Source organism: Haliotis asinina, chromosome 5, assembly GCF_037392515.1.
Source record: "Haliotis asinina isolate JCU_RB_2024 chromosome 5, JCU_Hal_asi_v2, whole genome shotgun sequence".
Classification (NCBI taxonomy): Eukaryota; Metazoa; Mollusca; class Gastropoda; order Lepetellida; family Haliotidae; genus Haliotis; species Haliotis asinina.
Genome location: NC_090284.1, coordinates 49,858,635 through 49,930,723, shown reverse-complemented (window position 1 = coordinate 49,930,723; position 72,089 = coordinate 49,858,635). Strand labels below are relative to the sequence as shown.

Below are 72,089 nucleotides of genomic sequence, written 5' to 3'. Positions count from 1 at the left end.
CCGTCGTTTCTACTCAACCGTTGGGCTTTACGTCGTCGCCAAACAACATCAACAGTATAAACTCATCAATGGTGGCCGGTGTGTCGAGCGTTCCTGGAAACATGAACTCACCCTCAACACCCTGCCCCTACGCACCGCCAGCCCCACCCTACTATATCAACAGGGACCAGTGCTCGAATAGTATTGCCGCTCTGCGACTCAAGGCCAAACAACATGCGACGTTTCCTTACGGTCCCATGGCCACCCGACAACCAACGTTGTCCGCATGCCAGTACGCCACGGTGGGAAATGGGGGTAGCGTCTGAAGATGGGCCCTAGACTAGCTGGGTTACATTTGATGAGAACTGAAAGTCTGTGTTCTCATGGACCTTACTGCCAAAAGCGACGAATCGTTTGAAAGCTGAGGGCAGCAGCGGATCCCGTGGCACAAGTATTTGAAATACGTGCCAGGGCGAGGTGAAATTCACAAATCAGGGATTAAGTGGTGAGGCGTGGACCTCGTGGCAAGACTTGTATGTATATGTGTTTGTGTGAGTGTTTCTGTAATTTGATATATCGTGAGTTCATCCGTCATGTCATTCTCCACGACGTCCAAAAAACCGATCCCGCATGAGTCGGAGGTTGGTACCGACAGCCAACGCTGTCTGAACCCACGTCAACCGACGGAAGAACGGACAAATGACGGCAATGACGGCCAACGTATTGTATGCAGTGCTAGAAGGCTCAGAACCGGACATCTGACCATTGAACAGTGTCAGGCCAGTGGCGGGGCCAGAATATATTGCCAGTGCAACGCTGCACTATGCATAAGAAGGAAAATGACATTTACTTTCCTTGTAAACGTTGACTTTGATGTGCTACTCCTGCCTAGCAGAGCGTGGGAACGTATAGGGGTACATAGGCCATGTTGCCATGTCGGACAAGCCTGTGGTAGCCTCTCACTGAATCATGGCGTCCTTCCGTGAATAGCAGCAACTTCTAAACGATCTTCGATATATAACTGGTTTCAGTAGCTTCCGTAATAGTTTGGACATATATTGTATTTTCTGTAGAGCCACTGCGTGCCAAATCTGTAGTTCAACTCCTTTTAAGTTTCTTTAGTCTCTGACACATGTCTCCACAGACAGAGCTCCCTAAATATCGAAGTCGAGATTAAAGCACGAATCAAACATGATTGAAATTGCCATTTCTGTTATCGATGACATATCGTTGCACATATCAGTCATACTGTTTCATTGTTTCAAGGGTAACAGTAACACGAATCTCATGAAATGTACAACTTCGTCCGTAGATGTCCTTGTAATTTTCAGTTATGCGCAGTGAAATCAGTCAGGGCCAACATTACCTCCAGATAATCACAAGCCCTTAAGTCACGTGATAGGCAAATCAAGGCCTTCCGCAAGCGTTCATGGGGATAATCGATTAACGAATTAGCTATTCAATATATTGATTTCACCATTATATAGAGGAGTAAAGTAAAGCGGACCCAGAGTCCGCGGTGGTCAGTAACAGTGCTATGTGAAGGTCATTGTCCATTTTTATCATGAATAATTACAAAAATGATGTTTTCATGTGTACAGTACGAAGTCCGAAATACAAAAAATATCAGTATGAATAAAGTAGATGACTGTTTCTTAGAAAGAAATGTTGAATAAATTATGATTATAACCTACTTTTTCCCTATGTTGTCTTTAAGATGTTTGTCAGAGGTAATAGTTTGTTACCTAGCTTGACGTGCACACAAACTGAACATTGTCCACCTACAGCATAATACATGTCTAATGAAGATTATCATTAGAACATGCAACGCCACATCTGGTTATATTCACTGTGAAAATGGTCCGGTCAAGTATAGTCAATAGCTGATCGATCTAATCCAGATCACCAGTGCACTGATCTTACGGAACATTCGCGAAACATACACAAGTAGAGGGATGAGGAAAATTGAAAAAGGTTCAAATGTATTATTGTTATTGTATTTCATTTTGATACTGCTCAGATACCTTCGTGGTGAAAGGTGAACATGTTCCCATGAATTGTTCAAATATCCTTTCAGTTGTAATTACGAGGGAGAATTATCTTCCTCCAGCGGAAAACATGACAAGTTATTCACGTTTCATAGTTCTGAGCGTTCAAAAATCCTGATCATATAACTCAGGAGGCATCATCTCCTCGCTATGACAAACAGGAATTTTATTGAAGTGATGCTGTAAGTGTAGAGACTGAAACTTTCCAGTCTGCAATATACGAGGCAAAAGAAATATACATGTACACACTGCCATAACACCTTGCGCTACTCCCGCGGGCAAACACCCACGTGGGTATATTGACAGCAACATACACGTGTCAGTTTCTGTCAATCTTACATGTCCCGTGGACACCACTTAAAATATCCGTTTCAAATGACCCTGCTAAACCACTTTTACTAGAACCTGTGAAAAGATTAGCAGACAGTGTATTTTCATTCTGGGACAAATCCGTCTCATTTTACTCGTCTTGCGGTCTTTTAAGGGATCACTCTATTACAAATCTTACACGAAATAGATTACACTCGTTTTTTTCAAGGCACTGTTCATTTCGTTTCTTTGTAAAAGTCACCCATTTTCCGGTAATACCCCCTATCGAAAACAGATGCTTCTTTTATCCGCCTTTTCCCGGGGTCATTGCTTGGCGTAACTACATTCTTTTACTAGTATAAGCCTTCGTTAACCTAAGTTAACCGTGCCTTTACTAAACTTGTGAAAACACCTGTGGGATTAGTTCTAGTATAAAACCCAACATTACGTTGTGGTGAAATATTAATTTAGACGTGAAACGGATCCCAAGAAAATGATTAATAAGACGGAGTAATGTAGTTTTAATCTTGTTTCGCTGGCGATAGTGTCCCTTCAAATTTTCCCCATTTTGCCATTGGGGACGCACTGTTTATACACACTGTGGGATTGGGGATCGTCAGTCCTAAGACCAAAATCGACAATTTAATTTGGTAAAAAGCTCCGATTTTCTCAGTGGAAATCTAATCTGACTAGACAGTAGCTGCCATTTCAAGAAATATGATCAGTTTCTTAAATATAAATATTTTCGGTGAAACCAAATTCTTATTTTAGCATCGGTATCTCTTTGAAGTAAAGTCATTTCATTTCATTTGTTCAGAACGAATGGGAAATGTGACTAATATTTTCACCATTTCATATTTCTGATATAATTACTATAAACTGTTAGAATCAGACACTTTTCGATATATCAGAAATATGTAATTCATTTCAGCAAAGAGACGATGTCTTGTTCGTTGGGTCTCTTAGAATATAATATCGAGGTAACGAGCTTTTAATGATTGTAATCTAGGTAACATTACCCGGAGATAGAAAAAAACGTGTCAACGCGACTTAGGTTCTTTCAAAGAAGTGTTTAGATATTAACTTTCACCTTTCCAGAGTCTAATTATAAAAATGATTGATACATTCCTAAGACCTGGAATTGTATTTACTTGATATTCTTTTTATTAAAAAATACACACCCTAACAAATAAAATATGAGATGTCATCGTAAGATCAGGCTCCAGGTGTTACAGAGGACGTTATCCTTTTGAAAACAATAGCCTCACAACAAATATTTCATGCTCATTTTTCATTTAAAAACATAAGATCGATACGTCATTTGACTGTTCGTATGAATCATAATTGTGAATATATTACGTTTCTCACATTTTAATTAACTAAACAACACTTCAGCACACGGATTTGTGTTTATGGCGACGCTTATGTACGAAATATTTAATTTTTACTTTTATTTTGCACTTTTAAACAAACCCCAAAGATAAAAGAAATATATCAAGGGCGAAACATCGTTACAATAGCTGATCACTTTAGTTTCATGTATATTTAATCCTCCTCTTTAAAATGATTTACAAAAACTGATTCTCTCGTCAGCAACCTGTGGATAGTTTCCTCACTAGGTACATTTCTTGAAATGAGGTCACAGTTTACTCACAGGCACAGACGTGCGATATATCCGATTTATCTTTAATGTAAATGTGATAAATACAAACACAGTGTTGGCCTGTTTTCTATAGTAGCCAATGACACGTAACCCTTACTGGCTATTGTACTAAATAATACAACAACCGCTGTCACGCATCATTTCTCCTGGCCAATACAAGTCTACCTAGATGATGGGCTGATCTGCCCAGGCTAATATATACGAAGACGGTACATAGGTACCGACGAATTGCATAGCCGTGAGTTTTATTTGTAGTTTTTTGTTTGGTTGGTTGTTTCTATTTGGACTAAAATTACGATTTTTAATAACGGTTGTAAAGAGGATTGATGAAGAAGCCCCAATTAATATGGAACTACATTGTGGGAAGTAGAATCGAAAACTGTGGTTCTTTTTAGCAACAAATGCTTTTAGTTACTTAGAATGGTTGACTGGCTGTGCTCAGTAACCTGTAATAGGGTATAGTGTGCTAGTGCAGTATGCTAGATTTCCTTTGATATAAATGACATACAAAAATATAACAGCGGGAATTTGGCAAAAAAATACCCGGAAGGGCAGTTTCTCATAGATGTATTTGGTTATTGGACAATATACTAGAACATATGTTATACGATAATTGATTCGTCAAATCACCCGAAATGATAACATGATAAATTTATTATCTTGTAGGGAATTTCTGTCGTGCTTTAGCACAAGCCTAAATGTACATGTGCTGCTGTTGTGGGGGCGGTCAGGACGTACATGAATAAACCATATTGAAAACAACTCTGCCAGGATGAATGAATTTCGACTTTCAAGATAACTGAGTTATCATATGATGAAACTCCGTATCTATTAGGATAATTATATGGAGTAGATTTTGTAGCAATGTTAAAAACGAGTTATAGAGATAGGAACCGATGTTTGTCACATGGGTATAGCTCTATGATAGATGCCGAGTGTCTTCAACGTGTGTGTGTGTGTGTGTGTGTGTGTGTGTGTGTGTGTGTGTGTGTGTGTGTGTGTGTGTGTGTGTGTGTGTGTGTGTGTGTGTGTGTGTGTGTGTGTGTGTGTGTGTGTGTGTGTAGGAAACAAACAGCTTCAACACAAGGTCTAATTATGACGTTGTCAGAATCTATACGGATGGGTAATAATGGGTAATAATATAGGCCGCAAGGAGATCGTTGATACAGCGTTCGAACCTACATGAGATAATGGTCATATGTTTGTTTAAGATATCCTCTGACGTATTGACGTATTCATTGCTGCAAATACGACACAGCATCTTCAAGGCGCATTTTAATGATATCAGTGTCGTCTTGCACACATCCTAGTCGTGATGTTAGTTTGAAATTGTGGAATTTTACAGTTGAAATAAACAACGCAAATATGAATTATTCAAGTATGTTTCTCTCTTCAGGAAGCATGGGAGCAATTCCAGATAACGGAAGCCTTCAGTTTAATTCTCATGTTTATTCTCTATTTCCTAGTTTCCATAGTAAAGACAAACACCATTATCCTTCCTTGCCTAAGAAAGAAGTGTGTCAGCATTCACAATCTGCCTTGCATATTTCCTGGCAAAAGAACAACTCGCTATAAGAACACACCATCAACCATGAACACGGAATATGAATAAAGAGTCGTATCACAACTCGACCGGCTTCACATTGCGCAATACAGCTCGTCGAGAGCCCATGCTGTCCTTGTGTCAAATATGGAGTTTTAGACAAGACATTGTTCCTGTTCTCCTTTGAAGACGCGAGTAACATGGCGTTATATTTGCTGAGGATTTCGTCTACAGAGAGACCCGTCGTTGTTTTGTTTATCCCCAGGTTTTCCTGATCTGTCGTCTTGGGCAGATAGGATGTTTGGTGATTATTTCCTTCCAGAGGCATCCAGCCAAGATACAGCCAAGGGGAGGTAACTCCTAGAGAAAATCCTTTCCCCTTCTTCCGGAGCCAGACGTGCCAGAAATGGCGATTCCTTGTTATATCGTATCCTTTTTTATGTGCTTGCAGTTGTGTGGTGTGTGGAAATTGATGACGGGTATTATTTAAACCGGCAGGAAGAACGAAAGGATGCGGACTCGTTTGGTTTATTACTCACCTTGTATGTAAATAGGTCACAGCGATGTGAGTTATAATGACAATACCGATGGAAACCATGTCTGTGTTGCCATATGTCAATAGACTTGAAACATTGTACAGAAAACCGTAACCTGTCATGTGAATTAAACAATAGTTACATCGTTTAGCGAACGCGACGCATAATTTTGCGCCCCTGGGGGGAAATAATGGTTAATGACGTTGGGATCTGGTTCACGGCCTGTTTATTTCCCAATTGTTCACTTTCTACTTTCAGTGTACTATTACACACTTCACACCAAAATGAAATCACGAATTGAAATTGGTTATATCACGGAATACGATACCCATGTACCCATACATATGAATTCCTGTGTAGGAACACCCACGTAATAGAGTTCAGTTCACTAAGATTCTATATATGGCAGTGGAAGAGATCAACCTTTCGTCATAGCAAAGTATTGTTGCATAGAACTAACACAAATACACAAACTCGACATCATTTCGGGACTTTACACGTTACTCGACCATTGCAGACACAGAAAATATACACCTGTGTTTTATGAAGACTAAGACTGTATCAACCAAGAAATGATTGTTCATTTTGGATGTTTTTGACACGTAGTGGTAACGTTGTTGTTCTGAACCTCAAGCCTCAGGGGTTGTTTTTAATTTTTGTAATGTGTTTTAGTGAAATCCAGTTTTTAAGCGCATACATTCTTTTACCGCGTAGTTTTGAATAAGTCCTAAATGAATTATCGCGAATAGTACCTCAACTTCCATATCATCAGTGAACATTTAGAAGTTAAATTTGTTTCTGTGTAAATGAAGGGAGAATGGACGATCAACACAATATCTCTGAAATAGGTTTGAAGGATTAGTTTCAAACATTTGCATTGGTCATACCCCGTGTATCATACTCATAATTGCACCTGTCTAACAAGCAGGCGTAGCAGCATCTTGAGAGCAACGCTTGCCTTATGCAATGTATTGTAATGGACAGTGTGATTCATTGAGACGCCAGTTACAAGTTAACACCGGGTACGACGACTTTGATTGTCTCAGCTGTTATAGAAGCAGGTATGAACTGCTGAAGTCTGCAAACTGATGGGTGTATTCATCCTCAGATATTGAACTGTAACACGGCGGCTTGATGAGATAATTTATATCTATACATTAAAAAGGTTGATGATATAATATTCTGTACTGCCGAGAAAATTTCTTTTCCGCCTCTGCAAAAAGTGTATATTGTTCTGGTTCAGAAGAGACTAGATAGTAGTTTTTTACGGCGCTAGAGATGTTTATCTAAATAGTAATTAGACTGTCGTTTTTATTATCATTTTAGTAAGAAAATTGTAAAACCGAAAAGGGTAATATTTTAATTGATCCTTCATATACATTGTTAGGCGTGGAGATTTTGTAATAGAAGAGGCTGGTGGCGATGATAGCATTTGTTTCGGTTTTTTTCCGTGACGTAGATATTGTTCACACTTTCGCACATATGTCGACCCATTATGTTGATCCCATAATCCACTTGATTTTGTATGATAATCCAGCAACGACAGGTTGATTTGATAGTTTCAAAACAAAATCTCTTTTCGTATTCCAGCTCTGATTCAGCAGCGCAAGTCCTCCCCGCGTTTCACCAACAAAACTATACACATAAGTTAGCGGTAAACTTAGGAGAGAACAAAGTCGTAAATCGCTCCCGCGTTATAACCATAAGCCTGTTTAGCAATAAAGATGATTTAAACAACAGATTCACATATTAGAAAATTAGCTGCTTTCGTCTGAGCAATGCACCGGATCCCTTTGGATGCATGGAGCCATAGAGATCTTTAATTAGAAAAGCCTAGCAACTGTATCTGTTGAAGACGGTCATGTTTCGTGGGATAACCAGCTGTTTAGAGGCTCTTTTTATCGGAATGCCCCCTCCAAGGCGTTTGGCTCCCTTGTGGGCAATACTTGGAGAAAGTGATTTCTTGTTTTGACAACTACTTGACATCCGAGCGTAACACAAGTTGTCAATTGCAATCGGACACTTCATAAGGAACCGTCTCTCCGGAAACTTGGCGGCGCTCCGTTCATCAGATAAAATCTCGAATCTGTTTAATTCCCTAAAAGAAAATATCAACAATCAGTGAGAGTGTATAAACATTTGGAAAAATAAACTAATGCGATCTTGTTTCAAAATTGGAATTTCTGAGAGGCGCGAAAAACTGAAAAACTAGCAAGATTTTAAGAGTCTTTGAGTACATGTATCTGTCATTCGTTACAGGGGGAAACCCAGAATAGATGTACGCTGTAATGAAGCCTCGTTTTGGCCAATATCACGTGAGTTACATTGACTAAGCATGGCTAATTAAGCATGTTGTTAATGAGTTCTATGACACATGCCCTTTCTAATTAAGATCCTACTGCGGGGAATTTCAGTGTATAAGTAAGTGGAGCTCTGAGGGATTACTGATAGCATGGCATATTCAACAAAGTTTTTTGACTGGCGCGGAAGCGCGGAATAATAAAACACTATCTTGTTGCAGAATATGTTTTCTTTCCCCAAAGGGCTCTAAGTGGCCCCTTACTGAGCGAGGCACAACTTCCTCTACGAATGTGTTAACAGTCTCTAAGCATGGCGACATGAACTACCGAAACGTCAATTTCTAAATAGCCGACGTCAAACCAAGGTGTCAAAACAATAATAACATGACTTTACAAGTCATTACAATTAACTAAAACAACATCAATTGTTATTTTAGCGACGTCGTTATGTTGGAATCGCTATGGCTTTCGTGGGATACTGGCTAGAGTGACGGACACACCACAGATGGCATATGTACGAGAATTCTGCTGTCTCCAGAGGGGGTCAGTGCAAAGCTAATTGACCGTTAAGGTTTGGACCCTAGATAGTCTTTAACGACTTTCACGAAAAAACGATGTTGAAGCTGTTGATATCACTAGCGTCTTTCAGTCGTCTTTTTTAAGTTTGCATTTCGTTCAAATGATTTTTTTTAATGTGAATTTTCTTTCCTTTTTGGGGCAATACGTCATGGTTTATTGCAGAAAGGAATGATTTATTACTTCATGCTTTCATAAAACGTGGAGACAGTCATCAACCACAATTAGCCTTTCAAATTTTCATTCATAGAAATGACTAAGATCATGACATGTGCGACAGTGTTCTTGCAGTACGTTGAGGATGGAAGTAAAACTACTACGATCTTTAACCTGATAAGAGCAAAAATAACTATACACTTGCAAATTAGATTTTTCATAAAAAGTACAATCATTTAAACGTGATTATGCTGACCTCAGTTGCCCGAAATGGAATGAAGGTCCAAATATAATCAGGATAACAATGTGACCTACATCACCTCAGGCATACTACTTCTTTCATTCCTTTACACCATCCGACTAGTGTGTTTTGAGTTTGCAGTTCATATTACTGTGTAACTAGTAAATTCGTTGATTCATGCTGACGACTGTAAAGCTGTTAAACACATATCTTAAACACACAACAAAGTGTTTCGCATAGATCACAGAACCTCGTAATTAACTGTATAAGTTAACCGAATTATATTCCTTTTTAACACCCTTGCAATTCACTGCATTGCCTGTGCAAATGCAAATGCGTACCATCTTGACAATGTCCTACAATAATATTCAAGATATATCAATATCTGGTTCGATAGAGTCTGCCTCGATACTATATATCGAGCACGAAGCACGACGAAACTCACACTGGTCTTATGGGGAAGACATTCTACCATCTAAGATATTGAAAAGAAACTCTATCCAAAGTTATATTGGAAATCTGATTCAACCGTTGAAATATATTTGTTGTAACTCTTTCATGCAGTTTTTCACATACGTGTATTCCATCGGTTGTATCGATACATAATCTAACGGTTCTGTTTTCATATCGAGGCAGGCACATAGTATTGATTTTGCATCGAACGGGTATCATTACGCAATTGAATATTTCCTAACTGCTGAGTACGAATGGTTTGTAAATGTGACAGAGCGACCACTGGTGATGGTCAGGCTAATTTATGAATCATTTCAAATGACACCGTGTGTCGCTATTATGCAGACACGGTATGTTCACTCGATACTGATGCTTAGCACGTTGTTGCTGCAAATTATACAGTGGTTGCATTTTGAATACATACATATCTACCACGTCTTGATACTGAGTGTTCAATAAATCGTCAGTCGTAACACAATGTAAACGATTCATTGAACATTGCGTGATTATTCCTTGATGTTTTGTTAACCCCAACGAAATGTATCGATATAAACAATCTGACAATATCATCGAACTGATTATTACATCTTACCGTCTACTAATTTGACATATTGCCTACATATCGATACAACTGGCATCAAGTCAGAATTCAATGGCAGAATATTACATATAAAACTCGAACATTAAGGCAATCTTAAGGAATGTGTAGTTAAAATAATCTTGTTAACAAAGTCGATATGCGGCATAGAGTCATATCGATGCTTTACAGTTACGCGAGTCACGCATTTGTGCAAAGGAACGTCATCATTCGTCAAATAAGTGCTAATTGTTCTCAAGGTGTCTCCCATGCCTATGACCGCCACCAAGGGTTTTATATACAAGCGGTTTATTGACCCAACACGATGGGATCCGCTAACCCGATCACAGTGCGAAATAACACACGTTTTCTTGTATAATCCGTCTACCAATTTGCAAATCGGATAAGAAAAGCATGTTTTACACTATGAAAGAAACAAGTTAAAAAAAACTCGTAACTTAAATCAAACGGATTAGTTGTAGGGGGTAGTGTTTCCTCTAAATACCCCACCATGTAATCTGATTGAGACCCCAATAACGCAATAGTTGGGTCACTTCTTGCACTCACGAGAGCCTGCCCATTCATCGTCGCGTGTCTTAATGAACTCCACAGTGTTGCGTGTGTCAATATTTGTAAAACATACAGAAACAGTTCGATCTGGTAGCAGTGAGGCGCAGTACAATGGTATCGTCATTTCACAGATGTTTATGCCGGATTTATAGAGACATTAAACATTTATGCATTTACGAAGTTTAGAGACATTGTAACACGTGGTCTTATAACGAAATGCAAAATTGCTGCATTGATGTTTGTGTCATATTTTAGTGAAACTAAGGCGATATGTGACGTATTCCACACAACGGAACATGGAAATATTACTTTGAAAGTGAACTGAAATCCGAAAAAAATCGTAGGTTTATGTGACATTTTAATAATTGAATTTCTTGTGTTGAATATATTTAATGTGCTAAATAACACGATTGTTCCAATACTGTTTATGCACAGAAATCTCTCCTTCCATTCGTTGGTACTTTTCATATTTCATATTCATTCTCTTTCATTCACACAGCTCGCTCGCAATCTTTCCGATGGTAAATGATATTATTACAATGTATTTTTATTTCGGTTTTAGGAGTATTCTAAAGAATGTTAATTCTACAACTAGAAACCTTAAAACCAATACAGATAAACGGAAGACTTACAATGAAAATACTTTATGCAAACATAAGTCATTAACGCACATGTCAAATATTTTTGTCGTTTCCAACAAAACGTATAAGTAAAGCTCAGTAATTTGTTTCGTTAATAAAGTGTACCAACGACCAAAGATAACATGATTCATTTTATTCAGACTGTGGACTTTATGCTCAGTCTATGTATCTTTCCAGGAACGTGTGAGAGCAATAAAACTAGTGGGATGGTATATACAAGGCTTATGCATTCTACTGACAAACAAACAAGAAACAAATTCGACGACACGGCTTCTTTCTTCGCTTTTCTTTTCTTTCCTCGATACACACTACACTTTTGAACGGATCATTCCGCCGACAAAGACGCTTTCATGCGCACGGCACAAATGCGCGTTGGAAAATATTGTGAGAATAAAGCATAGGTTTTGAAACTGTGTGTGAAATAGCTCGGCTTTTGACATCTCGCGGCTGATCTTATGACAGAGGGCTCCGGACTCGGCTTGGCCATATCATCGTGTAGAAGATAATCTGGCTTCAGTTTGTCTTCAAATACACCAAACCCTTCCTCCAGACGGAACGGAATGCCCAAGACACACGGCTGCTCCCAAAACATCTTCCATATAATGTCCCACTTCCAAGTTGAATAACTCGCCCAGTTATTTCCTGTCCCGACTTAAAATTATGTCATGTAAATTCCTAACACATCATGAAATGCGAAAAGACACAGCCACACTCGATTAATTTCGTATTTATTGCAACACTCTGAAAAGCATACCAAAGATATTCATATATGTCAAAAGGAACAGCACTCACGAAGTAACCCCAAAAGCAATAAACACACAGAAGTACGACAAGCGCGTTTGTATATGTACAATATACATGAGTTATAGATATGGTGGGTATTTTTTATGCAAAAGATACATTCATACCAACAATGAACTTGTGCCAAATTGACATAATAATTTCAAGTTAAAATGGCGGGTAAAAAGTGTGCGCTGGCACAAGTGTGCTGTGACTTCGCGCTTTGTACAACTTAAAGCTAGTTTAATGTGTAACGAATGTTCGGATTAAACGGGGATTTAAAAACATACGTTTGCAATACCCGGGGCAGTCAGATATTCTTCACTGGCAACGAAAATGTTTTTAACCCGTTTAAATCAAGTTCTGCACACGCTCTGAAACAATGGGATCTGCTGAGCAAAAAATAACGCTTATTTGTCTTACAGAAATTACATTATAATAATTCAGTTTCATGTAGTGTCTTTTTTTTTAAAAAATGAAACGATTAAATTGTCAGGAAATGCATATTACTTGCATTTTAAGTTTATGTTCACACAATTTTGAGAATTCGTCTATATAGAGGTTATGAAGAGGAAAGTAGCAAGTGCATGCTTGTATATTGCAACGTAAGCTTTGCAGGGAAAGTATTATGCGTGTTTATATGAGGAAGTTATCAGGAGAGGTAATGTGCCACAACCTTTCACCCACTCCTTCGTTACCTTAAAGGATTGAGCTGTCGGGAATTGTTGACGTGTATTAGATTCGTTGTTGTGTTTTTATTACCGGTGCATGATGACTGCAACAAACTGACAATCCTGAAACTCTGCAATCATATCCCAACAAGCAACCTCCCTCCCCGCCCCCGCCCCCTCCATAACACACACACACACACACACACACACACACACACACACACACACACACACACACACACACACACACACACACACACACACACACAATGCAACAAACAAAACAACACACACGCATGCAAAAAAGCAACAAACAAAACAACACACACGCATGCAAAAAAGCAACAAACAAAACAACACACACACATTCGACGCAAACAAACTAAAGAAAACAGGAAAAAAATCCAAGAATGGAGTGAAAGAAAGTGTTTATCTATATTTCTGTTTGAGAAAGAAAATACAAACGTTAAACTCACCGTTACCTGGCTAAAACGGTTGCCCGAAACACAGTTAAGGTAAGATGCAAAACATAACTACAATAGGCTATTCAAACACACCGCCGTCGAATTACCATTCCTTGTTTCTTGTTTAATTTTACCAGAAATCAGACCTATGCGTATGCATTCCTTTGTCCGGCAATTAATAAGCTCCATGTCCTGAACATTTTTTTAAATCGAATGCTTTAAATTATGTCCTAAAGTTCATCACCATCTACACAAAATAATCTGAATGCATTTTATTCGAAGTTATACATACCGAACCATAAACCCGACATAACAATTTCCACACGTTCGCTGCTTTATTCTGTCTGCTTTTCATAACTTGTCCGATGTTTCTACCTCCCTAGAAATAAGTTCTTGGAACGCCACGCTGATCACCTCAGATAGCTGAATGGAAATAAATAATCTGAAAATACAACATGCTATGTAGCCCTTGACACTAATACTGATCATTGATAATATTGACCAAACAGTTTTTGGAATGTCCAAGCAGAATGTAAACATTGATTGGATAAATTATAAGTCAAGCAGAATTGCTAATTATGGAAGCATTGTACAATACGTGGTTTCAACAATTTTCAGTTAAACATAACCTTGATTACAAACAATATGTAAGTGTAAAGTATAGTATTTGAGGCGTAGGTATGGTACACTAATACATGTATATGAATCGGCTTGTGGAAATGCTAAGAGCAAATCGCACCCCTCGCCGTAGGCAACATCAAGACAGGTACCAGGCAGTTTGTCTTTATGCCAACGTAGTGTTTCTCGAGATTTCCTAAATAAATATATTGCTCTTTTGGCTAAACACCTGGAAATAACACGTTAGTGGAGGGATTTTATGGGATATATTGTCGTAGTGACACACTCAGATGATCATAATTATTGCAATTACAATACGTGTTGTCATAATGATAGAAATACACCTACTACTTCCACAACGTTTTCAAATAAGATTCCTGGTTTCTTCTGTAACCTTTCGACTTCAACAAACGCAACTGCTTAAGCAAATTATTTTCAGACTCCAACAACTTCCGGTACAAGCAATGCAAGTCCAATTGACGCTCATGGCAACGTAACTCTACAGCATGTTTCACTCCTCGCTCTTCTAATATTCCTCTTCCTACAGCGGTTTCTGATGTCTTGTCTACTCACAGTACAATCTACATCAACTGTGCATGTAACTTCCTCTTCCACTACCCCTACCTGTCTCTCTCCTCACACCCTTCTGACCGTTCATCAGATTATCCGGTAGAATCCTCCTACCCTTCCTCTTCTTCATATTGACACCCTAGTCTGTACCCTAGCTCTGTTCCTGACATATCGCTACCTAATCTGTACCCTTCTCCTAGCTCTTTTCCGCCACTACCCCCAGAATCCTCCTACCCTTCCTCTCCTTCATCTTTACACCTTACTATCTACCCTAGCAGTATTCCTACCATATCTCTACCTGTTTTTGTATGCTTCTCCTAACTCTCCCGTTTGACTATTCCTGAATCTCCCACCCTTCCTCTGCTTCATATTTGTACCCTGGTCTCTACCCTGACACTATTTCTACCATATCTCTACCTGTGATTAACCCTTCGTCTACTCTCTTCTTCCACTACCCACAAATCTGACCCATCCTAACCTAATCCACCTCAACAGTTACATCAACACTTATCTATTCGCCAATATACCTACCCCAACCAAAATTTCAACCACTAGACGTAAGGTTTCCGGTGCCCCTGTATCTACCTAACACAGTCCCTTTTGCTGCTAACCCGACAACTACTCCTGCCCGGGACCAACACCTACTCAATTCAAACCATATTTCTACCAGTATCCCTTACTCCTACCTGTGCCTCTACTCAACCCGGCGAATAAACCTACTCCTACCTGTGCCTCTACTCAACCCGGCGAATAAACCTACTCCTACCTGTGCCTCTACTCAACCCGGCGAATAAACCTACTCCTACCTGTGCCTCTACTCAACCCGGCGAATAAACCTACTCCTACTGTCCCATCTTCTCAACCACATACCATCCCTATCCTTACCTCTTCCCCAAACTATGTAACTCGGCATGTTTCTCTATTTCTACCCCGACATCACACTATTTCCTATTCCTACTCTCCTTCTACCTGATCTCCACTCCACTCCAATCTGCTATCTATAATTCTACCTTCTGTCTACTCTTTTGTTGTATCTTCAGCTCTGTCAAAAACCTCTCTCTGTATCAAACTCTAACTCTTTCTCTTGTCCTCTAATTCTACCTCTACCTCTACCCTATTCCTACCACTACGTTCCACGTCTTGTGAGGCAGTTACTTTACTTAGATCGCATTGGCTATGACTACTCTACCCTTACCACTACCGTCATCGCTGTTCTACCTCAAAATTAACCCTACTCCTTTCTCTATGACTGCCTGTACCTATATACATGCCCCGTGCTTACTTCTATCCCTCCCTCTATCTTACTATCACCCCTGTTATACCTAAAACGTTAATTCTTCTCTACCCTTTTCACCACTCGTGTATCTACCTATAACAATGTCCCACATGTATTTACATCAATATATCTTATTGTGCAGTTACTTTAACCTTTACTCCATCCCATCCAACTCCAAATTAACCCTGCTTTACTCGCTTTTCCATCCTTTTTCTACCAATACCCTATCCTACCTTCACTCCTATCTGTACCACTACCCCTGCCGATACCCCTTTTCTACGGTCTCAGCGTTAGACATATTGTACCCTTTTCTCTATACGTACATCTACCTATATTCCTGTCAGCATATTTACTTCTATCCCTATCTTTATCTTACCACTGCCCCTCGCGTTTTTACCTAATATGTAACACTACTCTGTGCCCAAATCTATCCATTCTTCTACCCATATCGCTGTCTTCACATTTATGTCTATCCCTATCTTCACCATACCAGTATCTACCACTACCACTATCTCTGCTCTACCTCAAATCTAACCCTACCTCTTTCTCTATCCCAAAACCTCTTCCAAGATACCCCTCCTTTGTTTACTTCTACCCGTTCTGCCATACCCATAAATATCAGTCAACACATCTTTTAATTACTCTACCTTTACTGAAAGGAATGACTGGATAGTAAGTAAAGAGACCAAAAGATTGAGGCCATTTTCACATTTTCATGTAAAGGGGGAGGGTGAGCTGACTGGAGGAAGAGGTACGGGTGGGGTAAGTAATGCAATTACTTCAAGGTCTGTATGAAGGCTCTAGGCATCTTACAGTCACTTACGGCCCCCTCTATCTGTGGATGAAGGGCATCAGCAGGGTTATCCCGGCTCAAGACTGATGCATTCGGAAATTGAATTAACCACATAGCACATTATTTTCATTCAGACAAGAATTCAATTATGTGTCTGTTGTCAGCTAACATCAACATCGTCAAGACCAGATGGTATTTTAGCTGAATGTTTTTACTTGCCCCAGATTTCAACTGACAATATTTCTTTTTAAATATTTTACAGTATATATAAAACACAACTCCACTTACTAGATATTACTATATATTGCTGTAAAAATTATCTGCTATTTGAACATATTAATAACTTTGTTTTGCTATTTTTATGTAATTATTTAACAAGTAACCTAAAAAATGAAACGAAAATGAAAGAAAGTTTGTATTTAATTAAACCGTCCTTCACGCGTACGTCTTCAAGCAATATACATTTATTGTGAGAGAGAGAAACTACGACAAATAGATATAGCGGCCCACAACAGGTGAAAGTCTGGATTACAAACTTTTCACATAAATACTGCTGATTTTTTTATGTACGTCAGATGTAAATTTATTTTCTTCTATGTCATACATTTCACAAGCCCTTCCCTTTGGTAATTTATGGGTTTTTTGTATGTATTCCGTAGTCCGTGAAATCTCTTTTCTGTAGATGTTTTTTTAATATATTGTTTATTTTATCTTTTTATTGTTAATTCAAGTTGTATTTAATTCAGACGTTCCATCTATAATGCAGAAAATAATTAGAACTGTTTATCATTAAGACTCAAGTTTTAGTTAAAGCAGGTTTTAGTTTAAGTAGTGTAAACACAGCCAGTAGGTTTGCTTTGTTTGTATTCGTTAGCCATGCATGAATTATATTTCAGAAGTATTACTTAATTTACGGTGTGTTACTCGCATATTACCAAAGCATGTAAATCGTGTCAATAGCTCCTATAAGTATACACATGACTGTCCTCAATGATCTACTAATATTTAATGAAATAATGTCAACTATCCAATGAATGTATCAAAGGATATACGTGTATACGTATCCATCAACATTGTCGATAACAGGTCACGTGTATAACCTTCCTGAAGCTAGTGAGGAACGTTACATAGAACAAGACAGCAATCTGAATACTTGTCGCCAGTTTATGTGATAGAGATTGCGATGTTGTGGGTATATCTCTGGCGCTCGACTCCGTCCTGACGGGTAAGGTGAGAGATGGCTCAACTCCGCTATCCCGGATCGAGAATACTCCTCTGTCACTGATCACTTCTCGCCTAGATCAACTCTCAGACGCTCTCTCCCTCCCTCCCTCCCAGAGCCCCCTCCCCCACTCACGGCCGCCATGTTTGTCCCATTAACAAACCACGAGCCCTCTGCATACAGGTAAAATCTCACCCAACTGACAAATATGTCATCACCCCATGAACGGTGTAGAAAAAAGGAAATTGTAACAGAAACGAAGTCTTCCGATTCCATTAATGAATTTGCTCATTTTCGATTTTAAAGTCGACCCGCAAAGGTTTTTGAACGTTTCCATATATATAAAAACTTATCCAGTTCACCCCCCGTAGTTTTCGCGTTGCCTTCAATGATCACCAACTCGCGACGATCTAATTGCAATTAACCTGTCTGCTAAGGACTTTGCGTGAAGAAAAAGGTTTGCCTCGAAGCGATAGCTTGAGGAACCTGCAAGGTATTTTCTATTTACAACAATGCGGCAACACCTCTTACAGTGTCTCCAATGCTATAGTTTATTCGTTATTTCCTTCTGGCGTGCAAAATCTTAACCCGGCTTAAGACTGTCCAATGATAGAGAAAGATGTCAATTATGACTGCTAGAAATTTCAAACTACCCCCCGTGATCATTGCACGCTGTTGTTTTTAGCAAGGGCAATCGAAATAAAGCTAATAAGTGTACGTTTTCTACCCGACGTGCAAAAATTCGTTGAGATCAGAGCGAGGGAACGTAAATCCTGAGTCTCGCTAATCCCTCAGCGGCGGCCATGTTTGAGAAGCGAAGCGGCGGGGAGATAGCTGGCTGGTCTGGGCGAGGGAAGCGACCATACCCTGGTCTGGTGGGACGCTAGGGAGGGGCAGGGAGAGGGGTCAGGACGTGAGGGGGTCGGAATGTGAAGTTGAAGATCGAATAGTACCCGAAGTCGATCGAAAAGAGCCCCTGATCATGTACTGAGTCGACAGGCCGGCGACGGGAGTTCCCAGTGAGTAAACACACAATGTTTTTACATATGCGCATGATGTTTATTTCCGTAGATTGATGAATTTATAACTTAAAGTTGTTTTGTTGTGTTCTTGAGTTTCATTCTAAATATCATTTGCAGCTATATAACGTGTCGTTTTGTTTATTTCGTTTGTATTAGATTCCTTTGTTCCCGTGAAGCAGACTTGAGCGAATGTTGTCGATAGGGCGCGCTATCGATTGGTTTTAATCTTATCTTTGCATTGTTATTTCCTGTGAGAAACACATCTGTAAATATGTCAGTATGTTTATTATCATTATTACTTTGTTCAGCGTGTGTACACACCACGTCCGATACATAATTTATGCCATGTTAGCGTTATCGAAAGATTGTAGGCCATGACAATTATTACAACGAAATATCAAATATATATCAAGTGAAACGTTACTCATAAGTTTCAAGATATAATTCTATATTGCAATAATGCTTATTAACATAACCTAGCTATGAACTCCATAGCTGGATTGACTCATCCCTTACACTAGGCCAACCAACGGCGACATCCGCCATTTTCTATTCAAAGTGAATATGCTTGGCCTAATGCGACGAACGAAATTCCTGAAGGATTAGGACCCAAGTCACAATTATTGCACAAATTTGAAACAACAGTCAAGTTTGACTACGCTGATTGTGGATAACGTGTAAATACAGGCCCGATTCCTACAGTGTAACTAACAAACAGTTGTTTGTCGTCAACACTCAAAGGAAGATCCCAGGCGCCATTTTGGAGTAGCCAGGGCCTCCAAATTGAGAATAAGGTTTGAAAATTTTCACCTTTGACTCATCACACCTGTAAAAGCTTTTATCTGCTCTATATTAATTTTTTCATGATGTTATAATAATGCATAAATCCACAAAAACCGATAATCAAATCAGCTTGAGCAGCGAGCCAAACGAAAATATCTTTAATATTTTAACAAACGATTTTGTCTTCAAAAAGCAAGGTGATGAAACATCATCAGAAAAAGCAAATAATGTTTCAGTTTCTTCATCCGTCTCAAACACAGCTACATCAACTCGATGTCTATTTCATCACCGGATCGCCGCGACGAAGTAATTGCGTTTCGGGATGTCGATCTCACATCGCGGGCAAGGCGCGTCACCCCAATTGCAATTAACATGTCGTGTTCCTTCGTGGACAAAAGGCTAGGCTATATCGAAGTTGCTACCCCTACAATGGGGTACCCCCGGGCAGCAGCTAGGGGCAAATCGACGCAAGACAACCCTACCTATTCGAATACCCCTAGGAAGTGATATGCACGAGGTGAACATTGTTACTAGACGTCCCGATTGCAATAAGTCCGGTGACCTCAAGGCCCGAGGCGAGGATCGCACGTCAAAGGTCTAAAACATATAAGAATTAATTTGAGTAGGATTGTTTTGAAATCGCGAAGAGATAACAGGTATTATCTGACAAAATTTAGAGAGCAGGCGAGTTCATTTGATACAGCTGTAAATTATTGTCATTCAGTTCTATATAAATGGGGCCTAGTTAGAATATATAAAACATCAATTCGAGAGAGAAACCAACCTTTGATATTAACCCAAAATGTTGCCATTTGTCATATAGGGCTTAACCCTACCGGAATTGTGAAAATGGACACCTGAAAATTAGTGATGGCACCAGGTGTTCTCCAGAAGTGCAATAAGCGTGTCCTCTTAAGGAGGCAGTCATATTTCCAATCACGTAGACAGGGTCGACCAATAGAAACTATGTGTTACTATTGTCATAAAAATTAACAAATCAGAAACTAAAACAGACAAATATGTGAAAGCATACACCAAACATAGATATCACATAGATATAAGTTGTTAAGGTATATAAAATGTTCTCAGTGAAATAAATGACAGGTGATGACTACAGATCACTATGAAAATACTCTTAATCGTAACAGTCTATAACGAGATATATATAATAGCCTATATCAGCAGTCCGCTAAACAAACACTCATTGGAGACAGTTGTAGACAGTCATGATCGTGTTTGTGGACCCAAGCACTAAAATACAGCTAATGTAACGGGTTTTGTTCAGCTAAAGGGGTGAATATCAAAGTAAACAAACCCAGATCGTGGTTCCCCTCTGACTACCATACGACGATTTTCAACGACTTTAAGGTATGGAGGAGCAATGGGGCCAAATTGTAATGCACTTTCGACAATTCGGTATGCTGTAATCATGTTTTTTTCACTCAGCCCTATGATTCTTCCTAAGTAATGCCGAAATACCAATTATTACTGTGTTCAAATAATTTCTATTACTGCATGAACTATTTTCTACAATTGTTGTGCTTTGTATATTGTGTATGAAAACTTTAGTCCCATTTAGTTTACACGAGTAAATATTGGAGGTATACATTCATGCGTCTTGTGTGTAGAGGCATGTTAGTTACAGGTACAGTTTTTCATGCTTTGATTATACAAATTAATTAATTTTCAATTCATTATTTACGGTATTTATTGCTTCAAAGTCCAACATAACCAAGTTTAAAACTGTGTTCAAACAGTCTCACATAACTCCAACCACTGACAGACATTTCTAAAACCGAATGTAGAATTACTTTGTGGACCAAGCATCCATCGAACAATTAGTAACCAAAGACTTAATTTTTTCCCGAAAGCTTGTCGATACACGTATGACTGCCACATGTACAAATAATTTGTAAAAACACATCATTTAACTATATCCTCTTTCCAGATGGTCGAATTCCTATAGAGAGCAAAACATTAAGTTTGTTATCTTTCTGTAGAAGAGCAATAGTTAATTCACTTAAAAGCTGAAAACACATGTAATATATTGTACTGAAAGGCAAACTCAAGGACAAATAAAAACCGAAAAACAACGAGCAAATGTGCTTTAAGAATTACATGTAATTTTATCAGTTGAGCATTTAACCATCTCTATTAACGACTGAATATATATATTACAAAATTCACGTTTTCCACCTCACAACCAACTGCCATAGTAGTGTTGATATAAGTTAGGTCTCCAACTAAACAAATAGAAAAGGTTCCTAATATTATGTCTCAGCACAAACTGCAAATAATTCATATCAACAATCAGTTCAACAAAACAGCCAGCATTTATTGAGAGAGATACACAATAACCAAAAGGACCACATTTACTAAGATATCCGAATTATCAGCTTATGGTACAGCGATATCGGTCGTCTCCCTATTCCCACATAACACACGTCATAAACATAATTACTACCTGTATGTGGGTCAATGGTGATATTAACAATCGTAGTCCACTGTGACCCATAAACCCACAGAGAGCAATTACACTGAATGTCATGTTTCTGTGGAAACCGGTTGGATAAAAAAAACACCCATTTATCCTACAAATGCCAGAAAAGATTTTATCACAGGTTTATGTGACTCTGGAGCGTGGAGTACAGTTGTATGTGCTACCATACTAAGTCTGTCGGTATAAACTGAACAGGGCATGCATGAATCATTCCCAGTAGGCAAATGTGCTGTTATTATTACCGACGGTTTGATTTGTGAATGTTTTCTGTATGAATATTGTAATGGCGTATGACCTGTATGATTTCATGATAAGATGAAACAATATATTTGATTTTCTGAACAATTCACAATGTTTACACACAAGTTCACAATGTTTCATAACAGCAAGGTTAAGCCGACCTCGTAGATATAATTTGGAATCAACAAACCGAAATCTTAACGTTCAAACAAGTGGTGAAATAAATATTTAATTCAATAAATAATAATAACAACTAAAGGATATGAATGGGCATGTTTATTTTGTCAATAAAATTTTAACAATATTTTGTTTCTAAACCAAGCACCCTATGTTAATTACTGTGTCTGTATGGACATGGGAGGGGCCAGTCAAACTGGAAATCCCAGTTAGCCAATGGGAGGTCTTGGTCTGTAACGAGGTCATCTTTTCAACCAACCACAATGCTCTCACATGATGTTTTATTGCTTATGTGCTTTAAGTAAACATTTCTACTTAATCCCCTCTTATAAAAAATATGGTTTCGTAAGTAATAACTAACTGGTATTAGGAAACAAGTTACATTAATGTAAAATATTCACACTTAAAGCATAAATAAGAGTTATAGCTTGTTACCAAAAATTCGTCGAGTAAAATAGTTTGAATTGCAAGGTTACGATTTGTCATGTAATGCAGCAAATATATGTATGTTTTAAATCCACAATAATTGATTTTCAAAACAGAATCGTCCCCTCTTTCATAAGTTGCCAGGATCCGCTTCCAAGACTCACCAAATAGAAAAAAAAAAGAAAAAACCCAAATCCCGTTTCTTTAAACGTTATAATGCTTTTTTCTTAACAATACTGTTTTCTAAACGAAAACAATTCAAATCAAATACCACTCCAGCGAAATGACGTGCAGAATCATTTAATTTCGTTTATGATCGACAATCCCTTTGACAAATGATCTCAAATCGTGCATACAATGTGCTTGTTTTTCGGATATCGAAATTTGGCATGTATGTTACAAAACCCCTGAAGGGACACTTGTGTAAGATTTATGGGTGTCTATAAATATGTCCTTTTGTCAGTTACATCAATGTTTTTAAGATCCTGACAGTTCTGGAATAGATTCAATGTGAATGGTGACATTCAATCTTCGGACATAGACCGATGTCATTGCTCTGCATAAGGCTAACTATGTGTCTCGGCCTTCATCAAACGGGGGTTGGTTTTAGGGGCCTGAATAACTGCAAACCGCCTGATTAGGTCGTCTCGGTAAACATAATGGATGACCTATGACCCTCCCCTCGCGTCACGTGATAAACATCACGTGATCGTTCTGGTATGGAAGAATTCATGCAGAGAGGGAGATAAAACAGAAGGAAATTAGCACCTATGTATGCCGAACGACAGTTGAAATGGTTTAATAATTACAACAGGAAAGATTGAATGTGATGTGATTGGATAAATTGCCACTTACAGTGTCTGTGTTGGTTTGTTTGTGTTTACAAATGACGGGTTATCCATCAATTGTGATGAATGCGATGTTCCTGACCGCGATATGGGCCTATAAGCTAGAGTGGGATGACCTGTATGGTTAAGAGTGTTCCCTCCTATAAAAGACAGATGTAATGTATACACATGGCCTATCTAATTGAGTATTCACTTCATCATACCATCGTCTAGTACCTCTGATTACACAATAAACGTGTCTCAGATAAATGGTGGTCACACTGCGTTTAGCGTCTACACAGAAGCGCCAATGATAATCATCTCTGAAAACAGCATTCAGTCTAATGTGAATTTTAAAAAAATCCTCTATTTGTTTCCCAAACATTATAAATAGTACACGTTGAAGTTAAATGACTTTGTACTTTATAATATAGATGAAAAACACATACAAACAAAATGAGTTTGTAAGCACAAAACAAACGCTGAATAAACCGCGCTATTATGAACGGGAAAATATTTTTTGCAGCAAACTAAACTGGTTTTGTTTTGCCCAGTCGGATTAAACCGGCTTTTAAGTTTGACATTCAGGGTAAATAATCGACATCACCTTTAAAGGTTGTCCCTCATTCGGGCCAGGCTGCCGGGAAAAAGACTGGGCTGCATAAACGAGAAAAGTGATACTGGATATCCGTTTCTATTTGTGACATACGTTGACAACAGCCAGTTAAAAACCTGAAACAAGTCCTGTAAGAATTGTGAACATTTAATTCCTAACTGCCTACCTTTACAAAATGTGATCAATGACACTTGCAGATTAAACTTTTTGAATATATACTCATGGATACGAATACGGGAACATATGGAAGGATAAGAGTTCCTATTTTTTTCCAGGTTTCTTCTTAATGTATGTATTGCACTGTGAGTGAAATAGATAAAGCGACACGTTTACTTTCAAGCGTTCCCTTATTTGTTGGCATGAGTATGTATACAAGAAATATTCGTTTATAATATGTATTAATCTATGAATAGTACTATTTTAACACTCTATAATGAACGGCACCAATTACTTGTTATCTACTTTACAATCCACACTGGTTTCTATCTACTTTAAACAAACAATCCTTGAGTATTCAAATTAAAACTTAACCAAAGCAGATTTCGTTCATTCCCTATAAATTATCATTATTTTGTACAGTCTGCAGCTTATTTAGACCTACAAAACTTAATCGCCAAGGCTTAACGTGCGCAATAATTTCATACATTTGCTGAAACATTTGAAAATAACGAAAAGTAACAAAATTGCACCTCTTTTCAAAATATTAGACAGTTTAGTAGTTTCTTTGACTCCTTCAAATGTGCTGTTATAAAATCTAAATGATTCTTAACGTGATTCATTTAAATATAAGGTCGTTAAACGCTTAGCGTTGAACCTAAAGCACGTGTGTGTGGTCCTACACTTAAACCGTCGTTAAAGTGGAGGTCATTTTATGTCACAATACATTCACACAATTTCAAGGTGTTATTTACTTTTAATTGTCTACTCATACAAAACAGCGATAAATTACCGTGCTCTGTGACATATCACACTAAACAGAAAATAAAGGTGCAATGCAGTGACTTAGATCGTTGAATGGTGTTCCTCAAGCCTGATACATGTGTGTGTTAAATCCGCATGAGCAATGCTTCATTTATACTTATCAAATTAACAATAGGGGCGTAACCTAAGCAGACTAGTGATGTACACATTTATCAAGATACGTGTATATACCCCGACCCTTCTTCATCGGTTAACCGGACACTATATTTTCTATAAGTCCAACCTAGAAGCAATGCCCCTGAGTTATATTTGATCATGCAAATGTGCAAGTCGGATCTGCATTTGTAACGTGTTGTGCAGCGTCTGTGCACGCAATTGTGCCCAGTCAGTGTAAAATACTTTAATCTGGTATTTTTAGTCGTTTCGTAACCCGATTCGTTCTTCTTGGGTGCAGATAAGGAAAGGTCGGGGACCGGTTATTGTAGCCAAAGCTTCGATGACATAAGGGCAGGGAGCAGCAATTGTTGGCAAATACTGTGATGACATTACGTCAGAGAAGACGAGATAGGGAGGACCGGGGTCTGTGTCACGTCAGAGAATGCGGGTCCAGCAACGGGCTGGGGATTAACAGATTTCTCAACCCTTTCATCTGTGATTAGCAAGGGTGGATTGGATAGACTCGTAGCTGTGAAATACATGTTGAGGATTACGAAAACACGCAGTTGTGGATTTGCATATTATTTGTTTACCTTCCAAAATTAGAAACAAGTCTGAATCTTAAAATATCGCCATTTCTTTACAGAATAACATATAAATACATTTTTCTATATTTCTACTATGCTCATTTTTTTAATTTTTAAATAGCCTTAGCAAAATGCTTTATTTAGTTATTTTGTTTATGAAAGAAAGCGTTTTGGCGACTTTTTTTCAAGTTAATTCCAGAAAAAGCTTCAGATTTGAGCTTACAAGGCATATATACATTTACTGTCTTATTAGCTGACAAGTCAACAGAAAAAAGGGTATGAAAATTTGATAAATCAATGCCAGAGGTGAATAATTTATCTTAAAGGAGGAATTTATTTTTAAAAGGAATTGCCATCATGGGGGTTTATCGGGTACACTGAAATATCCCAGTATTATAAGTGTCAAGCAGATATCATTTTGTAACATCGGACTTTGTCCTACTGATAGAAGAAATGTAGTTTGAAATTCCGAAATTGATTACGTCGGGAGTTAGAACGTAGGTCAGCTTGCCGTCACCCCATTGGCTGGACACAAACCGACGTTATCTATGTAGATGAGGCGTAGCCTCGTTCTGACGTGGAGTGGGCGATCCAACCAATGATGCGGCAGGTTCAAGCATGGGTCAGATGTAAGGGGTAATGTTATGAAAGTAAGGAGGTTTTGTGTGAATAGATTACTTAGATAACAATTTGAGTTTCAACGTTACTTTGAAACACAAGAATTTATATTAGCTCTGTAAGGTGACACCGGTACGAACGAAAAATTGCCCTATACCATCACGACTAATCTACACATTATGTATTGATTCGACGGAGTAATTATTCAACAAATCATGCCTTATCTGTCGAATATTTCAGTTAAAAACAACATTCCAAATAACAATATCTTTGGGACTATAACAATACAATACAAAATTGCATAATTTGATACCACCGTCCTTTCGCGCAATTTTCAACCTTAACATTCCTAAAATCAATGGAAACACTACACGATAATTTTCGTTATTGTAAAACACGCATTTAGATGTCAGATTCAATCTATATTTACAATGTGTTGACTTCAGTCTGCTCGGCACAGAAAGAACATTAAAGCATCAACTGACACTCTTCAACGGGTTTTCAATGAAATATTCGGGTAATGATTTTATTACTGAATTGCCGTGTATAACTACTATTTAGCAAAACTGACGATGAAGACTTCAATATCCAACTGCGATAACTGGATAGTAAAACCGTTAGAATACACGTGGCACCTTGAGCATTAAGAAACAATAATGATCATATAATTTAACGAAATATGAAAACTTGATGCTTCTAGTAATATATTTTTAGCAAAATGTGCAAGTGCTTATTATTAACCTGCATTCTGAATAATCTGTGAAAGGTTAAGAGGTGAGATTTCTTTGAAATCGTAACCTACTCTGAGTTGGTGCGTTTGTCTCTTAACCACGCCCCAAAGTTCTTGCGTTCCTTGCAAGTGGTGTTGATTACATCGCCTTTGATTTATCACAGGCTGTCCTCATAGAGTAAAGCCCCTCGTCCTATCGTATACGTTGGAATTGGACCATTAAAATTGATAAAATCACAAGTAAACGGACCTTGCCGTTTACCCTCCACTGCGTTTGGATTCAAACTCCTATTCAGAATTCCATCCTTTTATTCTCATTACAAATACTCCTTTGAGATTTACAGGGTCATATTTGAAAACATGCGATATAAGAATGCTTGATGAATACCTTTAGTTGTATTATATTGTCGCAGTTATTTCAATTTATTTTTATTTTTTTTAAAAAAAACAACTGATTTTCTCGTAAGCCAATTTTCGTAAAGTGTTGTTTTCTCTGAATTTCCGATTGTCTCATGGAATACATTTGAACATGAATTTGAGAATTGTCACTCAGTATTCACGAGTTTTACTGTTGTCCAGAGTTTCTTGTTTCATCCATGCACGTGTTAGGCATTCGAGTCTAATGAAAGAAAGTATTTGATTGGCCGCACGTGACAATCGCGTGACTATTAATAGTAATCCTGGCGCCGTAATCGACTTCCGTTCTGGGTGAGAGGATCAGGGACTGGGTGAATTCATCACGTGACTCTTTAAATTCCGACTACATAAACAGAAGAGCTGATGTTCGCTGCCGTAAAACAAACCCTTGTGTAGTAATTGGCAGCTGGTTCAAAGATGTGCTTTGAAGTTGTCACATTTTCCCTTTTTAATGGAAAGGTGCCAGATCAACAGAACAAGTCTCCCACGTTTTCATGAACTTCAAAAGCAACACAGCAACATATCTGTCCGAAAGATGTTCTTCATTTCTTTGGGCAACTGTTAAATAACTGTAAATACATATTTATGTTTCAGAAACAAGCAAATACATATTTATATTTTGATATTAGTGAAAATCGAATTTAACATGAAATGGGTAGCAATACCCTATATTTACCTTACCACAACCTCTTACTGAGAAAATACATATGCCAAAGTGATATATATTTTCCCTCTCTCGAGCCCTGGAATAGCTTCTCGCTTGACTGCTTACAAATGAAAGCTACCTTTTCAGATGACTATGCATGTATCGTTTCCTTCCCTGGGGATTTCTCGTTTGAAATGTGCCCCCGTTTTCCCAAATGAAGGCCACGCATTACAAAAGGGGGACGGGTTGAGAGTTGATATCCCATCCCCGTACTCAGGTATTCGTTTGGCTGACATCCCCAGAAAAAAATTACTTGTTATGTGAGGGGGGTCTTCCCAGCCTCACCCTTCGCGCATCGCTGAGATGAATCGCTTAAAAAGACTTGTCCCAAGATAACCAACTCCCGTCTTTGTGTCATAGTTCATTGAATTTGGATGGTGGGACAGGCTGCCCTCTTTTATTCGACTGACAAGGGTGGCATATAAAAAAAAAACAGCATTGAAGAATATTAACTGGAAAAACCTCAGCGCTAACTCTCTACCCCAACCCCTCCATCCATACCCCACACGACTACCTCTCCCCCTCCCCCCTCCTTTCCGTATTTTTTTATGATTAATCATATGACACTGGTGAAAGAAGCAGGCTCAATGATGGCCATGCGTACCAGATTTTGTGACCCATTTTATGTCAACTGGTTACTGAATACAGATCAGTCGTTATTTGCCTGTAGTCGCAGTCTTATTGGGTGAAACCAGTATGAATTGTCAGCTAGAGTCATTATAATAGACCTAACTCGTGTCTTTGTGGGGTCTGTTAGGCGGGGATTAGTTTATTAGAGTCTTACTCAAGTCTTTCACACAGAGGGGATCTTTCACTCTTTTAGGGTAAACCGCTTCGACTTGGTCGCAAAAAGACGTCAACAAAAGTAAGATCAGATAAATAGACGCACATTGTCACAGTGTGAATGGCGGATCGATGTGAACATGTATGTGTAAACTGTAAAGGTCATAACGAGAAGATCGGAACAGCATAAAATAAGTGACGAGGCGACCCTACAGTCGACTCGGGCAAAGACGTCGTGTCACCGGGTTTGAATGACGTTCTCATCGAATATTCAAAGAATCCTCTTTACACTTATAACTGTTGGAGCTAAACTTGTTTGTAAGATTAATCCTTTTATGCCTAGAGTGGTACTAGTGGCCCCCATGGCTAAGCGCTGTGTTAGGCCACAATGGAGTCTGTACGGCAACTATGTACGGTGGGATTACCCTAATGTTCATTTAACGAATTTTACAATGCTATGCCGGAGATTTTAGGTTTTAGTGATTAAGCGTATTTATTAACATCGACTTTTTAGATCCCTTAATCCTGTAAGTGTGGTATATGCTTTACCTCTGAGTTATGTTCGCTATTACGTTACGGCCCCGGCCCGTGAAAGCAGAATGCGGGTTACATGTAACGAAATTTCGCACATTTGCCAATTTAATTCATACTTCAGTGATTAAATTTGTACCTGCTATAAGGGTCATTACGTTTTTCGAAAGACGTTTTGTCACTTGTGCGTAAGTAGGGCTAGCCGGTAACACATTTTATTACCATCAGAATTTCGCTCTCCTCTTCTGTATGCATAATGTATTTTGGCTCCTATAAAGTATACCTTCGTTAATTTTATGAAAATCACAAGATGAATGTTCTTTTTGCTCCCAAGAAAACTTTCCACTTGTTAGTTAAGACACATTTATCGACGTCTCATTGACATGTTCCATTTTAAAACAACACCACACATGATCCTTCGAATTTACTAGCATCAATTACGGATTATATTTGCTGCAAATACACACAGACTCGATTCCTAATTGTCATCATAATTATTACTTATTGCTTAATAGATAATCGAAACAGATTTCCAACATTTATCAAGTTATTTCTAACACATGCACTAAATGCTGAAACAGACAATTCGTTTTCAGAAATATTTAATATAGATATTGATTTTATTCAACCAACGTACCACAAAATGATGGAATTAATCCATTATAGTCGGTGTCCTTTCAAAGCATTAGTGGGCAAAGGGAGACAATTTATGTTATATTATTAATCATTTCCCTTGCTTGTCCCCGTTTTATTGAGTGGTATTAGCATTAAAGGCACAAAAAGATTCCAAGACTGTAAATCACAACTACTCGTGAATATTGATGCCATGTAGAAGAATACACAATTAATCACGTTTATTTCGTTTGATATGCCACGTAGTATGTGAAATAACGAAATACAAATACTTAATGCATAATGGTGTTGATTAAGAATATAAAATACGTAATTACCCCATAAACTATGATGCGAAACAATGATTAATCCTAATTACGCTTAACAAGGGGATTTATAGCATGTTGGTGGAAAACACGCCCACTTTTGAACATTATCTCAAGCCTTTGAAGCGATTGGGCAGATGTTTATTAACGAAAAATCTACATCTATGTGTGTTGCAAAACTAACCTTGAAAAAATTAGTTCGTAAATGCATATATGATGTATGTGCTTATTCGTAACAGCTCCACTGGATGAAAATAACGTTGCAATGGCCATGCATACTTTTAGGCTTTGTAGCGAAGGCCTAAATGGTTTTGATTGGATAGCTCGGTTAGAAAAATAGGTCACTCATACACTGATTGGCTGTGAGGACACTTCCGCTTTAACGCCTTTCTTTTGACCAATCAGCAGGCTTGAACTATTCGGAATGGTTCGAATGTTAAGCTTAACGAATTAACTTTTATTTACAGCTTTAATGTAACTTTTATGCCAAAATATTGTGTCACATTGTTTAACCGTTGAACGGCAGTTACGAAACTTTCAAAAATCGATGTATTGTTAAAAAGATAGACGCGCAAACAAATTGGCTTAACATAATAATTATGAAATAGCTGGGAATAAAAGTATCGAATAATAACTAGATTTAACTAATAACAATACATTTTTCACAAAATATTCTTTATATGATTATGTCATGATTATTTTTTATCATTATACTTATCCTTACCTTTGATAAACTCTAAAATACATATAAAACAAGAAAATAATGTTTTGCTTTGGATATGTATTTGGTGTTAACGAATTAACGGGAACCATTAATATGGAGTGTGAACTATTTGCTGAAAAATGTTAAGCTATGGCTATGGTATCGGTAGCACCCTGCTCTGTAACTCCCAGGATAATAATTGAGCTAAAATACCTTAAATATGCAAAATACACCTCCCACAGAGATGGCTGTTATCGAATACTTCCTCAACGAAATTTTGTCAGTTTTGACGCCACTGTTTACATTTAGTCGACATTTCGGTGACAGGGAGACCCGGGTATTCGGTAATGTATATGTCGTTGTGCGTAGACCTGTGTATGGAGGACCACGTTATCCTAACTCTCGGAATACAATGTACAGGCTTGAAGATTCTGAGTCCCATGCGTCTCTCGCTCAGTCCAGTACACCTTAACAATAGCCGGCCCTCAACATTCCGGTAACCCTAGCTACAGGTAGCGACGCTATATCGGGTAAATAGGGAATGCGCGGTTAGCATGTGAATTTAACCTCCTCGTTATAACGCCAGTAGGCTTTACCTCTGCATATTCAGTTGGCAATTCCTGATGTAGTGTTAACCATGTATAATTGACAGTATGAAATATTTATATGTGATTCTGTTCACTAATAATTGTATTATGATGATTTATTAATTATGTGCAAGATAAGATTTTAGGGCAAGTTGATTAGACTTGGGGATGGTGTGTATGATGTTAGTGTAGTGGTCAGCGGCTACATGTGGTCAATTTCGTTATCCAAATGGCTGAGCACTTCTGAACGTGTAAAACTGACCATGAAGGGACCCCGTTTGTTGTTCTGCTCGGATTTTTACCTCGTAGCACGTGAACACATCACTGTCATGTTGACTTTTATTATTAGAAGATCCCAGAGGGAGATTTGAACACAAAGAATTAACCCACTACACGTTTGGGTGTAGTAATAATGTGTCGGCAATCCAAGGCAGTCGCTTTCGCTATTGACGACAGATTTATCCAGTTAGTTATGCGAGTGTATGCCTCCGCCGTACAAAAGAGTTCCCCAGTGACCAGCAGAGTGCGGGGTTTGTGTTTACAATACGAACAGGCCGAGAGATACGGCATGTGGACTTATACTGTCATAGTCAAAATATCATTGCACTTACAAGTTTTCTAGTATTTGACCGCAGTAAATAAACATTTGTGATGCCGAAAAGTAATCGGTAAAGTACTATTGCAGGTCGTATTGCTTTCTATTGACATAATTTGAAGCTTGTTTAAAGTAAATACAAAACGACATTAACTGGTAGTGGCATTGATTTCTTTACTTTACAAAAACAATTTCGATAGTAATTTTTTCGTTATTACAAGTTATCTGAAACGTGGTTTAAAAGGCATATGTCAGATTCAACACCAATTTTACCATTTACCACTTTTCTTCTGTAGATACAAAGCGGTGCTATCGCCCGTGGCCGTTTACGTGACGACAAAATATTGATTTGTAATTTGCTGATATAATCTTCAACATCGAAACGGGTTGTACGAGGGGTCGAATATTGACGGTACACACATACCATAACGAATTCAGATTCGAGGAAAAGGAGCGTTATCATTTACGTAAATGTGTTTTGTTCGTAACCTCCTATCATTGAGCATCTCCAGACGCACACGAACATGTCATTTTCAAATGACATTTGACATGCAACACGTCCGTCTAACAGTGTTAAATGGAACGTTCCCGGTGCCGTGACCTACCCGCTTAACGAAGTTTGATTTTTCGAGCGATCCACCCCTTCAGGAAGAATTCGCACCTGTTATATGGCGCACGAGGAATTATTGACATGCGATTATGAAATTAAAATTAATCTTATGAGTGTTTCACTGAGCATTCATACCAAATTAGGTGCTACTCCTGCAGCTAAACCTGTGTCGATTTTCATTGCCAACACTTCCGTCACCTGTACAGTTAAAAACGGCTACGACTTCTACCGGGAGTGAGTGAATATGGGAGTGAGTGTGGCTTTACGCCGCATTCATACCAAATTAGGTGCTACTCCTGCAGCTGAACCTGTGTCGATTTTCATTGCCAATACTTCCGTCACCTGTACAGTTAAAAACGGCTACGACTTCTACCGGGAGTGAGTGAATATGGGAGTGAGTGTGGCTTTACGCCGCATTCATACCAAATTAGGTGCTACTCCTGCAGCTAAACCTGTGTCGATTTTCATTGCCAATACTTCCGTCACCTGTACAGTTAAAAACGGCTACGACTTCTACCGGGAGTGAGTGAATATGTGAGTGAGTGTGGTTTTTACGCCGCTTTAACAGAAACACTATTCCAACAATATCACCAGAAATGGGCTTCACACATTGTACCCATGTGTGGAATCGATCTCGGGCCTAAGGTGCGAATAGCAAACACTTTATTCACTAGGCTACTCCACCGCCCCTTTACTAGAAGAGTAATTTGATGAGTTTAGAGTTAGATCTTGAGGTATATGAGGGTACGTGTGTAGGTAAGAGTTTAGCTACTATCACTGCCGATACGTGAAACACTACTAGAGATACGCCTACTTCTAATACTATAAGGTACGACAGTCCACCTGGTCATGGTAGCTCAGATTGATCTGCACATGCCACAAACGAACAATTGTGGGTTTGATCCTCAGAGTCGGGTTCTGGTTTTCTATTGACATAATGTAATAGAGCCGGGTTTAAAACGTTGTCGCTGGTTCGTAAACATTGTATCACATTGGGCGTTCATCCCACATCAAGCAGACACGACAAGATAACGTGTTGAACAAAACTGACTCTTGATGTTGATCACTGGATTATCTGGTCCAGACTCGATAATGCTGAGTGTTGCCTTAAAGGACAAACCAACAAACAAACACTAACACTGTCCATGCTCCTTATTTCGTTTATATTAACGTTTCTTGCCTCCTATCAAGTATCACCTTTTCGTACAACTAGAAACCCGTGAAGATAGGGGTTAAAAATGGTATTCTGCAACTCATTCTGCTGACATGATTGATACAGGTCATTGTATCCAAATTGCTTAGATCAATGTTCAAGATGTCAAGAACTGCACTGTTTGGCCCAAACTGGGTCATTTTGAGACCGCCCCCATATAGTGGAACATTGATGAGCAACCAACAACCAACAAAACAAACAAACATCTATATGATATGTAATGAAAACCCCTGACCTGTGTAACAGGTAGACTGTTGCCGTGTCAGTAACACACTTCCCACAATCCCCTAATTTACTAATAACCCCGACTACCGACATAAGTATGAGAGAGATAAAGTGTTTTCCATCTAAAACCCTCAGAGATAAACCGAGGCATATCGCGGACAAAGGACCAAATGACAGACCGCATGTGTCGGAATTCTAACTTCAATTACAGGTCCGATTTAATATTTGCGTTTCTAATCACCCTAATGTCCGGGGCATCTTAAAGGTTTATGTAGAGTAATAAAATCAATGATTGGGAGGGAGGTTTTGTGGTTGTGATTTCGCAGTTTTTTCTTGCCCCTGGTCGATGAGTGTTTTTCAGCACAGCGGGAAATCGATGCAGCGAAATGAGCGCCTTGTGACGGTAATGGACGATCAATTTGATAGCAATTACAATTGTGATAAGATAGGCTTAATTACACGAAGACTTTATGCGGCAGCCATTACACGGTGATGCATGAGTTTGTAACCTGTGGTACAAGAACCGGCGGGAGAAATGCTACGACTATAAGTCTTGTAACTAAAATGTTTTCCCCATAATCCACAGCAAACGTATTAATTATGGCTTGAGATTAAATGATTTTAAACACGAGAGGACTTTTTGTGAATGTAAATACTTAGATGTGCGACATCACAAACCTAACGTTTAACAGGATAAGATAATTCGATTGGAATCAGTAATTGCCTAAGCTTTTAATTTGAAATTGAAATGCAAATTTCATAAAAAAAATCTTTTGCTCAGATTACATTAATTCAATGTAAAATCAAACATCACGAAAGTAATGGGACAAAATTCACCGATGCTGAAGAACAAACCATCATTTGTTTAATGGGCAAAACAGACCATTCCTTTGTGTTTAACCCTTCTTTGTCCATTATAAATACACCACGAATCAGCTACTCAATGGTATGAAACATGATACCACAAGTGTGTACCCTTTTAGACATTTAGATATGTCATTGTTCGTGTGGAGAATAATATTTGCGATATCTACTGGTCAGTGACTGGCCAAGTGTCGAATGACCGGGCAATGCTGGTGCCCAATGCTCAACAAATACTGGCCCTATGTACGGAATTAGGCATTCTATTGATGTTAATTATGAAAATAGTCGCAATGAAGAAATTTTATACTCTTCCATTTTTATCACAAATCATACAATTTGAGACTGTGACCCTCTACATGAAAATGACATTGACACAATTGCAAAATAAAGCCTGTTATCTTTGGAACACGTTTTGACCCTTGAAACATTATTTGAACAGTTTTGAGCGTCTGGTTTACTTTGTTCATCGAATCGATGATATTTAAATTAAGAATACCACAGAATAATATCATAGGTATTGAAACAATCAACTGAAGAAGAGCAGTTTCAAGATTTTGCACACATGCTGTACATAATAGCTATTGCTAAAGTGCTGAAATTCTCCCGACAGTATTGACATTTACTGGGGATCAGGTAAACTGACGTTTTAACACTGCATTCAACTGTAAATACGACTGTAAAGTAACTCTTAGTGACTAGTTCACTCTTTCTTATTTCACGTGTCATTAATTGCTGGTTGGCCATGAGGCTCACTTTAACACGTGTAAGGGAAATAAAATGTAAAATTAATCATATACGTACGACAAAGAAAATGCAATGTCTGAATATCTATGATTCTTTGTCCGTGTCCTTCATCATATCAGTTATAGATCATTTCAGAATACGCCCAAATACTTGTACCTTTGCACATAACTGTCCTTTTGTGCACTAAATCAGTTTACCCTCACAATTTACACAATAGTATAATATATTACACTAGAAAATATGCTGAAGGCAGGGCTCCATTGGTAGCTTGGAGAAACTGACAGCATGGATCCTGATCTGGAGCAAATGATCTTCACTGGAGCAAATGACATCCAGTTTTACATTATTTCCATTTCACTCAGCAAAAGCCTGGGAGCAATGTTAGAAACTGCGTTATTAGAATACAGAGATGGGAGCCCCTTAGGAGCAGGGACCCCCCAACCATTTGGTGAATAATATCACAAGGAGAGCTAGGTCCCTTGTGTCTTTAACACAAACCGGGGTCAACTTTTGGCATGTCGTAAACAAAACCTACAGTCTAATGTCAGGGACCGATCGCTCAGTCCTGTTCCCGCTGGGCGTGTTGTCAAATTCATTTTAGATTCATAATTAATCTCAAGCACTAGTGTTCTTGACATCTTCTTAATCAGAAAAAAGATTATTTTCATGTAAACCTATTACTGGTTTGTGTTTGCTTTTGCCTTCGGTTAGTCAGGTGGGTTATGTTTATTGGCACATTTCCCCTTGACTCTATATACAAAATGCATTATTCATTTCAGTATAGACACGGTTTAATTAATCTCATGAAATATCTGCAAAAAGAATTAATCGGACTTGATGATGCGTTTATGACACCAGGTGTTCGAGAAGAGGGGAAATCATCTCATTGCATAACGAAACTATAAGTCGTATTTGAAAAATACAGTGTGAAGTGTTTTAATATGCATCTAACAAAACACCCCAGACTTAATGCACTGAGTGTACATTCGCCTCCAACAGGGTTTGACAGGTAATGGTTCAAGGAGCATTTAGGTGCATTTTGAAGTACACGCATTTGTTTTGTGAAGGTTGGTGCAAGACTATTGTTATTAACCTGCCCTGTCGAATAAAATGTGTTTTGGTATATATCTTATGCTTGTCAGATCTGCGGCTTTGTTACAGTCAACATGGGAGGTTGCACATTTGTAGTTGTCGCTGGGATGACGAACACCAAAGTAATTAAAATCACGACATGTAACTAATGCAAATTACTATTCTAGGTCAGCAGAAAACGTGAAAATTTACGAGCTAAAAATGAACTGCAAATCCTTTGCTATTGTTAGCAGTCATTTCCCACAGTTCTAAGTATAGGAAACATCAAAGCTGATGTTTGAATAGACGGGGTGTCAAAACGACGCCTTGGCGTGTTCCTTTTTCATGCCTGAGTAACAGCTTAATGCATGCTCATGTGCATTTGATGTGCAGTTTTTGGTGCCCATTCAAGTAAGTGTGAACCACATATCGTAAATATCAGTCAAAAGTTAATTAAATGATAACAAAGTGCACATAAACCACACACGAACTGGTCGAAATAAAATAGTATGTTTTCTTATACCAAAAACGGTGAGATTCGATGAATGCATAATACATCAAATTGCCAAACACTCTTAACCCAATGGATCAGCTTTACGGTATTTTATTGCTGTCTAAGCCTGTTTGGGTAAAAGTCATCTACAAGGATCAAAATGACTACTAGTATTTAAAGGAATGCTAATTTGTCTGACAATTTTACAGTGTAACAAAATCGTCAGTCATACACTAGGTGGTTTTACGGTTATCCTAACAAGGTTGTTTGTCTTAAGTCAATGCTATATATCCATAATCACATTGCGACTTGTTAATATCTACCCTTCTATGATAATTAATGATAATTAAACCATACTTTGTCAAATATGTTTTCGCTAAAAAGGAACAGTAATATTTCAGGTGGGATAACGTTAGAGGTACCTTCAAAATATCTGAACCGTTTTAACAGACAAATATATCAATATTTCAATATCTGAATTTTTAATGGACCGTGACATTTGGGATCTATTAATATGAATTTACCTCCCTGGATGCCTTCCAACTTTTCCCCATAGCTTTCCCTCAATGATACAAAGCAAATAGCATCAAAGGTGTTCCACAACTGCAGGATAAACATGTATGCACATGTACTGTCAATCAATAAAGCCAGGAGGCACGTTTTAGTCTCTGAGAGAGAAACAGTAGTGGGAAGTCTTGTTTGAGTACACCGCAGTATCTTGATAGTGATAAGTACCCTCGTGAGAGGCACTGGACAGTGAACGTTTAGAGCAGCCGTGCTAATTAACGTTAGCCATAACCAACCACAAGGGTAAACAATACGGTTAGATAGCTATTGAAGACGCTATTACTTCTGAGACATATATGTTCAAGGGGACTACTTCACGATTCTTTAGTATAGGTACCTGTGGGAATATGAAAAATGTGCATTGATGGCATAGAAAAGGCTACAGATATCAAACTGATTTAACTAGAGATCGTGTATGAAACAATAAACCACGACATCGATTTCAAAACAAAATGTGACATTAATTTCTTAAGGCACAGTCTTTTCTTTCGAAGATTCTCTGTCAATGCATTTGTAATTAATGGATAATGGTAATTGTCAGTATACTTTCAGCCACACGGGGACTGGAAGTGGTATGAGACTCACTCAGCATTGATTATTAGCATGAAACAAACTATAACGATGTGGATACACATCGCATCCCTTGGCGCTGGTTGTCCCCAATAAATTGAACATCGATGGAAATTAAATCTAGTACGTCCTACTCTAGGTGGGGAGGGGGAGCTTGATAGCGTTAGCCCTTCTCTGAGGGGGGAAATTCCCCCAAGGGCGTCATGACGATAGCCAGACACAAATTTCCAAGCTCCAAAATGGCCTCTTCTTCCGAATCTGGAGTGGTCGCTGGTTTGGAACACGTATATGCGAAGTTCTATCTGTGGGCGAAAGCTTTAGCTCTGCATGGCGAACCTTCTCGTGTTAATCGTCCTCAACCAAGATCATGTTACTCAGTTGTTATATATGTCCCAGGATTATGCACAATTGTCTGTTAACATTGATCTTCTCTCCCATCTCCTTGTTTGTTGTGCACATTTAGGGGACGCATGTTTTTAAATTATACGGGACAATTAGATTTGATGTTTCCTCGGGCTCATTTACTTCAAACGAAAACCTTCAACGTTTGTAGATGTAAATTTAGATTGATCACATCCCGACGAGATTTTGCAGTCATTCTAGATGATTTCCGCAAACTACAACCGTATTTGCTTTCCATTTGTGTACATATAAATATTGTTGAATGAAGACGACGGGTTGTTTGTGGGCTCTCATTTTACTTATAATGCATTACAATGGAATCCTTCTTCACAAAAGTGTCACGTTGGCTTTAAAACACACGCCATGCATCTAGTAGTGTCATGAGGAACATGGAAGCAACAGCAAACTCGATGTTCTCATGTAAATGCCGTTTAAGGACGTTGGAGATGGTCCATATTGGATGTTAGTGAATATGGGCACGTCTCAATCAAAAGAAAGGGGAAGGAACAGTTAAGAAGTTCTTCCGTAATCTGTAAGGGCAATGCAGCGCCATACTGTCTTTAAACACGGGAAACATAATTGGGATACATGTAGGACTGGTTCTACATGTGTGTATCCTGTCGTGTTGGGATCAAGGAGTTAGGTTTGGACATTTCGTGCTTTCTTCGATATCTGTCCCTGGTAACCTTTAGATGAAAGCTGGAAAAAAATCTGACATAGTATTCTTGTATGGAGAGTATTCAAGTACTCATTTTCATGTCACTGAAATTGCGCAAGGATATAATTATAAATGTGTTTTATGTATGTTTGGTCCACTTTACACAGAAAAGAAAACAATACAATCCAACATATGACAATGGACACATTCAAACATGGTCATACAACGATTTCTGTGAAACATTTATCTGTTATGAACAGTTTTGAAACTGCATATAACGTTGTTCATTGATATTCAGATTTACGCTTGAATGCAAATCTCCAAAACACAATGCATTCTGTAGATGATAAAGAGCTTTGCCAACATTGAAACATTCTAAGTTAGGCACGAAGGGTGTGAAAAGTTCTCAGTCAAACTACAAGGATGTACAAGGATGTTTTAACAGTTTGCATATATTATGCAAAATTCTGTCCATACCCAAAGCTGTTTTTGAGCCAAATACACCACTAGTCAGCTTATGACTGCAGGCAATAAAGTAACTAGTTATTCACTGTTGACGAAAATGGACGAAATTGGCTACCGTACTGTCATCAACTCCATTAGCCATCCAGGCGGACATAATATCAATTTTAGGGGATGGTGCTTCTTCCAGTGTAAGCTCTAAGAAAAAAGGATTGGAGTTGGAGAAAGGGAAGAGGGAGCTTCCAAAGTGACCAAATTCAGTCTTTAACTGTAATCATTAAGGAACAGTTTGATAAAATACATGACACTATAGGTCGACACACCAAACAGCCAAAACAACAGGCACCTACCATTCTGGGGAAGAGGCTACAAATGAAACATGCCTGAGGATGCTGAGATCGATGACAGGTTTGGGGTTCCATCATTTCCACCCGCAATATTTGGCATTTAGAAACCGATTCAGCCGATGTCGTGGTGCCATGTGTAACCATCAAGTCAAAGTCAAAGCAGTAGAAACACCTACTGTCTCCTTCTCTGGAGAAGGCAAGGTCTGTTCGTTTGATCTTCATGGATGGTATAGGATTTCAAATAGTGCACAACGCACCGAAATGTCAGATGATTATCTACTTTGACAACATTATATGAATATCAATGCTGGGCTAAGTGTGTTGGCACGGGTGGGTTCTTCAACGAGAACGGCACTACCGTTCCAGGTACAATTCATGTGGTTTGAACTCATTGAACATCCCTCGGATTAACCACGTCTGGTACCACCATTTCTAAAACGCCAAAGACCTGTAATATCAATAGTCCAATGTATCAATGCGTGTACACGTATACCACACATTTACCCTTGTTCTGGTGCCAGTACGTTCGTATATATATCGTCCTGAATGGAATCTGAAATAATGACCCTATTGGCATATGGAGTCATAAACTGATTACAGGCCTGCCTTAATGTTTTGCCTAGTCGCTCGCTAACGATCTGGTGTGTCCCTTGGGACAATCAGAGCTTTTAACTCTTTCTACGGTCGAATTTCTTTATTTTTGGAGAATAGGATTTCAAGAATACTGCTGATGATTCTCTTGAGCTAATGCGGGATGGAACGTCAAAAACCACAACGTCCAACTATCGCCTTATTTGTGAAGGGGAATGCTTTTGAAGGGTGGGGAATAGTACTGTCTTGAGAGGGGATGTGTCAACGGCTGATTAGTGTATATTTGAACAGGAACTGAGACAGTCAGATGGAACCAATGTTTTATTTGGTAAACATAGAATGTGTGTGTTCCCTTATTTGGAATCTGCAAAGCAATATTTTACTCGTTTTGAATTATTTCTGAACGTTTGGGTTATGTCCTGTTTGAATGTTGACATATTTCGTGTGTATTTTCCAGAGTGTGTTTTCTGGTGAATTGTCGCCTTTGATGTTTATTTGTTCGGAAAATACAGAAATGTTTGAATAGTCAGATGTCTACTAATATTTCTCAACCTTCTCAACATATCCGACAACGACTTATAGGATTAAGATATAAGGTAATCAAGGATCTTCTTGTCATCCTGGTTGTATTCCACCAGTGGAATCTTTTTCCATAAAGCCAATATTAAGTCGTCATTCATATGTTAGCACGGGCGCAAGTCAATATTTAACGTCTTTAATATTGTAACAAGCATATTATCCAATTAGAGATTGAAAAGTTATAGTGTAAGGCAGTGTTAATCACAAATTCATCATGAGGGTTTCCGACCTTGTATTAGGGCTCTGTTTTACATAATACAGAGAGGCAGCTGAACACTCTACAATCAATCATCCTCACGCAGTCCGACGCAAGGCTTGAAAATTGGATTATATTTCTTTTTTACTGATGTGTATTCCCATTAAAGGATTGACCAGCAACTCCATTGCGGAGCAAACCTTTTGCTTCCTCCTTTTGTGTTTTGGGTCAACTTTTCAAGTTGTTAGATTAAATTAATGCACATTACAACTGAGCTGTCCCCCTATCAGAGGATGGGGCATTTCAGTGGAAAGTAATGTGGTGTAAATTGCCTAACGATCGTGTGCCAGTTTTTAATTCTTTCAGCACTACGTTCGTGTCACTTAGATATACACCACACAGCATTAAGCCGCGACCTGGCGCTGTCGGCATAGCCCAAACTGTTAACATTGTGGCGATGTTAGCATCAAGATGCCGAACCTGGCTTGTGCTAAAACGTGCAACTCATCACGTGAGTAGGTGTGTTTCCGCGCTTGCTGCATAAACAAAACGTTCACGTTCGATGGTATAATGGTATCTCTAGCTGGCAAGTGGTTAGATGACAGAAGGACATACTGCAAAACATGTCCAAATATTACCTCATGTATATAAATGCATGAGTAATTTAGATTGTGGCAGTCATTTGGTTTAGGTAAACCATTTGTTGGATAAAAGTATCTCTTGAAGGTACGAGTTAGAATTGGTCTTCACCAGTCCACGTAGACCGATGCTCATAGCGTCACCCATTGGGTTGCCTTGTCCCGGCTCGATTATATACACACAACCGTTATTTAGCGAAAATTGCTGAGTGGGCGTTATACAACAAACTAAACATGGAGGCAGACAGGTGATTCGTCATGACATATCTTCTGGCACTTTATATGATTTATTATTACGATCCATTTTTATCTGTAAAATATTAACATGGGTGGTACACAATAAGTCACAATACGGAAGTGTTATATAACACCCTAAATACTGGATGTGGATGTCTGCATATAATGCATGCATAATGAACTATTTATATTTTCTTTGCGGTGAGTCATCATATGTAGAAAATTATGCGAAAATAATATTTCTCAGATTGCGAACATCTGTCACAAAAATGACAGCTCATCGGAGTTTCAATACTTCCTTTCATAAAACCCGCGAAAACCTAAAAATTGCTTATGTACGTGACAGAGTTTGTTGGAATCTATACATATCTTTCAGATGGACAGGATTCTCGAGTAATCAATCACATATACTTTTATCACACATTTACACTACCAAACCCAATTATTACAATTAATACATCTTGGTTTGACACATTTACGGCAGAAAATATTTAAAAAATCGATCGATACATTTTGTTGGTTCGATTATGCATCAAAACTATCAATCTAATCATCATCATCATCATCATCATCATCATCATCGTCATCATCACCATCATCACCATCGACGCAACCGTCGTTATCGAATGCCACCAGTCAGTTAACAGTCTCCAAACCCCTTTGTAGTACGTTGGATAGTGAGCCACGTAAAGAAGTATTTTGTGTGATGTCCTGCAGTACGGTGGATGCCAAGCTTTATCTTAAACTTTAATGCTGATATGTTCATGTTGATATACAGTATAATATGCTTCGTCCTTGTGACTAGTCAGACAAATAACTTGCCCTAAGTTTCTGAACAAACATTATCATGTATGTGACAACCCCACTTGAACCAGCCGATGAAACTCAAGTGTTGATGCCAAGACAATATAGGCACACCGATTGTCTAAAGTGAATGGATTGACACCCCAGTAAAAGTGTAATCTAGCTTGTATTTGTTTCATATCACCTGAGTTGAACACCATAGCATAATTTACTTTGCTCAAATCCAGTATTTGCATATTTCTTTATGAAGAAATGTGGAAAGGCAAATAAACGAGCCATTATGATATGGGGGCCTCTCAGGACAGTTCTAAAATATGTTCCCGAGCCCCGCCCTTCGTACACGCCCTCTGATCCGTGAAGGGGGCGGGGTGTAGAGGTCCAGTATTGTCCTCACCTACACGGAAACCAGCTTTACCGTGGGGCAAAATGTGACCTACATAAATCCCATCTCTTACAAACAAACACACTCTCACACACGGCTTTCTGAAAAAATATCAAATGTTATTAAATTTGGTTAATGGCCCGAGAATAACATAAATCATGATAATAGTCCCACAGAACATATCATCCTGTCCCCCAAAGTCAAGTCGACAGCTGAGTTTCTGATCCGGTTGACATAAACATGTCTTCCTGGAGAACCTATCAGATTTGACGAAGTTTCTTTTATTTCTACACTCTCAAAAGTTTTGTACATTTATTATGAAACTTAAAAAATCCATTCCTGGATGCTTTTAATAGTTATTATTTATTTACCAACTTTATACATCGTTTAAACATTATTTCATATCTTTCAGGTGTTTGGGTGTTATTACAAACTGGAACAATAATGTTGTTTTGATAGTAAAATCGCTATTTCCACAGGCATTTTTATGTTAAACCGTTTGAAAGCAGGTATATAAAGATACATGTATACTACTGATATACTTCCCTTGGTGCATGAGTTGTTTTCCTTTTAATACGAAAGCATGGAAATACATGAACCATCTCCTCAGCTTTTAAAATTCAGTAAACAAGCAGCAACAAAATAACTTCAGAACATGTACCTCCACACTCAAACCTAAATATGTTGCAAACCGTATTACGTAATAACACTATCAATGTACGTTTTCTGAAAACAATCAGTAATTTTTGATATAATTATGTCTGATAGCTTGGTACGCTATTTGTGAAAAAGGTCACGGAGATTCTATTTCATGACCTGAGAATATTTGTGGCTAAACGTAGTTATATATAAGCAGCAATGAAGCAGTTCCTTGGTTGACAAGGGCCGACCCCTGTGTGTGGAGGAGGCCCCTAGAATCGCCCCCAGCCATAGATAAAGTTGGATAGTTTCCACACCTCCGCCTATAAACTGGCTGTGCGATTTCACACGGCAAGAAGGTTTATGACTGTGTCACCTCTTCCTCTGGGCCTGCCTCTCTCTTTGCCTGACACCTGGTATTAAATTACTACGCGGATATCATACGAAGTTGGATTATATAAAATGTAATGTGTTAATTCTGTTAAAGTATTGATATATCATCTCTCAATAGAAAAACCCAGTCCCTACACGAGCTGTGATTTATTGAAAATACAATGTAACATGTTAAATATGTAGCATTATTTATCAAATACATAACAATAGAATTAATGATAAATCTGTATAGATTTCAGTATATCCAATTATATAATATATCCAAAGGCAGCGTACTCTACTTCACATACACCCAGCTTAAGCATTCCATCCAAAGGGTTTTAAAGTTGCACTTTAGTTCAGTGTTAAATGTTTCTATTAATAGGGTGACAACATTCCTTTCGTTTTGATTTACAAATAAATCACTATCATTACATAGGACATTACAATATCACTTTTTTGTAAACACTGCTGGTACCTGTACAGGCAATTATCGATAATTTTCATAGTATCACCTGACTGATTAGATGTTTCTGTGATGTAAGGTTTAATACGACGATAGGCTCCTCATATCAACAAGACAGCGTGAAAAGAGATGTCGTCTTAGTAAATAGCTTAGCTTTATCTGGTCGCTGCGCGTCAACCAGAGTTTAGACAAAGATAAAACAAGTGTTAAATTACCAGATTTGATAAGTTTGCTACTAATCTTTAATATCCGTACCTTGTTTATCGACCAAAGGCCCGCAATTCTGTGTAGCTAGAGGCTGGCTCTGGCAAGCGTATTTAGGATTCCGTGAAAGCATTAGGTCTTAGGACCTCACCCTGGTGAACTCCTTTTCAAACGCCGCATCTTTAATCCCAGGATAAACAAACTTTGCATATCAGTGTTCGTAACACACCTGCAAACCCAGGCTTTGTCACACAACATCTGATTACAACCTATTATTTTCTCAAATATTATTAAAGGAACGATTTGCATTCTTTCGTCGTTTGCGATATTTCGTTTGATTTTAAATGAAATCATAATAGTATCAAACTTCATTAACCTTATACAGTATCATAATGAATGAATCTAATTTTATCTATTTGAACGTGCAAAAACTGTATCTAACCTTGAAACGTAATTACGAAATAAATACTTCATGTGGACAAAACATAATGCAGTAAATACCTTAAACAATGAACAAACTAACAAAAACGCCAATTCATTGAATTGCTACTGCTTTCTCGAAGATTTAATACCCTTACCTCGTTAACTGTAAGCTGATAGCTTACTTTACGCCGAGGGCACCGTATACATTAACCGAATGATTTGTTTAATGTATAATTAAGCACGCCAACGGGTATAGAAATGATATAAACGATATATATTTTACCCAAACTGGTATGAAGGATCATTTTCAAATAAAAATCAAAATGAGATCTTAAATAACAAACATTTCGTACACTGAGCAGGTTATAAGTAAATCAGTCAATAGTCATAACAATTCATAAAATAAATACCCAGTTACAAAAAGAAATGCATTTACTTCTGGATGTTTTCATGTTGATAATATCTTAATTTTGCACCGTTTAAACTGACTATATATAAAATCCATATGATTTACAGTTGCAAAAAGACAAAAGCATTTTTACAGCGTGCAGTGTACTTCAATCATACAAACAGCCTATTCATAATAGAAAGATGATTGTCACCGTTAATAAAGTCACCGACACCTTCCAAAAACCTTTGTGCAATTCGTATTATACGAAGCTTATAAATAAGTGCTCCCTCGAATCCCTCAACACATTCGATTACCAGATCACATTACACATCTTAGAACCAGTTTCAAGAAAGACTCTGTCTATATATAGATAGCGTGACAGGCCGTTGCATGTGTACGTCAATGTTCAACCATACGTTTTGCTGATAAAACAGACGTTTCAGGACAACGAAGGGCATGACCAGTGTTCGGGGGTTTCTTCATGCTCCATTTTTTATAACGTTGCTTGCCAATCATTGAACGGAAATTGTACCCACTTGCTAAGATGTAAGATATATATCCAATTGGTCTTTCAGTGCTCACAAAACTCGTTAAACACTAAAGAAATATTTTTAAAAACACGAAGTCTAAAGACGTGTGATATGTTCATGGTGATTTAATGCTTTTTTTCACAATGGTTACGAAATGGAACTGATCCTTGTCCTCCGTAGTAAAGGCTGACAGAAAAATTAGTTAAATGTTTTGACCCCAAAGTTACTCTTTTCAGACATATTAATGGAGCATAATTAACCGCGACAATTCTAACACCAAGAAGAAATTTAATCTTTTGTTGTTCCCTCACTGGAGCGTCTAATGTAGCGTTGTCTGAGTATTCATAACTCTTTGTTGCAGACTAAGCCTCCTCCACTCGACGCAATGACAGGAAGTTGACAGAATAAACCAATCACTGGCTGGACATGAAGGCACGTGACTTCTCTCAGGTATGGTTAATTCAATATGTCAGTTGGCACTGGTTATAAAGTGAGCATCATACCATATTTCGCATTGTGACAACAACGTGTGATTAATTACAATGCATTACACACTTATACGTAAACTGGAAAATTTCTTTCTGTAAGATTGATAATGTTTTTGGCTGACAAGAATCCGCGTAACCCATCAGAAAACTAGTCATGCCGCTCTACAGCCTCCTCAAACTTTGCAAAGTGAATGGTAACTGTAACCACAGATTCGTTCCTAATCCCCGACTGTTAATTGTTTATGTTAAGTTAATTATCCCGTCTGTGAAACAAATGAAAGACCCATGCACTATGACCCTTAACGACTCACCATAGCGAAATTATCTGGTTGCACGCGTAAAGAGCAAAGTGAAATACCCACGCCCTTTCTGTGGTACTACGCCAACAAGATATAACAATACAGAAAAGCTTAGATAAAGTCTTGACCGCGAGACTGCCCACGTGATGTAAGAGTAGCTGGGACATATATACGGAAATAATTGACAGGTCACGCATGGCTATGATACAAACCTTCATTCATGAGACTGAAGACTCCTTGAAATTGCGAGATAATGTACAAAGTATATCATTGTACAACACATGTCACAATAGTTTCAAAGAATGTATTAGTTCTCCAATGTCTAAAAGTGCCCAAGTCCACATTCCGAAAATGATCTAATCGCATTTTATTTCTTTTTTAGATATTTTCGTAGTTTATTGCACAATGTTAATTGACATGATCATCCACAACAACAGTTCCAACTGTTCAAAGGTCATGTACATGTAAAAAGTATGAAAATGACATTTATTAAACATAGCTATTTCTGCAGAGATGATGTTATCTGTAATATACATACTCCATGGACTATAAAAAATAAATGGGTAGTTGCTAATGACGAATGATTAAGGTATGTATTTCACTTAACCACAATGCCGGATCGAAGGTTCGTTTTTGTCTCATCAGCTGTTATTATGTTCTTGGTTTGTGTGGAGAAATCTGGATGTGCACAACAGACTGAGTGAAATTCATTTCGGTTGTAGTGTGGGGTTTTCACGAATGTATTCTTCCTCGTGGAAAGGTTAAAGATAATTACTTAATTTATATCTAAAAATGTCCATTAATGCTTTCTTCTGAACTCATGTCCTTTTCTGTCTCCTGCATCCAGAAAGCGTACATTCCTTTTCATGTAATTGAGAAAAGCTGTCTGCATAATTACAGTAAATATACACTAATTGTGAATACACTGTTGTCCATCTCTTATCAAACGAACCTATTACACATATTATTCGCAGGGTACGGAATGGCACATAGTGCTACAAATTACTGAACAATGACCTTTGTGGTTCCTCTAGGCATCCTCTGCCCACCACGATGTCAATATTGTCAATATTGTCTAACCATATCAATGTACATATTTGGCCTACATCTGATACTGCCACTGTCACACAGATACACGTTTGAAGGTGTTGCATAAGAGAGAAGGCTGTTGAAAGGGCATATTCGCTGGCAGGTAGGGTTGTTTCCGAGTGTGACGTCACATCGATGCTATATGAGATACATGATCACGATGGTCCCCGGAACACTATAACCAATGTATAATCACCGATATGTTATAACATACGCCAGGAAGACATAAGGTAACACATCATCATCAATAAATGAATTCCACCAACAGTTTAAAGATTTTCTTGGTGTTTTAAGATCCTCTGTAGGGCCGTTTAAATTACACTATGAGCAATTACCGTCTATTAAAACAGAATTCTGTAATCATCCAGGTATTATTCATGATCCTCCAATCATGCATTCTCTTTTGACCAGTACGTGGCATCGTTCGATAGTCCAACCTGAAACAATATCATACACAAATCATAATGAAATCCAGTCATGTGCGAAATGACACATAAAACAAGCTGTTTCGCTACTGCAGTCATTATCTACCATAAAACGACCTGGTTCTTTTGTTATTTAGTCGACGTTTGACCACAGCTGTAGATCCAAGCAGAGAACACTGTACAGAGTTAAGCCGCGACGGGCTCTTCAGTCAAGGACCCCAAACGCCAGAAAATAGTTTACCAACTGTGATGTTTTAAACAGAAATGACCATTTCTGAAACAAAGTAATATATGATCCAAACAATCACACAAATATTAACCATTTTTATGGTTTTCCTGATGTTCGCTATTAAAGGTCGTAACAAAGTGATTAAGTGATCCCAGAATGTTTCTTGCTTCTTTATTAGACCGTAGAAGCTTTTCGTTCCCTGACATTCCTGAACATAAAATATACTTATCTTATGAGATGTTCCGGTAAAACAATCAAGTGACGCGCAAGAAAGACATATGTATTTGGGCCTTTGCCTTTGAAGACTCCAAAAAGGTGTTGCCGTGTTAATTTATTACTGCGATGACAATCAGTATATGGCTTGAAGCTTTCAGGGTTGTCTAGCGTAAATCAACCTCCAGATTTCGTCCCGAAATAATTTAAGGTTCTAAGATGGCTTTGCTCCCTAAGGTTCCTCATTACGTAGGTTTAACCTATGCCGCGTTAAACACCTCTACACCACATTGCAAGTACCTCGATACAGTCGGAGCACGTCCTCCAGCTTTGTCAATGTCATGTTTAAGAACACACTGGATTATAAATGTCATTAAAAGATTGAAACTTTTGAACACAAAGTTGAACCTCCTTTTTTTGTAGAGGTACTCGGTGCTTGAAAGACCAGAGACCTTGTCAGTGTCTTGGTGAGGATCCTTCACTTGTTGCTACTGACGAGCAGAGGTCTATTATTGACAGGAGGTTCGCCCCTGCATCATGGTGTTATATTAACAGGTCTTCCTTGAGGCTCATTATATCTGCTAATTGTAACTCTTATCAATTTATAATTAGAGAGCAGACACGGTCAGGGTCATGAACTGCCAAGAGTCTCGATAGGCACACCAGGCATATCTCTACTAGATCAGCTGCGGAACTGGAAAATGTTGCCCATATTATACTTAACACAAACTCCACCAGAACAAGTATTTTAGCGTGACACCCTTGTCCTCTTCTGTACCACTGACACACATCGCACGGATGTCCCAGTATACATTTGTAGACACTGGGATATGTGCACATGAATGTATGCTTTAGGTTCATTGTTTCAACATTGTATAGAGTTTATTTAATATATCTAGAGAGTAATCCAAGTGAATAAGATATTGTCCGTTCTAGTTATACAGTCATGATCAGTTGCTGTCTAAGCCTTTGCGAGTAGTTTCAGTGTTCGCTCGTGTCATCATGGAGGTTCCTGGATGACATTTCCACTTCTCAGCCTGTCTGTATGTCGTCAGTCTGGCCTCCTTGGATATAGTGTCCAGTTATGTCTGCAATGTGCCTGTCGTGAGTCTGACACCCCCATGCTGTGCACTGATATGTGCGTGTGGAGATACTGACTATATATCCTCTTCGTGTGAACGCTTCTGGCCAGTAACACGAACCCTGGACATAGGTCTCTGGCAGGCGTGTCCAGTCGTGCAATGGCCGAAAGGGGTCGTTTCTTGGGCACACGAGATCATAGTTACTAGTGATAGGTTCACTTGGACAATACAGGCGCTGATCTGGAACTAGAGTTTGAAGAAGGAACCCAGTAGGGGAGATTGTGTTGGGTCGGTTACAACCAGACGCTCTTGGCCAAGATACACTGAAGTATCTCTGGAATTCCATCTCTCATAGATGAACATCCTTAAATGCAACCATTGAAGTCAGATACTTTTAGCAGGATCATTTACTCTGACTATCAGGATGACAGTTCTACCAAACAAGTAATAAACTATGGCTTTATCGTTTTATTGTAGCAGATGTAATCCCAAGTTCTTAAAAGAGATCTTGATAACATCTCTCAAATGTTTGTGTGATATATTGATGTAACTACGGTAGTTGTCTGAATCCAGTAAATCACTGACAACATCTCTCAGTGTGTTGGTCAGTTTACATAGATGATCCCTCTTGATCCCTTATGCTCACTGCGTGGTCTGGGTCTAGTGGATGTGCCTAACCCTGAGCACAACAATCCAAGATTTCAACTGGTCAGCTCTCGGGTGACCACAACTCTATATCATTCACCCCGGTGCTTCTGCTCTTCAAAAGCCCTCGTGGACACAGCTCATTGTTGATTCAGTGCTATTGAGGTGCCACTGGGAGTCTTTTATGGGAATTTATTATCAGGAAGCATTAATTAAAGATCATTGCTGGATTACACCGGCCCATAAGTGCCATTGTTTTTGCCATCTACTCCAGCTAATGGTTAGGCTTAGAGTACAATTTTCCCAGTGCTGTGTAAAAGAAAGGTCTAACGTTTATTTGAAAATGAAGAGTTTCAAGAGGACTCGTACATTGCACCTCATTCACATCCAGTTATGACAAACATAGCAAAGACATCGAGATCAGTTCATTTTTAATACACAGTTGATACATGTGCTTCTTCCAGCACTCTTCTCAGGCATTCCCGATGAACCACCTCGCATTTTTTCTTCACAAGAAAGTGATGAGGAATTTGGTTCAGTGTTACGGTGTGATGGGGATTGCTGCCAAGAAGAATCAGAAACAGGTTTCCTGTGTGGACTGTTATCCTGTGTCTGTATGACGGGACCCTGTCAGTGAGCCATCTCCCTGTCCCTGCTACCTTGACAGTCCATGAATCAGAGAGGTCAGCACCACAGTCACTATCACTTTTCAGTGTCGACTCACCCCACCTGGGGGTTATGTATGGCTAAGCAACACGTGGGAGATGAGGCGACTGTTGAAGATGGATGAAGACCTCGATTGCATAGTTACTGGACGATTTCGAGAAGGTGCCCAAGAACTTCCATAACCCCAAGTGTAATGTGGTTCTAGAGGGATGGGCAAGAGGAGTCATTATGGGTTGAACAAGTCCCAAACAAATGATCATCCTCATTTCGGTGGCAATGAAAACGGGATACCAAAAAAATGCAGTTCAATGCATGTGTTGAAAGACTGCGGTCTAAACAAGCAGTGTGGATACAAACAGGCCTTATTTTGGAGTTTGTATGGTCTGTTTGTGTAATACGGTACGGGCAGCATTTTGGACGCTTCCAAAAATTCTGACCGAAATCTCTTCCAGGAAACAAAAGGCATGCTTCAACAATTTTCTGTCAAATGACTCCTGTACCCATTTAAACGAAATGTTTACCAAAGTCATGTTTAAGATTTAATACCCTAACATCTCATTAAAATTCCAGACTCTTCGTCTGAAAAGAGTGGAAAATGATCCATATGAAAATTACCACTGCATTTACTCCCTCGCCTCGTTAGTTCCTGATTGCTTTTGGACAGTTACGTTAGCAACACATGAAATAAAACTCTGTGACTTGTCAACGAATACTGGGATGGTGTTACCTTCTTTAAATCACAGTCTCCTAAGATTTCCAATATTCAAAGGCTATTTATAATATTAAAATCAATGCATTTCTAGCTCCAAGGAGGCTGAGGAGAGTGTGTTCTAGGGCTAAAGCTGGTTAAGATTGTTGTCGGGTGTCACTTGTGGGATTAATTCCTCAAGTGGCAGGGTCAGCAGATGTCCCCAGCTGGAATTGAGATTGAAATACGATCTGGGTTGCAGATTAGGATAAGAAACACAGGTAGTATTAAATCTGGTGTAGTGTGGCCCCTGCTCTCAGCCACTCGTGAACATCACAGTGGTGTGAGAAAGGTTTATCTTGCATGGCCACCTCTCGCCCTGTGATAATAAACGTCATATTTTCTGATGGATGTGCAGGTCTTGGGTAAGTGAGGGTGACAAGGAGGGGGTATCATGTCGTCATTACGTTATGTGCATAGACAGGGTTGTTGGAAAGAGGTTAATGTGTGATTTGAGAGGTTTGGCGTGTCGCCGGTATGAACTGCCGCTAGTAACAGCATGACTTAAGTCAATGCTTATGAGGCTGAAGAGAAGAGGTACATATGCTCACCATTATATGATAATCAATAAAATGAATATAAGGTATGAACGGGTAGTAATTGCAATCATTATCTGACAGTAATAACTAACGATTATAATGATGATGATTATTCTAGTGACGATCACATTAGCTTTGAGTCTGGAAGTACTGAAATACCCAAATTAATTATTTTGTTGAAATAGTGAGGATGCACGATAGATAGCTTTGTGGCAGAATATTATTTTTCAAGTTCACATGCATAAGTATATTTTTAGTCGGTAATGTTACGGAAGCAAAATATGAATAATAGCAGGAATTAGATTGAAATGGTAGATATGGTAAGTCTGTACTAGCCTATGACAAGCATATTATTGTTCTCAGATCTCCTGCTACACATATGGTTCGTACCAGTGTAATGTAAGATCTTCTGATATATTCTTTCGGGATCGGCGCCATGAGGTATATAGACGATTTAGACTATGTGTGTGCTTGTGTCTGAAGAGTTGTCTAAACAGCTGTCACCAGTATTTTTTCTCGATGCATCATCCGTTTTCATTTGTCATATCAGCGTCACAACAAGTCGCCAAACGTCGTAAAAATGTTTCATATAACTTGACTTCGCCTTTGCAGTCTCCCCTGTCTTTGTTACATTATGCGTGGCATCCGCAGATGAAGTTCAAACGCGTTCCCTTATATACACTTTATTATCCTTGCTAACTATTCTGGATACTGACGCTTTATGATACGGATTTGATCGAAGCGATTGCGTTTGAAGCGATTGCGTTTGAAGCGATCGCTAGTATTCATCAGCAAGAAATGTTCTGTAAAAGATCAGAAAAATATATACATAAATGAAAAAAACCCAATGAAATGTAATGTTACTATGAATAAATAGATATTTATTGATACTGCTTAAATCCGGTTCTCATCACGCTAAAAGACATTTTCTGCTCTTTGCTGTTCCATACTGTTGTGGTATATTCTGCATGGGATGGCATCAGTTTAAAAAACATCATCCTGTACTAGCTATTGTAAATAGCATTTTTCTAAAGAGTGACAGTTATTTACGCACCAGAGCATCCAGTGCATGATATAGGGTCTTTGTTTGGTATACCGCTTTTTAATTTTTTGGTTTTCTGTGCTCATGTCAGCTATTTGTGTTTGCTTTGTGTATGTCTCCTCGTGTAATCTTTACTTTTCATCTGGCATGTTTAAATATGAGCTCTCTATCACTCAATGAATATCACATAGCCATTCGGAATGAACTGCTCCCATACTTTGTTGCTGCCCCGATGGAAGTAAACTTGATGCATGTTTTGATAAGTGACACTTTTATAAATCACCAATTTAGTTCTTGCTGTAATTATTTTCACATAACCATCTCGTGTACACTGCTTTATGATCATTTACATGCAACACAGGGATTACGATCATCAAGGAGGTAATCGTGACAGGTACATCATTCATTGCAATAAACCTTCATAGCCAATACAACCGGGTTAAATGTCAAAGGTTTAGTACACAAGTGATAGCGAAAAATGCCACCGAGAATACATCCGACCAAAATGATAAAATAAATAGAATGGTTTATGACATGTTGACTTGTATCATGATAATCGTCTAACCTTCTTTTCTTGATATATGACAAAATTGGTTGCTACTAAATAGCAAACCGGTCATAATGAAAAATAATTATCATGATTATCTGACAGTTTCAGTTAGTGTTGCAATAGGTACGGAGGAAAATGTTCTCCCCTCAACTTTAAATGCTACTCCCCCTTCTCGTTTGCGTTTGCACACCTGTCGGCAGTGTGATCAATCAGTGAGAGCCTCCTCTGCCTGTACCTGTCAGTCATACGTCGCGCTAACACTTGCAGGTAATATGCATCACTGTCACCCGAGCAGTCTTGTTGACCAGACTTGTAAATTACTTATCTGTTCTTATGACTGGCCGTGTGACTTTAGAACAACCATACTCGATTACTTTTCTTTTATGTAAATCTTTATGAAAATCAAAGAACTTTTATACACAGTTTTCTTGATACATTATACAGGAGATCATGCAGCTTCATCATTTTTATTACGATTGGAAAAATTATAACGACATGTGTTCAAGCCTGTCACATTATTTAGATAGAACCAATTGATTTTTATGCATATCTGAACTTACCAGTTTATCATATCAAATTTTTAACGCACATTTAAAAATGTTCTGACTTTTAAAAAAGTGTATATTATCATCCTGACATATGGTAATGCAGATAGTTATTACTTAGTGTCGGCGTCTCATTTAAAATCTTTTGGATTAAGTAAGATTGAAAATTCACTGTGCATAGGTTTAAGTTTATTGTAACATTTAGATGAAAATAACACCGCATATTAATCACAGGCATCTGCCGTAACACGTAGGAATAGCGCTTCTTTCCTCGGGACATTATTTAACGCCTTCAGTGAAGAATGTACGTCGCCATTTTCAAGTGATGTAAGTCCGATTAGGAATAATGTTTTAAATCCTTCATCCTAAAATCCTTAAGTCAGCGTCAGAACATTTCGTTCGAAACTTTGATAAATAAGATAGGTATTATTCATATGGCCATTTCTTAAGATCTTAGGATATGATTGACCAATTTGCCTAAGCATTGCTGTGTACAGTGTTCCTTTACTTTAGTTTGACGGAAATCTGATTTGTGTTCAATTTTCGACCTACGTGTGTTAGTTTGGGTTTGTGAGCGCCAGATATATAATTAGAATCACCAATAAGTTGATCGTGCCTATCATATAAAGCAGTCACCAAAATTACATCTGAAATGGGGTTATAAACAAACAAAACAACACTAAACAACGTTGTTATTGAGCAAGTGTGGGCGAAAATATATTGTCACAGTAGAAGCGTACTGTTTCCAGTTCGTTTTGTAGAATATACGGAGCCGGTCGAAAATATATCGAGTTATCTACAGTTCGAGGCAAGCATGACTGCTAACATCAACCTGGATTTGTCCCGGACAAGCATCTCTTTTATATATATCGATACACACACACACACACACACACACACACACACACACACACACACACACACACACACACACACACACACACACACACACACACACACGTGTGTGTGTGTGTGTGTGTGTGTGTGTGTATCGACTAAAAGTAGTAAACGTATATTATATTTTTATAACAAGCTGACAATCATTATCAATTGAAATTATACGGACATATATGTTAAAGCAGGACATGTATATTAAAACAAACTCCTACGCTACCATATTTCTCATAACAAGTGATCAGAGCTTTATCAGACTCTCTCTCTCTCTCTCATATATATATATATGTGTTTCTCTGTGTGTGTGCGTGCGTGCGTGCGTGCGTGCGTGTGTGTGTGTGACACATGCCCGCATCGTAATGTAATAACAATACACTGAAACAGTATGAAGCATTTTCAAATAGCACTCTGGCATGGTCTTTCACTATACGATCTTATTACATTACTCAAGTAATGTGGCCGACGACTGTTTTCCGTTAATACCGTCTATTTGACATCGACGGCAATTATCTAATTACATTTTGTCCAAACCTCATTCATTTTATTTAAAGGGAGACAACTCCATCTGAAATGCCGACATACCGCTAATCAGGAGTCTTCCGGGAACAATGGAAGGGTTTTTCAATGTTAGGATATGGAATAGTGCATGAAATGTATACTCCCCGTGAATAGCTATGAACCATTCAACTTATAAATCGGTATGACGTCGATTTATCTTAGACGTTTTTGCACAATTTGTTGCGGTAGATGATATTACTGTTCACCGCGGAATGGATAGCTTCACAGTGGAGGAAAATCAATTGAATACGTGCAGCAAGTTTCAGGATATCACGTTTTAATCTTTCTAAGCAGTTCGTCCATTGATCGATATGATTCTGTCTGAAATATGCTTCATCTGTTATGTTCATTTAACACATGTGAGGAAAGATGAAGATTTCCTCTTGTTTCACAAACATGTATATGTTTTCGAACTGTCAAAAAAGCAACACTTTTTTAAATTACAGATGTTATAGATACCTGTGACTAGGGGCAGAGTTAATCCGATCAGCGGTGTAAAGACGATCTTCAATGCGCTTTTTAAAAGAAGAGTATACAGCAGAGATGATGATATCAATTCCTTAATGATTTTAAGCTTTATGTTAAAAATATGTGGTACAAGGAAAAGGAAAAACAATATTTCATAGAGGCTAAAACATGATACAAAAAAAAAAACAAGTGGTCATTCGATGTTAACACATCTAAGCTGTTATTTTCAGTCTTTTGATGACGTTTGAAATATTTGGCCAGCTACATTTTGACCAAGTGTATACCTGCTTTATGGGGCTGCAGAGTTCCTATTGGTTTGATTTTTCTGTGGGCTATCTTTGTCCACCTGATATTCTTGACTGATATTTCAGAGAGGTCTGTTTCGTGTTTCGGTATCATGGTCTGTTGTATATGATGGAACCTGGCTGTAAATTGTGCTGTGAAAGCCAACATTCACCTGTTTATATAATCAAGCAGTGATAGCGATGCCAGGAATGATATAATCCATATATATTGCTGTACGGTAGTATTTGCTCCAGTGTACTTGTGCATGTTGGACATTGTGCGGCGTTGGGGTAGCCTAGCAGATAAAGCATTAGCTCGTGTGGTTCGATTTCCCTCATGGGTACAATGTGTGAAGCCAATTTCTAGTGTTCCCATTGTTATCAATACACATAACTGTTCAGAACAAATGATGTTCCCTTCAACAGAGAAGGTACACTGTTTTCATCTGACACTTCGGTTTCATCAGCTGAACTGCACAAAGGACGTCTTTCTTAATATCTTAAAGAGAAATATTAATTCATCCTTGTAAATCATGTCAAGATAACCACGAACCATAATTTGATTGAAGTTCACTGTTTTATACAATCATGTAAATAGACTCCGACACGATGTACATTGCATTATGAAATACACAAGAGGATCAGCTGATAAATTTCTCGCACAGCTCTTCAACATTGATTATGGCATTCGGTATCCCTCGGCCCCAACAGACAAGGAAAGCATGTGAAACACACTGATAGTCTCCGTGTGATTGAGTATGGCACTAAAGAAAGTTCTCTCACGGGTAATAATGCAGGATTAATTATCACAAATGGCTTAGATTCAAATCCATGCTCTGTGATGTTTATGTGTTTAACGGGGCGACCGATACTGACACAATCCAGGTTTTCGGTTTTTACGAAAGATGCGATTGTAGGTTGACTTGAGACCATGGAAAATGATTTATACCTTGCTGTAATTGGATATCTTAAATGGATTAATATATTACACAAGAAGATAAAGTGGAAAATAATTAAAAGGAACTTGATTTGAAAGATTCGTTTAAGAGGTTACTCCTTTGTCGATTTCTTTTCAAAAATCTTCCCGCACTTGTCATGAGCTTGTGGTCAGGTTCCATTACGTTTATAAGCGAGAGGCAAATTGATCGGGCATTGATTGCTACTGATAGGGCAACATAATTTAATCTTTAGATTGCTTCATTGTCCAAAGTTTAACCATTATCATAAAATGCGAACTACAATGACAGCCTTTACAATATAGTGAATCATCTGTGCAAATGATAATTACACGTAGACAGTTTCAAAAATCGATTTCTAAGAATATCTTACACCTGACTCAGTTCATTATACACCAGTTAAACTCAGAGCTATTTGATAATAATCTTGTTAAAGTAAGCAACGATGCTGATATCGGATTCACGAAGGGAGATGGGAGGAGCTTCGAATGGGCGGAGCTTGTGATGTAGTTTGATCTATGCGAAGAACAAGGAGAACGAGGTACATCTGAAAACGTTTTGTTTTTTGTGAAGTTTATGAGTTTGGATTTAGTGAAATAATTTTCGTAAGAAAGTTATAATAAAGAACAATAAAAATCTTCTCAGTGTCACAATACCAGATACTTTCGGAACGACAGACTGATTCTCATTATTCATAAACATATATAATTAACCAATTAACTTAATTTAATAATACTGGTTCTGAACTCAAGGAGGGTTTTCTGTCAAAAGAAGTCATTCCATACCATTCCACGCGGATCGTGTTCGTTTCATTCTTGCAGTCATTGACATAATAACTGTCATCGTCAATTTAACACACACGACTTTACACGTGCATGACAGACGCTGTGTGTGCTCTTTATTGACGCCCGTGTGTTAGTTGAAATGAGCCTTCGTAGTAAGTTACATGAATAAAGCTTACCTTCTTGTCAGAGATAGCAAATGATTTATGTAAAGTCAAATCGATATCATAATTGTCACCAGCCACAATTTTAAAGAGATTTCGAATCTCTAAAGAACACGTAACTCCTCTACTCGCCAAATGGAAAGTTCTCTCAACAGTCTGAGTTGACATTCATTCAGTAATGTTCGTCGTAAAACCGTCACAGGGTATTCGTGTTATGTATTACAAAATTGTAATTTTTACACATGATAAATTGATGGTGATTTATTACCTTATGCAAGATGCCACAACAAATCACGTGACCTTCATTTCCCGACATCCCCTGGTGTATGTTTAACTTGCCAATCAGGAAAGACCCAACCACAAAACACACTCTCTAGTGTGCCAACGACGACTCAACCCTCTCATTTTCGCTTCACTTCGACTTTTTCAACGTTATCGATATTTGTAAATTACAAATTTCAGAAAATGCGCGTTTATTGTCTGTGTGTTGCTTATAAGTGATACTTCTCGTATCGAATTTCATAGTTTCGTTCCCGCTCAGACCGGGTGGCGCCTGAATATGTAATTAGCAGAGAGTTGGCTTCAGCGGGCCTTCAACCAATCTGTATGTCTCGCTGCAACTGTACAGTATTTCTGAATTTCTCATTCCCTAGGCTGTTATATTTAAAAGAAGCATTACAAATAATCATTTGTATCGAATGACAGTCTCTCGTTATTTCATTTGAAACCATGCGTGTTTATGATGCGCGTAAATATAACGATATTCATGTGGTTTTTTTACAACAATATTGATCAAATTCCATGTATTGCATGTTAAAAAATTAAGATTACTGTATAATTTGTAAGTTCGGTACTCTGTGTCTATGGTTGGTATGGCATTTTCCACTGTCAAGGACCACGTTTCGTTTTCTGAAATCAGACAAAGAAATGACTTCATTTAACGAAATAACCCGTTGTTGTGAAATGTCGTGGAGATTAAATTAAAAATATACATGTCAGATGTGCTGACTGCATGTGTGTTTTAAAGAATTGAAAAACAATGGAGTTGTTTGTGAAGCATTAAGATTAATGTTTCTGTTTTCAACCCCTGAATATGAATTCATATTAACAGAGAGTACATCGCAAATACCGTATTTATTATTAAATTATCAAATAACTAGCCATTTTAAATTGCTGACTTTGAAGATAGTTATATGACAATGTATTTTTCCATATTCATGACATTATTTTTAAACTGCTGTGAGCAAATTCGTTCAAAGCGTTACTGATACACCAATAGATGTTTATCAGATATGCTTGGATTCCCTTAGCAGTGACATTCTATCACCAAAATTAAACTTATGGACTCTTAATTGTGAACTTTGATTTGGCGTATTCACTTTTCACTCTTTGGAGACGAGATAATTAAGTATGAGTCAGACTGAATAAGGGCAATTCCACATCAAAAATAGTTTGCATTTCTCCTTTAATACACCAAGCAAGCACTGTCTTGAGAAGACAGCCATTTAGAAGTAATGAGACCGACTTTACATTTGTTAAATTTACATGCAATCGGATTTAAAACATTTTGTTAATTTATTTTTGAATTGAACATACGGTCTTGTTACTAAAACAGAAAGGCAAAAATATTTATTCTTAAATCTCCTCTTATAAAGGAAATAGAAAACAGCATAAACATTTTTAACACGATAACAATGATTTATCACCTGTCCTTCAGCTTTCGTTCCATGGTCTTTAAAAACGAGGGTTCAGTGTCCTCACTTTACATATATATTTGTTTTAAATATACAGATTAACCACATTGCTGCTAACACAATCATAGACAAACACCATCTGCTAACGAACACATTTTCTGTGCTACCATACTACGATTATATCTCAAATAAGTCATTCAGATAATATCAAATGCCTTCTTACTCAGCAAGGTTGCATTTTTAAACACGTTCCACCCTCTGGGGAAATACACCGAAGCCATGTGGGTTAAAGGCTAATTTAACAAGCGATGTTTTGACATGACTTATATTGTCTACATCATCTTATTTAAGCACCTCCCTCCACAAAGTCCCTCCGGGCGAAAGCTCTTTACCGATCTTTCATATAAACTGTTTCTATAAACGTATTTATGATACCAGAAAACAACATATTCTATCACAAAACCTGTGATATATACCAAGATGGGATTTACTTTCCTGTTGACTAACGCGATTTTATACAGATAAAATGCCGTTCGTATTTGACAGTGACATGGAAATTGTTAAGCTGGAATAGCCACTAATGACATTAGTCGTCTTACATTCTGAAAACAAGCTTTCTCTTTTTATGTCAATCAGTATATCAGTAATTTGTTAACAATCTGTATTGTACTCATGTTCATCGGTTTATTCACCTGTTGGCAGTGACTAGGTGCGATATGGTCTGTTTTTAAATTCATTGTTAATGTACATATGCAACCATTCTGTTGCAGACAATATGACGTTCCTCGCTGTCTAACAGGTTATAAAACTAAAATATTGACATGTTTTTTTCAGCTTTGTATATATTTGCATAATTTTTACATTATATTTTCGCTCTATTTCAGTCTCAAGAGTGCCTGTGAAGGGTATGTATGCCGCCTGAAAAAACAATCTGAAACATATAACCTGTAGAGAAGCGTTATACAGTGAAACCGTAAGTCCGTATGACGTGCATAGGTATTTAAAGATCGACAAAATCGGAACCGTGTCCCATCGTTGAAAATTTCAATATTCTTGGACGTGAGAATGGTCAAACGTTTATCAAGACTTAAGTTATAAATCCGCAATAAACGTCTATCTCGGACTGATATATGTACGTCCATGCGAATCATGAAATGTGCAATAAAATGTATAGAGTTCTGTCCTTTGTTGTCGATTGTTTTACACTGGTGGAGAAATTCTGCGTTATCATTGTAGTACGAATTAAACCTGACATGGCTTGCGGCAATTTATTACCAGTGTACATCTAATTTTCATGATTTACGTGTCGAAAGAAGGATATTTAGCCTCGACTAGGTTCTGATAAAATGACAAGGCGGAACCCTACTGTGAGAGCGACTAATCTTTAAAGTATACCTCGTCCAAATCCTCACCCGACGTACACCATTACCCTCCCCCAGTGTCAATCGGGGCAAGAAAAAACAGTCTAACGGAATTGGTGATTTATGCTTCTGATCGGACGTACAATAGAACCATGATCGGCTGCAATATATTTTGAATTTTGACATGAGTGGACATTATATATGTCAGTCTCAAGTGTCCGGCCTTCAAAACTACGTTTTTGTGACGCGAGGGGTAGGACAGGGTAGGGGTGGGGGTTGAACGCGTTTTGACAATACCCCTGGAACCAGAGCCTCCGTCTTCCACGTCACTGGCTGAGCCTTCCCCGACCGTCTTTGAAATTGCCCCTTTTTTGTCGTCTAAAATAACGCCCCTACCCTCCTCTCCTTCACCCCACACTCAGCCTCTATTGTTCAGCGACTATGATTCTGTTTATTGACCACGTCCGTCCGGAATGGTATTGTCCACTGTAGTGTGAAACCCTGTCCAAGCACTCCTGGTTTATCTAACATCCATCTAAAACAAAACCATTTCCTGAAATTCTCCTTGTCACTTATAACAGGGTATCAAATCCCTGTCTACTCCACACCCCCTTGTTCTGTAGCTCCTCCCTGTCCTACGTCTTCACGTGGTACCAACATTTGAAAGGACCACTTCCCTATAGCTGAAAACTCTTCTAACTCACAAGATACTTATTTGACCACATCACCCGATACGACAGACTGAGTTCATACCATTCTTCTCCTTTTTTACTTCTTCCTCTAATTTAGGTCCACCCTTCAATTATATACGTACTTCCGTTGGGTTATAATTCGTTACATTACAGAACACCAATTCTATCACGACTGTTATTACTTTTTACCCGATTGTAATCACCTAGTAATGATGTGACCAATGACTTTCAGTCAGCCATTCATGTAATTTGAACCGCTATTTTCACTTTCCAAAGCAATGTGTTTCGCCAAACAAAGAAGACAGTGTATTTTATATATACCATATATGGTTTCTACCTCAAAGATTTACACATTTCTTATTCTGCATTTATTTGTTGTTATCAAACTTAGTCCGAATGCAGTGTATAATGAACTACAATTGATCCAAACGGTAGGTAAGGTGATGAAATATTTCATAGTAACAAATCCCCAGAAACAATCGTTGCGTATTCCACTATAAATCAACTACAATCAATCATATTTCCTATCCAGCTTCACAATCCTCTTTCGTGAAATATGACTCTTCTTGCCTGACTCCCAAAATGCTTCCACTTCATCTACCAGAAACTTGTCAACAGACACCCACAAACCCCTACCCTTCCAACACGTTTCACATGGGCTCAGTTTCTGACGTGTCGAACACTATTTCTCACGGACTCTTCCAAGTAAATTTTGTTACCGAATCAGTCTTCCGTGAAATAATGACACTAGTCATAATTGTCATTTCAGAATCAACTAATCAACTTTAAACGTTACGAACACAGAAAAAAATCATTTGTCGAGTAACAATTAGATATGTCAGAGATAGGCGTTGGGAAGTTAAGTCCTTCACTCTTCGAGAGATTAGAGGTGATGGGCGTTTTGCTCCTAGGGTTGATGTAGTGGTTTGTTATGTTAATTGTCCGAGTATTCAAACGGAAATATGAAGTGATTATGGCCATTGACCTGAAAGCCGTATAACGCAAATCGTGTCCCGAAGTACATAACAAACATTGTATGTTCACGAACTTTGTGTATGTGGATCATTAAAAAATCTAACTTTCATAAAGTCAGTCTTATCAGTTAGAATGATCCTATTGTCAGAACAACTGATGTATTCGAGTACCATCTTATGTATGGATACGACACATCATAATTAAATGCTCATGCAAACATTATTTTGTATAGGAAATGACTCTTTAGTCACATTAGAGGCAGCTTCATGAATATAACACACATCTCAAAGAATTTAACTTTCAACTCACATTTAAAACACGAATGAAAACTAAAATGGTCGTTTTATTGGTTTGGCGCTCCCAAAATTTACATGTTGAGTCAATGATAAGTCCGTTCCAAACATTGAAGCAAACGCAACTCCTTTGATAGCATCAACCCACTCAAAAAGCCGCTCCCACAGGAATTTTGTATCTGAAAACACACCATCTGAAAACCAATGTCATTTATACATGATCTAACCTACCTGAGGGTGATAGGGATCTGTACAACATACAGTTTTCCACCTTGGTCATATTGCATTTAGCTCGCCTGTACCTACATTAACACATTTTAGCAACACATGCTGATGCAGGAAGCTTCGATGTTAATTTACAGGTTGTTTGACCCTCGAGATTAATTAGACATTTGGTCATCTTTACGAATATCACCAATTCTTTGAAGGGCATTTAGAAGTGGAATACATAAGAAAAGAAAACCAAGAATTATGGATGTCATAATTCTTTACTGTGAATAACACGACGTTTCGGAGTGTATGCTTGCTCCTTCATCATGTGAATAATACCAAGGTATTCTGCTCAACTAGGCACCACTACATGTCAGACAACACGAGGACTACACACAGTATATTGTCGAGAAATCGATCTTACCGTAACCAAATAAGTGTGTACGCAAACCGCTTTAGGATTCCACTTTTTAACGTAATTTTACGTTATGAGCCGCATGAAGAGAATGTTGATGTTTTTACTTACAATTCGATAAAAAAAAGGATTCCTAAGCATTGTCATACGCTGTAGTCGTTCAGGATAGATAATTGTAAAAATTACCAGAATTCGTTATGTAAGAAAGGTGTTATCGATTTTCAAAACTTGGCTAGAAACGTAAAGCGTTCTGGTTTGCCTTTCTTTAAAGACAAATGACAGGAAAATACAACTAAATACTAATGAGTCACTATCGGTTCGTTTTAACGGAAGAAGTTTTATTTCCAACTTCTCGGTTTTTCCTCCCAAAACTCGGTGATTGGTAAGTTTAGTCACCCGTACTTGTATTTATTCTGCGTATAACATGTGACATAGCCATTAATATTGTAAAGTTAGTTTTTGAAAACTCAGGCAAAATGCAATTTTGGAGTTATTTCCCTTTGACCATGGACATTTTATAAATTTAATTTTAAATTAAATTTTCAAATAATGTTCATATTTAAACAAATATTGTAAAATTCATGTTAAAATTTTAAAAGTTAGAATTTTGCTCTAGAAATTGGGAAGATGGTCTTTGAACACAGGCGACTTCATAAATGAGAAACAATTAGCATTCATGTGAAGAAATAATCTTGTTCAAACTTTAGTCTCATCAGAAAGAAATATACCAAAAATATACAAACAAAGTAGTAACTGATCTTACGTGATTAAGCAAAATCTAAAAATCAACAAAACAGTTAATCGTAGACAGATTGACACGTCAGGAGTCGAACATAAAGTAACCAATTGGTACGAAGATGCGCCTCGAAACAAAGGCGTGTCTTTGGTTGGGTTACTTCCCTTAGACCTCTGCAACCGAAGCGAGATTAATTCTTGAATTGTTGAACAAAAAGCATAAATATGAAAATTACCAATGACTGACACCTGATACTTGATCTACATCATCAAAGAGAAACGTTGAAAGTTTGAAGTTTGAAGAGATTGAGCAGAAACTGCCAAGAACTCTCATCGGTCATCCGAGGGTTATGTTGCATCAATGTCTACCAAATAGACTACACATTATTTCTGACAACTCTACAAAATACACACATCTAGGGTCCGAAATATATTCACTTCTAACCCATACTTCCTTCAAACCTGTATACAAACGCCACAGAGAACAATCAGGAAATCCAAAATGTTTAACCAAGGGAAGTAATCTATTTTGATACCAAAACTTGATTTCATAATCCAAAAATTCGGGTTCGAATCCATTGTTTGCCTGCGAATATATTTTTTATCTATTCCGACTTTTCAGAATGGTATTTGGTAAGGTAATATGTTTTGCAGAGTACAGTATAAAATAATCCACATTATCGAATAAATCAGATTTGTTTGTGGATCGTTATTTTGACCCTCCCTATCGAGTGTAGACGCAAACGAAATGACAATCTCCTCCTTCATAAGTGCTTGGTGCAATGACATAAGAACACATACCAGGCTCCCCAATCCCAATTTTACTGTTGCAATGTTTAAACGTTTAGTTTCAACCACAATCAAGGATCTACATTGTCATTTTTGGGAAAGGAATTCATATGGGAATTCAAATTGTCCCGCCAAGGAACTTTCGACCAATAGATGCTTCTCTATAGCGAGATCGCATGAACCCCATGGAATGAACCTTCAAGCACAGGTTACCACATAACAACACGTTTTAGATGACTTCAAGAATAGATTTAAGAATTATTTTATAGTGTAATGAATTATAAAGGAATGAGACAGTTTGTCCAAATGAGCAGGACTTATGCAATGTGAGTCATCGATATTAAAAAGCCAACTGCAAGTTTCAATACAGTCGTGAACGCGAATCGCCCATCAACCTGCAAGGATGTCAAATACATGGATACACACTTAGGAGAAATTTATTCTTCGGCCCTCTTTTGAAAAATCTATTTTATTTTCAATATTGACAACTAGGTCACGTTTATACACGTGCATTCGTGTTACCAATATGTCACCAACAGCTGCGTATAGCCATCACGGAAGTCATGGCATGTCGTATGACATGTTCTGCCAAAAACGTCTGTTAATGTTGAACACTAACAGAATGTGCGTGAAAAAAAACTAAATCAGAAGCACGAAGAGTTCAGCTGGTATGAACCAATTTTAAGACCAAGAGATACATGCAGAGTTCACACAACACGAATCCACCAAAGAACAAATATTTCAACCACTTAAAGCTTTGTATTTATTAACACGAAGATGAATTTCAGATGTAACGAGCTGATGTTATGAGTTCCTTTGAGCCATTGTAGCTCGTGTTGGCTGTATTCCACCAAAACCTGATATTCCTGGATAAGGTCTACATATTGTCCACGAAGAATCATGAAACGTGTCCAGTTGTGAGGTACACACATCAGCTACAACAATTAACGTCTTTTTGTTGTTGTAAAATGCAAATTTGCCTTGCTTGACGTAAACATTTATGGAGCATCTCCTAAAATACGGTACTGACAAATGACAAAACGCCAACAGTTCTGACAAGACATACGGTTTAACTCCCTGACCCAGTCCCAGACGGACCTATAATTACATTCCGGGTCTGCCGCAAGGTTACAGAGCTAAGAGGTATGAAAGAAACTAATACGGCTTGATCTGAGTTCAGAGTCCTGGACACTGCTATGCAGTCTCTCCCCGCTTGTTTATCGTCATGTACTACTGTTGGGAATCCACCATCTTAGGAAGTTTAAAGGATATCTGATATATCCAATAGCTTCCCTAGTGTTCTGTCAGCATTTCCCGTAGGAAATGTAGCTCTCGTTCGATAAACGGACCTCCCCTCTTAATTCCATTAGTTTTACTAGCAAGCGTAACTTTCATGAGAAACAAGGGCAAGAGGAGAGCGAGACGTGGTTCTTCTCTCAGTCCTTTCAAGAGCTGGACAAGTTTGAATCTTGATGTGAAGGGATCCTCAAGCTAAAGTAGAGCACCGGAAGAGTGGAGAAAGACCGAGCTGGTCACGCAAACAGCCGAGAGGGACGTTGATGATGGTGGTCAGTCTGTTGATCCTTTGTGTGTCCGAATCTGGCTATTTTCCATTAGGTGTATATTGTGGAGTGACGTCTTCAAGGGCGACTCCTTAACGCACGAACAACACGTTGGTCGTGTCTTCTGACCAATTCCCTTACAAGGAGACCAAAACACTTACACTAAAGCAAACAATAGTTCTGGTTCCAAGTTTCCTTCTGTCTAATTGATTAAATTAGCTCCAGTTCGTTATTATGACGTTTAAAGCACGTTGGGCGCTCCGTCAAAATAGAAACTGTAAATACAGGCCGATTTGGACATGGTTACCATGATTAAAACGAGGCAAATATGGTTTGTCAAATTACCATGGAGTTCAACGACCAAAGTTAAATGTTCATTGAATGTTAAAAGGATATTGTCTGAGTGAAGTAAGATTTATTGTTATCTAGAGCAGATCCGCATTAGCAAGAAGAGAAGTGTCACAAAACAGAAAGAAACTTAAAGTATTTATTTTGAATGCATGTGTCAGCCGTCTGACATAAGATGCCACATATGTCAAGACGTCTAAGGCATTGCAATCCGCTTCTGACTTTCTGTTGTGTTCCTGAGTTCGAATCCAAGATTGTTCATAAGTGTGATGATGGTTTGATAGCACCACATTCAGCATTTCGGACATGTCCTGATGTACTGTTCCTAGCACATACACACAGAACACACACTCACATAACATCCACATCCCATATGAAATTCCGTTACTGAAGAAGGTAAAGGAATAAAGTTTATACAACATAAACCTGGTTACGTGAACGACAATCTTACATTTAATAGCCCTCATAACCCCACAGGCTGTTTGTGGCACAAGATGACATTCACCGACTGGAGTGTTACAAGCCATAACGTTTGACAAGCCTTCAAGGTTGGAATATTTCCACCTAAAACTCTGGCAATTCCGTTCTGATGCTGTTTTGTTTTTTTAGCTTAGCATACTTTCTGTCATACAAGTCTGCTTCTGGTGGTCAAAGGGGCGGTAGTCTCGCGGCCAAAGCGTTCCTTCGTCACACCGGAGACCTGGACCGGAGTCTCACACCAGTACAATATGTGAAGTCCATTTCCAAGGTGATGTTGCTGGAATGTTGCTAAAAGTGGCGTAAAACTAGATTCACTCACTCATACTGAAGGTTAAAACATGTTGTGATGCTTCGTGAACGAATCATCCAAACTGACAAATATAAGAACTGCATTGCTTACAACATAAACCTCCACGCAAACTGATAATTATGTTATGTTGTGACCAAAGGTTATTGTGTTAGTATGTTCATTGATATTTACACGAAGATACAATGAAGATCGATACAACAAATGAGGTTTAACTTGATCAAATATCATTTTATGATCTATTTACAAAATAATGTCAGTCTTTACAGCGTGTTCGCCTGGTAAGACAGAATCGATGTTGTGATTGTGTTGCACGGGGAGGCATCATATTTGAATTGAAACAGTCAAGGTCATCGTACCGTACCCTGACTTCTGTTATTGTCTGATGGAAAAGCCCCCAAAAGTGTGACCCTAACTACCAGATAGGTTTTAGTTAAGCATTTTTATTTCTCTCAAAGCACAATTCACATATTAGGACAGAATCCTCAGGGAGTGCTGGAGTCCACTAAAGGCATGTCGAGCTCCAGAATTTTAAGAGAAATTTAGAGTCGATGGTAATTCTCAGTTAATCTTCACTATAGAAATGAACCGACTATACAGCCCCTACAGTTTATTTTATGTAGATTAATTCTATTAACTGTCCAACTTAACTGTCTCTTGTTCATATATTTATGAACGTAAATAAATCTTACCTATAGGTAAGAGCAGTATCAGTTATGTATGGCCGCGCTTCCTACTGTCACTCCACATAACTATAACTATATATATATATACACCCTCCCCCTTTCTGTAATAAACATGACTATTTGAATTACTATATATTCATGGAAACAAATAAGTAAACGCATGAAAGTACAAGTGTACCTTTAATCTTTTCCAGTTTTTTCCACAAATATCTATTGCACTGTAAGTGAAATTCTGAAAATAAATAAAGGAAGACTTGAACTTTCATGTGTTCTCTTATTTGTTTCCATGAGTATGTACTAGATAATAAGCTTTATGTGCTAAAATGCGCGCGCATGTGTGTGTGCGTGCGGTCGCGCGTGCGAGTGCTTGTGTGTGTGTGATACCAACAATCTAATTCAATGTTAAGTCCTTCATTCAGGTATCAAATGTACAATATTACAAGCGAAAACACCTTTTCGTTATCCTAAGACATAGGTTCTCAAGCCAGGATTTGTGGCATGGTTCGGTAATATCATACACTGGTGTTCACATGTCACTATCCACCATCATACGATAAGCAGTGTGGCGGCCCAGTACACTACGAATACATGGAATATAATCTAAGTTCCATTCATATTGAAATACTCGCAGAACATAACTCTTCGTCATTTTAGACCAACGAGGAATCAACTCGCAACCTGCAGTCCTTGTTTGTGAGTTTCTGACCATAGACACAATCAGTTAGAGACGATGTAGGAGGGGCATTGACGTATTGTCACCATCGAAAATACGTCTCAGGTCAAGATAAGGATTAACGAGGTTAATCCAGGATTACTCTTTGTTTTTTTTCTCGTGTTACTGTTCATGCCTTCTTCTTCGTAAGATCCACGCTTTCAAACCTCAAAGGTCAGAGGTTAATCCAGGAGTTCCTAAGCCAATATGGCGTTACGTCTTAGGTTGACTGGCGCTCAGTGTTTTTGTGAGGGTCAAGCATATTAAGTGACCAGAGCCTTACACAAGGATTGTTCTCTGTGCGGGTGAATTGTTGTAATTTGCGGGTTAAGCAGAAGATTATGTATCCTCACTCTCCGCCATATACAAGCAGTAAATCTGGAGGTATCGCACACCAACAAAAAGCATTACGTGTCAAGATCTCATTTAAGAGTCTCCTGCCTCTCCTCTGCTTTCAAATGGAACGATACTGTTCCGCCTTTGGGCGAGTACAAAATCATGGCATTGTCTCCTGAAATGATACGTGAAAAGAAGTTTAAAGAGAGTGGTCTCTTGTTCTTGGGATATTGGACACCATGCTTAATCCTTGAAACATCCTCCATAACATTTCTAATAAGACCGGCTCACATTATGGAAC

General features: G+C 38.2%; 1 protein-coding gene and 1 long non-coding RNA gene across 2 annotated transcripts in view; both read left to right on the top strand.

Annotated features, from left to right (window-relative positions):
- Positions 1-1,672, top strand: part of LOC137284708 (pituitary homeobox x-like) — a 13,494-nt gene extending 11,822 nt beyond the window's left edge. The window contains exon 3 of the mRNA XM_067816624.1: positions 1-1,672. This exon is cut by the window's left edge and continues 238 nt beyond it. Coding sequence (XP_067672725.1) covers positions 1-305 — 305 coding nt within the window. The 3' untranslated portion in view covers positions 306-1,672.
- Positions 1,673-18,779: 17,107 nt separating this feature from the next.
- On the top strand, positions 18,780-63,066 carry LOC137284366 (uncharacterized). The gene is made up of 3 exons (XR_010956894.1): positions 18,780-19,005; positions 47,889-47,977; positions 62,772-63,066. It is a non-coding gene; the product is annotated as an uncharacterized lncRNA (long non-coding RNA).
- The last annotated feature ends 9,023 nt before the right edge of the window (positions 63,067-72,089 follow it).